Genomic DNA, 72,089 nt, shown 5'->3' on the forward strand with positions numbered 1-72,089 from the left:
TGTGTGTGTGTAGAAATGAGAGGGTAGGGAATACTGGTTGGAGAGCATGGCATGAGCAAAGCTTTGCCAAGAATAAGCTCAGCCTGTCTCTGGGAAATTGTGAAAAAGCCAGCCTGTCAACAGTGGAGAGTTCATTCAGTCATGATATGCCAGGCACTGTGTTAGGTGTTAGGGGTACAAAGATAGGTCAGACGCAACCCCAGCCTTCAAATGCTTCACAGTCTTGGTTGGGGAGAGGGGCTTGTTGGGGAGGAGACAGACAGGTCCAGATGGGGCCACATAAGCTTATAAATGGCTTAAGAAGGGTCTGGTAAAGAGCCGAGGGTGCAAAGAGGGAGACCCAGTGGGGAAAGGGAGAGAGAAGTTGAGCAAGGACGGTCAGGGCCCTATAGGCAGAGACGAAGGGGGCAAGGGTGTGGGGGTAGGCGAGGGAGGGTAAGAAGGTCCTTGGCTGCAACACCCTCTGGTCATTTCAGTGACCCCTGAAGCCTGGCCGGACTCCTCTGTTGCACAAGCACACTCAGGCCATGAACACATGCTTTCAGACAAGATCCTTTTGTAAGATTAACAGGGCAGCTGTTTTCTGTGTTTTCAGGTGACTTCCAGGAAACACTTCTGTATATGCTATTCTTTTTTTTTTTTTTTTTTGCGGTACACGGGCCTCTCACTGTTGTGGCCTCTCCCGTTGCGGAGCACAGGCTCTGGACGCACAGGCTCAGCGGCCATGGCTCACGGGCCCAGCCGCTCCGCGGCATGCGGGATCTTCCCAGACCGGGGCACGAACCCGTGTCCCCCTGCATCGGCAGGCGGACTCTCAACCACTGCACCACCAAGGAAGCCCTATATGCTATTCTTTTAACTCCCAGTGACCTAGTTGTAGAAAGAAATAGGAAAACTAGTCATGCTCCTAACATTTCTGCATAAAGAAAGTTTTCTTCAGCATCAGAGGTCGCTCCGTAAATCTTCTTGGAGCGTCTCCATGTGCCACGTGGTGTCTGAGGTGCTGAGGATACAGCGGTGAACAAAATTCCTGACTTCATGGAGCTGACGTGCAAGTGGGGGCCACAGTCAGCCCCAAAACAACACATAGATGTACAATATGTGAGGGCATGACATGTACAGGAAAAGAAAGCAGGGTAGGGGGCGGGGTGACATTGGGGAGGGCCATTGTGTGGAGGACATCAGGGGAGGCCACACTGACAAAGTGACAGTGGATCAAAGACCTGCAGCGGTGAGGCGGTGAGTACATGGCTCAATCATGGTGGGGGAAGAAGAAACCCAAGTGGGAGGGTGCTCAGTGTATTCTAGAAATAGCAAGGAGGCCCGTGTGGCTGGAGCCGACTAAGAGAGGGGAGAGGCCAGGAGCTAGACCCTGCGGGAAAGGCTTTCCTCTGCCTGAGACGAGAGCCTTGGAGAGTTTGAACAAAGACAGTTCAGGGTCTGGTGTCTTTTTTTTTTTTTTTTTCTGGTGTCCTTTTAAAGGATCACTCTGGCTTTTGAGCGGGAAATAGAATGCTGGAGACAGAGTGGCCAAAGGGAAAGCAGTAGAAGACTATTGCGACAGCTCAGGTAAAAGAGAATGGGAATTTGGGCTAGGGTGGCAGCAAGCGGAAGTTGTGAGATGCGATCTTATTCTGGAGGTTTTGAAATCCAAAAGGATTTGTTGATGGATTGGATGAATAGTCAAGGATGGTTTGAATTCTAAGGTTTTTGGCCAGGATAACTGGAAAGAATTACTAATTAAGATGGAGAAGATTTCTGGAGGTTAGAATTAGAAAGTTTGGTTTTGGACATATTAGTTTGAGTTGCCTATCAGGAGATACAAGCCCTGAGTTCAGAAGAGAGGCCAGAGCTGGAGACCGTTGTTATTAAAGTGAGGATGGTAATTAAAGCCACGGGACTGGGTGAGATCACCAGGGCATTGGGGGCAGGTAGAAAAGAGGTGTGGTCCTCAGGGAATGCCAGTGTATGGAGGATGACCAGGGAGGGGAGGAGGGGAACCAGGAGAGAGTAGCATCTTGGAAGCCAATTGCTGCTGAGAGAGGAGTAAGCTAAGGACTAGGGTCAACCCTTGGATTTGGCAATGGAAGGTCACTGGGGACCTAGACAGAAACCTGTTTAGATGGAGCAATGGGGATTGAAGGCTGGTGTTCCCATCAGGGTTCAAGGAAACATGTGGGAGGAGAGGAGAAGGTAAGAGTGCACATCTCTTTTAAGGAATTTTGTGTAAAATGCAACCAAGAATGGAATTGGAGAGATATCAAGAAGGAAGACATTATTTCATAGTTCTAGGCAGTGGAAACAAATGAGAGGAAAAATTAACCATGCAGAGGAGAGGAGTGGGGATTGCTGGAACGACGTGTCCTTAAGTTGTTGAGAGGGGATGGGACCCAGTTCATAGGTGCAGGGGTTGGTGTAGATGGGGGCGTGGGCAGTTCACCCATTGTCAGAAGAGGGAGGGCAGAGTACATGGCACGTAGATGCATTGGTGGAACATGTGAACGTTCTCCTCTGATCGCTTCTCTTTTCTTCCTGCTGTTTGCATGTAGTAATGGTGCTCTGTTTTCATCAATTCTAAAATGCAATTTTTTCATATTGTAGCTTCTATGAAGTATATCTTAAAATCAATGGAATGTTTCATTGTTGGTTTTTTTTCCTTCTCGGCGCTACATACGATATAGATGACTTGGATTCAGTGAACATCACTATACTTTGGTCCCCACTAGAGTTCTGCATTGGGGAGGGCCAAGCAGGGTCCCGCAAATGCTGATTGCCTTGTGAGTTGAGGGGGAGATGTCGACATTTTCAGGAAGAAACTTTGGGCTGGAGCTAGCTCTCTGTTACACATGCGTCCAGCCCAAGCCTCTGCAGAAGGATCAGGTGCCTGGAGAACAGAGGAAGGAGGCTGGCTCTCTGCCCACAAGCCACAGAGCTATCTGGGCTGCTGACTGTTTTCCCCAGGGGAGTGTGGGAGACCGAGGACACTTGGCCCACACCTGGACCTGGGCAGACACTCCCGACTCAGAGACCAAACGCTTCCTCCAAGTAAATAAGTTCGGGGCCCTACATCCTGTGCGGTGAAAACAAGGAGAAGTCCGGGGGTCTGAGAACAGGGAACTGTGTCATGGCATAGCTCCAGGGGTCACTTTGGTTTCATTGACTGCTAGCAGCTGTGCCTTTTATTGCTTGTATGGGTGGAGCCGGAGCTGCAGCCTTCCTTCTCTGTAGTGGGGAGTCTAGGAAGGGTTTGAGAGGGTCCCTTTATCCAGAGAGTTGACTGTTTACTGTATGCTGCGCTAAGCACTGGATGTACAATAAGCAAATCCAGACAGGGCCTTGCTCTCAGAGCATATATCTAGTCAGGGAGATGCATTAATAAAATAATATCTATTTTGGGGGCTTCCCTGGTGGCGCAGTGGTTGAGAGTCCGCCTGCCAATGCAGGGGACACGGGTTCATGCCCCTGGTCCGGGAAGATCCCACATGCCGCGGAGTGGCTGGGCCCGTGAGCCATGGCCGCTGAGCCTGTGCATCCGGAGCCTGTGCTCCGCAACGGGAGAGGCCACAACAGTGAGAGGCCCGCGTACCACAAAAACAAAAAAAATCTATTTTGGGACTTGCCTGGTGGTCCAATGGTTAGGACTCCACGCTTCCACTGCGGAGGGCACGAGTTCAATCCCTGGTCAGGAAACTAATATCCTGCAAGCCACTAGGCACGGCCAAAATAATAATAATATAATAATATCTGTTTTTAAAACGTTAAAGAAACTATGTGCCAGGACCTGTTCTAAGTATTCGATAAAGATTAACTCCCATAGTTTGTACAGTATGTAAGAACCTGGTGCTATTACTATTTGTCCTGCTTTACAGATAAGAAAAACTCAGGCACAGAGAGGTTAATTATCTTGCCCAAGGTCACACAGCTCATAAGAGGTGAAGTCAAGATTCAAACCCAAGCAATTTTGCCCAGAAGTACTAGCTCTTAACCGGTGAGGCCCTGCTGCATCTCTGTTATTTTATCTAGCTCAGTTATTCAGAAATAAAACTCCCTCTGGAAATGGAAATGAGGGATTTTAGCATCTGATAAACCAGCCTTGAGGCCTGTTTGGGGAGCCTGCTGGGCCCGGAGCAGTAAGCAGTTTCCATCGGGCGCTTGTGGGATAGAACTCTGGGCTTCTCTTCCCATCTTCCTCTCCCAGCTCTCTCCTCTGTTGCCTTCTCCACCTCCTCCCCGCACAGCATCTCAGATGCTTTCACATGGCTTTACTGTTGGGGGCCCCAGGTATGTTTTTTCTTCGACCCGTGCAGCTGCAGTGTCATGGGCTAACTCAATGTGGCAGAGAACACTGCCCAAGAGAGGCCCCAGTCTTTGTGGTGCTGTCGGGGAGGAGGGGCAGGGAGAAATGGGAAATCAGATTTTAAGAACAGAAGCAGTTCTAGGGGACTCCCCTGGCGGTCCAGTGGTTAAGACTTCGCCTTCCAATGCAGGGCGTGCGGGTTCGATCCCTGGTCAGGGAGCTAGGATCCCACACGCCTTGTGGCCAAAAAGCCAATGCATAAGACAGAAGCAGTATTGCAACAAATTCAACAAAGGCTTTCAAAATGGTCCACATCAAAAAAATCTTAAAAAAAAAAAAAGAATAGAAGCAGCTCTAGACCAAGACTTTGTCTACCCAGGGCAGTGGCATAGAGTCCTTGCAAAATCTTGTCTCTTCCATTGGCTAGTTCAAGGGGCTGCGAGATATTCAGGACTCAGCATTATCACTATAAAATTGAATGTTATCTTTCACACTTTACCAAAAGCCCTTTTACTGTCCCGATCTCCTCTGGCTCCAGCAGCAACCCCGGGAGGGAGGTATCCCCGGGAGGGAGGTGTTCCCGGGCGAACACAACCAGCTCCCTAAAGGTCTTCAAAGCCACAGTGAGCTTGGCGGACGCTGAAACCCCAACTCCAAATGGTGAGTCATTTGCATTTCTAAAGTGAGTTTCATTTCAAAATAACTGGGGCCTGTAGAGCTGGCGGGACGGAGGTGCTTTAAACTCCATATTCGTCCACTCCATCTTTTTCCCCTCTCAGAAGAGCAGGACAAGACAGTTGCACATTCATTGCCTGGTTGCAGTTCTTCGAGAACCAAAACCTGAATCCCTGGACACACCTACGTGCCATCCTTGGGCTCCAAAGCCAAAAATTGGCCTGATTTTTCCCCTAAGAAATAAACACCTAATTTCTAAGTGCAAAAAATTCAGGGAAGCTTCTGGAAACTCAAGCATGTAGTATTACTAGGGATGCCTCTGCTATCAGATTATGAGTTTGGCATCTGTTTCTGAAACTGCTTCTGAAACATGCTATTTCTAACAAGAAGACAATACTAGTTTCTATTTTGTAAGATGGAGTGATGGTTAAGTGAGGTAATAATTGAACATTTTCTATGGCAGTAATTTTTTTCTTTCCCAAATTATTATGCTTTCTATTGAGTTGGCCAAAATGTTCTTTCAGGGTTTCCGTAAGATGTTATGGAAACACCCAAACGAACTTTTGGGCCAACCCAGTATATTGGGCCAAAGATAGAAGTAGCTAAGAACGTGGGACATTTTATAAACAGAATGACTTTGGGCTTTAGCTGGGATAGCAACTGGATTCAGCCCCTTCTTAGGGTCCAGGAGATAACTGGATTCTTGAAGTCAGGCTGACGTCAGAGCAATTAGGCTCCCCGCCCCCGTCCAGCCCAGCAGGCTGAGCACAGCTCTAAAGGCTCTGTGGGTGTTCTGCTGGCACTTCCTTCAAATGCTAATGAGAAGTTCACAAACGCTAAACAGCAGGACCAAACTAGTTTCTGCTGCCTGGAGCAGCTGAGAATTATGGCCTCACTCTTTCCCAGATTTCCCAGGCCGTCCTTCCTCTAGGTTCCCACCAGCTGTGCTTAAACTGCCAGGAAGTAACTTTCTGGGCTCACAGGCTCTCTGGGCCTCTGTCCCCCCATTTGTCTTTCATAGCAAATCCAGACACCCCTGGCTTTCCAAACCCCTTCCTCTCCTCACCAGCTTCCCACAGGCCTTTGGGTCTCTGCAGTTTCACCAGGGATCCCAGGCAAACAGCAGCTTCCTACCAGCCTCTACCAAGCATACAGACCTCCAGTCTGGCCCTGCTTGAGGGCTACAACTTCTTCTTAGCTGGTGGGGCTTGGCCCCTGGTGCCACCACAAGTTTTCACCGCCCCGACTGAGGGCACACGCTGGTCTCAGCTCCTTCTCTAACATCCCTGACTGGTTTTGTAGATGCATCTGTCTCATGCGCCTGGTTACTTTGTGAAACTGTAAGATCCTGGGCTGTTAGGAAGTGGCTCTGAGGTCTCTTCCTCTCACCTGTATAGTCTGCCACATCTCCAGGACGAAGGTCTAATCCTGCTGGGCTGTAGAGGCAAGACCTTTAGTTGGCTAGGGATTATGGGATGATTTGTCTAAAAACAACATGATTTATTTAAGGTCAGGTATAATACGATCTTTCACTGTGGTTAGAGATAGCAACAGTAAGAATCCCCAGCCTAGGTTTAGTGCTGTCATGGTTTCCAAAGGACTTTTATGCACATTTTCTTATTTCATTGTCACAAACACCCTGTGGGTTGAACAGCTATTTCATATAAGAGAAACCTGAGACTGAGAGGCCTCACTGTTTGCTTACTTTCTGTCCTGTAGCCAGTAAGTACAAAGGACTTTGAGGCAAATCTCCTACGGCAGCCAATATACTCCTTATACTAAAGTAACTCTGCTAAAACAAGATCTACATAGAATTTGTACAAATATTTACTGGTTGTGCGCTTAGATTATGCTTTAGAATCACAGCTCCCCATCTCTTAGGTTCTTCTCACCTCCATGAAAAATCCTTTCCCCTGCTCTGCTCCTTGAGTAAATAAATATTAAAATCAGGGCAGGATGATCAGATTAGTAGAGATATTTTAAAAAGTAACACTCACTGCCAGTGAAGATGTGAAGAGATGGACACAGAGACACTGCTGATGGGACTATAAATTGGTACATTGTTTCTGAAGGGTAATTTGATAATAATCATTAAAAGCTTTTAAAATAAACAGAATTTTTAAAAATAAATTTATTTATTTATTTTTGGCTGTGTTGGGTCTTCGTTGCTGCATGCGGGCTTTCTCTAGTTGCGGCGAGCAGGGGCTACTCTTTGTTGCGGTGCACGGGGCTTCTCACTGCAGTGGATTCTCTTGTTGTGGAGCACGAGCTCGAGGTGCGTGGGCTTCAGTAGTTGCAGCATGAGGGCTCAGTGGTTGTGGCTCACAGGCTCTAGAGTGCAGGCTCAGTAGCTGTGGCTCACGGGCTTAGTTGCTCTGCGGCATGTGGGATCTTCCCGGACCAGGGCTCGAACCCGTGTCCCCTGCATTGGCAGGTGTATTCTTAACCACTGTGCCACCAGGGAAGTCCCAACAGAATTTTTTTGGTGTAGGAAATCCACCCATCTTTAAAAATATTTTGTCCTAAAAGAATAGTCTGAGACTGCAGGGAAAAAACGTATGTATCAGAATATGTTTATCTCTGTTATTTAAAACACAACAACAAAAACCTAAAATAATATGGGTAGTCTATAACAGGTTAAATAAGGATCTACTGAGAAGACGAAATATTCTACGGTAACCAAAAATGGTGCTATGGAAGAATATTTAAGACTTTGGGAAGATGTTCCTATGTTGTCAAGTGGGGAAAACTAAAAAAACAGTTAGGCAATGTAATCTTAATCTGGTTTTTAAAAAGATAGCTCTAACTAGAAAGACGTAGGTCCAACTGTTAAGAGCAGTTATCTCTGGATCCTTCCTTCCTACTTCTTCCCCTCCCTTCCTCCCTCCCTCTCCTCCCTTCTTTTTGTATTTTCCAGTCTTTTTTACAATAAACTTAATAAGTATGTGTTGCATGCGTAATCAGGAAAGAGAAGCATTTCTTCTTTAGATGAGGCTCTAAGAATGAGCCCCTGTGAGTGGCGAGTGGCGGGTGGAGCTTGTGGTAGAAACTGGAAACAAAGAAGAGGGAACAACTAACTAGTCTATGAGCAACCAAATTGGAAAACAACTATATTCTGGGATTGAATGTCTTTTTTTTTCTTTTTTTGGCCACTTATCTAAAGAGGATGGTGTGAGAAGAAAAGTCAGCAGTTAGACTTCTTTAAAATTGGGATGGTGGTTTTCACTCCTTGTGATTAGACCAGGGGAGGAGCTCTGGCTCCTTCCGACACTAAGAGCCTCTCTGGAGAGGAGCTGAGGTGGCAGGTGTGTCCTTGGCACTGCCCTCTGGTCCCCCCAGTCAGCCTGGAGCCGCCCCACGCTGGACTCCCTCGCTCCCCACTCTCTGCACTCATCTCAGAAGCATTAGTTTACTTCCACTCATCAATTAGAGCTGGAGGGGCCCTTAGAAGCCCTGGGGCATGAGGAAGGGAGGCCCCCAGGGGTGCCCCACTCACCCGGCATCTCTCAGCTCAGCGGCAGTGAAATGGGGGTGTCTGGAGGGATGGGAGACAAAGATTGGAACCGTAATGCAGGTCTCTCGGCTTCCCAGAGGCTTGCCAGACCCAAAGGAATAATTTCAAATGATAGTATTTTTAGGCGTTAGCCACCAACTACTGTTTAGGCTTATGATCTTTGGGGAGTTTTTTGTTTTTAATTTTTAGATTTTTTTGTTTCTGCCATTCAAACAATTGGGGGAAAAAACTTTAAGGAAAAATGTTACAAGGCTTTCAAACAGGGCTGTAGGTGGGGTTAGGCCATGCATCGCTGGGAAGAGTGTAAACAGAGAAAGGCCGCCCTACCTCACCTTTCTGAAAAGGCGTTACACGAGGTGGGGCAGAACTGGCATCCATACCTCACAAAGAGCTCGGTGATGGCATCTGTGCCAGTGATTACTTAATGAAACAAGCACATGACAGGGCTGAGGCATGAGAGCCATGATTATGCTACATGGTGATTAAAAAGATGGGGACAGGTTGACTGGTGGGCTGAGATGCTCATGTCGGCGGCATTTGTGGTAGGAGTGACTCTCTCTTCTCCTCCCATTTTCTTCTTCCTGTTTCTTCCTCCTATGACTCCTACCTGAGGTAGTCTTTTCTCTTGGCCCCAGCAAAGCCACCCTGTCAGTTTCAGTGATGTGAAGATAGGGCTGAGAAAGGATGGTTTAATCTTCAACACCCTCAGGACCAAAGTCCAAGGGCTTTTTCATGGAAAACAGAAGCCCTTCCTAGGTGAGTCCTGCCTACTTTCTAGTTTTATCGTTGGCCACTTTCCTTCACACGCTCTTGGTTTCCGCCATAGTGTTCCCCAAACATATCACACTTTCATAACATGCTTTCTCTTGGGGGCCTGTCTCTACCCCATTATGCCTGGGATAACAGAAACTGTCTAGCTGTCCACTGAACTCCTTTTTTCCCCTTCCTTCTGGGCACGTAGTCTCCCTTGCAGTGAGCTGTGACCATGTGCCTGAGTTCTGGTCAATGGAATATAGAAATGATTGCGCGCCACTTTCAGGCCAGAGCTGTGGAAACCGTATAGGCAGAATCCTTCCTGCTCTTTCCTTCTGTAGTGCCCTTGAAAGCCATGAGGTGAAGATGGCAGGGCTCCAAGCTGAGAGAAGCCTGGCTCATTTATCCCCACCTGGAGGAGAACCTTCCACCAAACTTAGACTTGGATTTGGCTTTGAGTAAGAAAGAAACATCTATTTCAGTGAAGCAACTAAGATTTGGAGATTTATCTGGAGATTTATTTATCACCTGGCGAACTATTCATCCTTCAAAGCCCTCTTCAGATGCCCCCTCCTTCAGGAAGCCTTTTCTGATTCCCCCGGGTAAGAGTCATCCTTTCTCCGTGTGTGCGTAGCCCTTCAGAGATGCTTCACGCACCAACTCCTCTCCCTCAATACTTGACTTACGCATCTCTCTTCACATTTGACCAATGACACAATGGAGGTAGAGGTACGGACCTTTGTAATCCTAGCTTCTAGCAGAGTGAGTGAAAGAGAGTAGGTGTGCAATATGTAAGAATTAATTCATTCACAAGTATTTGTTGAGCTCGTTCTATGTACTAGGCATTGTTCTAGCACTGAGAACACAGCAGTGGACAAAACAGATAAAAATATCTGTCCTCTACATTTTATAGGTTGGCTTTTGCAGTGCTTTAGACATTTGCCTTTCTGCATTTTAAGAAAAGTGATTTAGGGCTTCCGTGGTGGCGCAGTGGTTAAGAATCCACCTGCCAATGCAGGAGCCACAGGTTCAAGCCCTGGTCCAGGAAGATCCCACATGCCGCGGAGCAACTAAGCCCGTGCACCACAACTACTGGGCCTGCACTGTAGAGCCCGCAAACCACAACTACTGAGCCCGCATGCCACAACTACTGAAGCCTGTGCACCTAGAACCCATGCTCTGCAACAAGAGAAGCCACTGCAATGAGAAACCTGTGCACCGCAACAAAGAGTAGCCCCTGCTTGCTGCAACCAGAGGAAAGGCCACACACAGGAACAAAGACCCAGTGCAGCCAAAAATAAAATAAATAAAATTTATTAAAAAAAAAAATCACAACACACACACACACACACACACACACATAAAAAGAAAAGTGATTTAAACTGGGACTTAGATAATAAATAAAATTTATATTAAAAAACACACAAGAACACACACACACAAAAAGAAAAGTGATTTAAACTGGGACTTAAATAATAACATTTAAGACCTTATAGAGATAAGTATATCAGAGGCAGTTGCCAGTGCTAGATACTGTTACTCTCTAAATACTTTAAAAAATGCCACAAAGTAAAAAACTAAAAAAACTCTGTACTCATAGAGCTTACTTTGCAGTGGAGGAACTAGATAATAAATAAATACATGTAGAATATCAATCTGGCAATCCATGCCATGGAGGAAAATAAAACATAGAGGGAGGATGGAGAGTATAGGATGGGAGTATAATTTTAAATAAGGTCTTCTTAGAAGGCCCCACTGGGAAGATAGCATTTTAGCAAAAACCTGAAGGAAGTGAAGACTGAAACTACATAGGTGTTCGAGGGAAAAGCATTCCAGGCAAAGGTACGGCAAGAGTGTGTGTGTGGCTGGAGCAGAATAGTGAGGGGAACAGAAAAGATGAAGTTAAGGGAGTTGTGTATGGGAGGTAGGGGAGGGCAGCACGTGTAAGCCTTTGACAGGCTTTGGCTTCTATGCAGAGGGAAGTGGGGAGCTACTTCAGTATTTTAAGTGAGGAAGTTACCTGAACTGATACACAGCTGAACAGGTTCAGTCTGACCGCTATGTTGAGAGAAGACTGTGTAGAGGCTTATGGGTAAAAGGAGAGAGACAAGTCACAAGGCTATTGCAGTAATCTAGGCAAAAGATAATGGTAACTTGAACCAGGGTGGTATTTGGGATATATTTTCAAGGGAGGATTTGCTGATGGATCAGATGTGGAATATAAGAGAAAGAAGTCACAGATGACTCCAAGATTTTTGATCTGAGCAACTGGAGGGATGGAATTGCAATTTAAGGAGATGGGAAAACTACGAGAGGGGCAGGGTGGGTCAGAAATGTAGTTTTGAACTTATGCTTGATATGCCTAAAGTCATGTCTAAGTGGAGATGTTGAGTAGCTAAATGGATATGTTGTGTCTGGAAAGGAGAAATCTGGGATAGAAATACAAATTTGGAAGTTGTCAGCATAAGTACGGTATTTAAAACCACAGGATTAGGGCTTCCCTGGTGGCACAGTGGTTGAGAGTCCGCCTGCTGATGCAGGGGACACGGGTTCGTGCCCCGGTCCGGGAAGATCCCACGTGCCGCGGAGCGGCTGGGCCCGTGAGCCATGGCCGCTGAGCCTGTGCGTCTGGAGCCTGTGCTCCGCAACGGGAGAGGCCACGACAGTGAGAGGCCCGCGTACCGAAAAAAAAAACAAACAAACACAGGATTGGATTAGATGACCAAAGGAAATGAGCGTATATTGAAAAGCAGTCCAAGGACAAACCCACAGTCACCCTAGAGGGTAGAATCGAGGACAGTAAATGAGAACCAGAAAAGAACCAACCCCTTCTGAGTTGCCAGGGAGACAGGAGGAGAATCAGGACAAGAGTGGTCCAGGAAGCCAGGTGAACATAGCATTCAAGAAGGGAGAGAGGTCAATTATGCCAAATTCCACAGTCGGGTTGAGTAACATGAAGACTGAGAACTGATCAAAGGATTTACCATGTGAAGGTCATTCCTAACCTTGTCCAGAGTGAGTAAATGACTGTCACATTTCCTCCATCTATATTTGACTGGGACCCAAGAGTGCAGGGACTAAGTCTTTGTTTCTCCAGAAAGAGTTTGATGCGTTTGATAAATGACTGTAGGAATGATTGAATGAAATGGCTTTTCCCTCAGGGTCTGGCCTTCCCCAGTTCCTACTTTATTTTCCTTAGAGCTGTAGAGGGTGAGAAAGTGCACCAAGTTCCCTGTCCCTGAAAGCCAGACTGTCTGGAATTGCCTGTGGTTATTTCTCTGTACTGTTCCACAGAGCCGTAAAATCCCCCCAGCCCTACAGGGCAAAGGAGTCAAAATCTAAAAAGCAAATACTCTACTCCCAAAGTCACGAGAAAACATCTGCAAACTGACTCAAATGAATGTAGTCAGGCCACTGGGAGAAACCGCATTCTTGAGATCATTAACTCATGGCATTGTTCAATAAAATATTTTCTTGGAAATGTTGATGATTCAAGGCATAGTTCCATAAAATACTAATAAAAATTTAAGTTGAAAACAGCTGGATGTTGATGCATTGTTCTCTGGAAAGAGGAAGATTGCCCCTTGGGGCAGTCATTCTATAGTTGCTACCATTTCTTATTTACTATATGTGAGGAACTGTGCTAAGAAGTACTTTATGGGCATTTAGCAGGCTGAATCTTCATAACCAGCCTATAAGAAAGGTACTAGTATCATCCCCAGATTATAGATGTAATAGTTACATATAACAGCTGATGAAATGGAGGCTTGGAAAGATCGAAGGTATGTCTTGGGATTGAGTACCTTCCCTATTGAAGGACCCTCAGGAGTGACCTGATCCCCATCAGGAGAACTGTCTCCTGGACAGGATGAGGAAGACCCTGGTGCTGCTTCTAGAAGGCAACTTTTCCAGGGAGGAAAAGAGGGCCCAGGGGTGTGATTCTGGGACACAGCATCCTGAGAGCTGAGGTGCAGGTAGGGGGCATAAAGAAGACTCCTGAGAGAAAGGAAGGAAACAAAAACACAATCACAATTTGTTTTATCCTCAGGCACATCTCAACTAAAAAAAATCAACTCCATTTTTTTTCTTTTTCACACCAGGAGGCTTGTGGGATCTTAGTTCCCTGACCAGGGATTGAACCTGGGCCCTCGGCAGTGAGAGCGCGGAGTCCTAACCACTGGACCACCAGGAAATTCCCTTGACTCCATTTTATAGGTAAGGAACTTAAAGCTTTGAGAGGGTACGTAGTGATTTCTCCCAAGTCACACAGATGTTAGGAACGGGGAAGGCCAGAATTTGCCCACAGGGTTATACAATTTAAAAGGCTACGCTCTTACATTTCCAAAAGAACACCAGACATAGCAATGAGAGATTCTTAAGAGATGGGGCTACTGAAAGGCACCCATTAAAAAGAATGATCTCATTCACTGGACAGCTTTCCCTGGCCCCTCTTGTCTGTGTGTGTTGGGAAGCAGTCCACTCCTGTTATTCAGGGAGCAATTATTCCACTCTCATGGCACGTTCAGAGCCATTTGCTTCTCTTCCTTTTCAACCATTTATTTTCCTGCTCCTGTGAGCTCTGTCAGGGCAGAGGGAAGAGGCAGAATGCCAACCCTCCACTTATGTAAATTTGGGGAAATGTCTTATTGGGGATATGGTTGAAACAACTGGCTAACATGACATTTTATACAATTTTGTCTGCCTGAATTATCTGGAACCCCCATTAGTTCGTTAATTGGTCCCATGATAGGTTCAGCAAGAGGCCACACACATGACACAGGGCCTTTATCAGAGGTAAGCTCCATCCTAGAAACTCACAGGGCCAAGATGGTAGCCATTCAGTTTATGGCTGTTCAATAAATAATGATGGTCACTGGCAACTGACTCACCAAACTTTGGTCTTCAAGGAAGAATCATGGACTCCCAGGACTCAAGCCCCTCAAGAGGCTACCTGGACTCACCCAATCTGACCCCTGATCCTGGGAGGGAACTCCCTCTCCAACCTGCAGGACGGATGCTCTGGTCCTTTGCTGTAAGCCCTGCAGTGATGTGGCCCTTAACCTCACCAGGCAGCCCCCAGGACTGGGACCAGGGGGCCCTGTTTTTATTTATTTATTTATTTAAGGCAGGGGGCTGTTTGTTTGTTTACGGCCATGCCTGGCGGCTTTTGGGGATCTTAGTTTCCCCACCGGGGATTGTACCTGGGCCACGGAAGTGAAAGAGCCGAGTCCTAACCATTGGACCACCAGGGAACTCCCCCAGCGAGCCCTGTTAAAATTCTCTTTCTACGTTGAGCTGAAATCAGCCCCCCACTGTGGCTACTACATAGTTCTGCTCTCTGGAGCTACTCAAAACATGTCTAATCCTCTTCTACATGCTAACTCTTCAAGTATCTCAGGACAGCACTCACGTTTCTCTTCTCTGCTCCTCCACTACCCAAGAGTTTAAATGAATTACAGTACACTTTATTTTAAGCAAGTAAAAAGACATTACCAATATAATGAAGGACCTGTGCAGCGATCCCCAGTCTCCCACTTCTTCTCCCCACACCCTCTCTTATATATTTCTGCATGCATACATACATACAGGCGTACATACTGCTTATATATTTCTTTGGACTGTGGGATCCCAATGCAGAAAAGACGCTGGTGGGAGCATTTATAGTGCAGTGATTAATAGAAGAAAGCAGAAGTCACAGACTAAAGTTTTCTTGTGATGAACATTTACAGACTGTGTCTACCAACTGTGTGACTGTGGGCAATTTATCCAACCTTTCTCAGTTCTATTTCCTCATCTGTAAAATGGTAATAATAGTTATACTTATTGCGCGGGTTGTTTTGGGATTAGACTGTGCTCCTAAATCATTTATACGCGGCACTTCAAGTAGCTGTTACAAATGTTTTCTCCCTCACCACCTCACAGACTGGGAAAGGGGCCTAGAAGGGGGTGAGAGTATTACTAGGGGTCACAGCTAGTTAACATCAGAGCGCAAACCTAAACCCAGATCCCTGATTACTCCGGTTGGCCGGGACCCCTTCCTGCTCCCCATCGCGTTCGCGGGTGTCCGCAGACGTCCATCCTGCCAATGCAGATTAGAAACTCATCCCTCATCCCACAGTGCCCACGACACTGGGAAGTCTCTACCAAGTACCGACGATAACTGCAGCGAGCTCGGGTCATGGCTTTTTGCCATTTAGGAAAGGGGAGGGATGGGGATGGACAACACTGGCTGACTCCCTAGGAGTAATTAAAGGTTAAAGGTAGTTTTCGGCCTGGCGATCTGAGCGTTCCAGCCATTTGCATTCCGATACAGCTACCTTAGCGGCTGGCGCACCTGGGGCGGCGGAGGCGGGGCCACAGCGTGGGGCGCGGCGGCCGGGGGCGGGGCCGGGACGCCCGGTCTTCGAACCGCAGAGCCCAGCGTTGCGTTCCGGCCCCGGGGCGTGGCCTCGCGCAGGTACGTCGAGCTTCTAGAGTTTCACTGAAACTTTTCCAGCTGCGGGGAAGGCGTGCGCTGAGGCTCCAATTAGGGGCAGGTGGGAGGGTGGCTTTTTCTCCTAGCGGCGAGTGGGACTCTGAGTTTCGAATCGTTGGCGGCGAATTCCCCGCCCGCTGGGTGTCGGAGCTGCTGGAAGGATGCGAAGCCTGAGCGCGGCGTGGCTGCTGGGGGGCGTCATCCTGCTGGGGACCTCTGCCTCCTGCAATCGCACCGTCCTAGGTGAGAAACTTGGCCAAGGAGGGCTCGTGCGGCTAAGGAGCGGGGGTCCTGGGCACCATGGGCAGGTGGGGGAAGAGGGCCAGGTGTGGGAAGGGTGTTCTGCCGCCGCCGCCAACTCCTCCCGACCTCCCGCAGCCTCCTCTCGGCCGCTTTGAAGGGGATCCCTGCGCCCTGGGAGCAACCAGCTGGGACAAGCGGGAGAGGCTGAAGTCTACGGAGGGGAAAGGGAGGGAGCGGAGTGTTCGCTTCTACAGAGTACCCAGAGGGCTTAGCCTCTCTGGCCCCGGTGGGTTTCTTCGCAAACACGAAAATCCTTAAGGAACATTTCGCACACCCTTGAGACTCGTCCGGGCTGGTCCTGCAGGACCCGCGGAGTTAGCGAGTTGATGGCTCAGAGCGGCGTGGCGTGGATGGGAGCCCGCGGCCTGGGAACTTTCTGCTTCTGTTTTTGCAGCCTCCTTCAACTTTTGGAGGCCACTCTTTGGGGCCGGCCCACGGCGTTCAAGACGCCCCCGGGGCCTGCAGCTCCTCTGGCACAGGGCACAGCCGGGGTGTGGAAGTCAGGGCCGGACCCTGCTGGGTTCTTGGGGTGACGAGCGCTCACCCCGAGGTTTAGGCCAGTTGGGCGGATTAAATAAATGGAACTTCTTCGACCCTGCTTTACATTCGACCAAGTGAACTTACGGCCCTGGGTTTCCCCGGCCTTCGCTGGCTGCGGCTCAGGTCTGTAGGCCGGAGGCTGCCCGCCCCAGGAAGGGAACAGCACGGGAGCCGTCCCTGGCGGCGCTCAGGTGCCAGCTTGTGCGCCGCAGCCGGGTTCCACGGTGTGCTGCCCTGGGTGTGCTCCAACTTGTTCGGCTGCGGGTGGAGCCTCCCGGGCGGAGCAGGCCTCCGAGGGCGTAGGCGCTGTTAAGCCTGGTATGGCACTGCTGTGATGCTAAGGACGCCCCGCTGTTTGGGGCAGCCAGGGTAGCCTTAAAAGGGAAGTTTTAATTTCCCTGCGAAATGTGCAGACCTGTTGTAAAAGGCAGGTTCTCACTTTTATCCTCTTCATAAAGACATTGTAAAAGAGCAAGTCACTCTGAATTTGAATTAGACGGAAGAATGTGATTCTTTTCCCTTTGGAGTTACAGCAAAGGGTATTTTGGTGGATACTGGAAACTGCACCCCTGGTACACATTTTATTGACAGCATTACCGAATGTAAAATAGTTGTCTGGTGGGAAGCAGCTGCATAGCACAGGGAGATCGGCTAGGTGCTTTGCGGTGACCTAGAGGGGTGGGATAGGGAGGGTGGGAGGGAGGGGATATGGGGACATGTGTAAAAGCATTTGGCCGATTCTCTTTGTTGCGCAATAGAAACTAACACAGTATTGTGAAGCAATTATATTCCAATAAAGATGTATTAAAAATTTTTAAAAACAAGAATAAAGGCATTTATTTATTTACAGGAAGTACTGAAATTGTGATGCACGCATGTCCGTTTACCCTTATGTTTTAAACTTATAAACTTAAAATTTAGGAGCAAAGCTTAGTATGTGCAAACATTTTTTTTTTTTTGCGGTACGCGGGCCTCTTACTGCTGTGGCCTCTCTCGTTGCGGAGCACAGGCTCCGGACGCGTAGGCTCAGCGGCCATAGCCCACGGGCCCAGCCGCTCGCGGCACGCGGGATCCTCCCAGACCGGGGCACGAACCCGTGTCCCCTGCATCGGCAGGCGGACTCTCAACCACTGCGCCACCAGGGAAGCCCTGTGCAAACACTTTTTTTTTTTTTTTTTTCCCGGTACGCGGGCCTCTCACTGTTGTGGCCTCTCCCGTTGCGGAGCACAGGCTCCGGACGCGTAGGCTCAGCGGCCATGGCTCACGGGCCCAGCCGCTCCGCCGCATGTGGGATCTTCCCGGACCGGGGCACGAACCCGTGTCCCCTGCATTTAAAAAAAAAAAATATGTGGATGTTGATGATTCATCTGTTTTATGATTCAAACGGTTCCTATAGGAAGCTTGCCTGAGTGTCTGGCTTGTTCTTGTTTAAAAAGTGAGGGGCTGGGCGGGGATTCCTGAAGTATAAGGGGCCTTACTTTAACAACAATAACAAAAATCAAGTTACTTGTTAACCAGAAGTATTTAATATTGCACTTTTTTTCCCCTCCACATATTTTTACTCCTTTGCAGGGTAACTGTCCTAAAGGGTCAGTTAAGTAACAGTGAGACTTTAGGTAGATGGAGCTTTCCTCACAACTTGAAGCTAGATTGATTTTGATTAAGAAACAGGGCTTCACCAGTGTTTCTGCCCTTTAGCACCTGTCTTTGCTTACCCTCTTCGGTTCTACCCTAAGGTGTGCCCCTCGGTTTGCAGCAGGACACATCCTAGGTTTGATTTTTCTTCTCCAAGGTTTTTCCCCAAAAGACTGCCTTATGGAAGGGAACTCAGCCTAGAGTGTAACCTTCTCATTTTACAGATACGGGCCACTGAATTGAGGAGTGAGGGGCAAGGAAAACTGTCCATCAGGCCTCTGCTTTCTTTCTGATCACAACAGTAATCGATAGTTATTTCTGTAAATGTTTCATCTGTCTCCCCACCAGATCACGTACTCCAGGAGGCCAGGGACCCCTAGCGGCACCTCCATCACCACAGTCCAGCACAGTCTCATTCCCTAAAGGACCTCAGTAAATAGCAAATGAAGAATGAAGTGAAGGGACTTGCCCAGAGTGACCTGGTGGTTGATGGCAGTTCAGCATTTAAGTCGGCTTCTTTCAGGCACTTCTTTCCACTGTGTCACGAACCTGAGAAGTCCCCTGTAATGCAGTCATTCCATTTTTCTTTTGGAGACTGAAACTTGTGTTCTTTTTGTAATTGGTTTTTAATTATACAAGCTGTATGTGATCACTGTAAAGGAAAAATGAGTCCAAAAAAGGGGTTGCATTAATTAAATCACCCTCAGTATCCAAAGCACTGCTAACATTTTGGTTTCCAGCCTTTCTCATGCTTTCATACATCTGTGCATAAAATACATATTCACAGAGAAATTTTTTTGTACAAGTATGTGTTTATATAAACATCAGTAGCATATCAGTAAATATAAAACATTTTTAATGACTCTAAAATGTTGTCAATGGATGTATTATAATTTTTAATTGGTCCTCTGTTCATAGACACATGGGCACATGGTTTTGTAATAGTAATAGTAAACACTGGCTGATTTCCAGTGTTTTGTAATAAGAGAGAACACATAGAACATGAAGATGGGACTTTAAATTTGTGTTTGGTCATCTTCCTGGCCTTGTAGTTACTAATTAACCTTGATAGGCAATGTTTTAGTGAAGTCTGTGTTTGTCTTATGGTTTTATTAGCTGGACAAATGTTGAGAGGAAAACAGTTCATCCTGAAAGAACACGAGAAAGTTGACTAAAGTGTACCTGGAGAAGGGGTACCGAGCGACTGAAGCTTTTATTTTTTTTCATCTGTGCTCCCAAAGGTCGGAGCAAAAGAAGATTTGGGGTGAGGAGGATAGTAGGGGAAAGAACACAAGAGGAGAGTTTAAACAAATAAAGTAGCTGCTCTGTACTTGCTTTGGCTGGGAGGGTGTGCAACAGGAAGGTGCTTAATATAACAAAGAACAGGTAGCGTTTTTAAAGTTAAAAGTTTTCCATGCATTTTTACCCCGAAATTGTACAAATCCGAAGAGTTAAAAAGAAAGCGAAACATCCCCTCTTCTCTCCCCTCTTCACTCTCAACAGACTTTTCTATGCAGAAATATATGCATTTTGTAACAATAGAAGGATCATACTGTACGTTCTGTCCTACAGTTATTTTTTTTTTAACCTAGTAGATCTATTCACGGTCAGTATAAAAAAAATCTGTCCGTACTTGTGTAGAGGGAATATTATTCATTGTATAAATGCCATAAATTAATGAACTAGCCTTTTTTGTTTTTCGATGGTCATTGAAACTAACATTTTTGTTTTACCACGGTAAACAATATTCTAGTAAATATTCTTGCACATAGTGTTTTTGTGCACTTTACTAGTATACGTTCAGGACAAATTCCTAGCAATAAATTGATGAGTCATAGGGCAAGCACACTGAAAATTTTGATGTTTTTGCCAAATTGCCCTCCAAATAGATTGTACCAATTTACACTCCTTTGAAAAAGTAATCCAAACAACATAGAGGGGTGTGAAGTAAAAAACGTAAGTTTCCCCTCCCCATCCATTTTACTCTATAGAGATGGCCGTTGTTTATAGTTTAGTGGGTATTTTTCTAGACTTCAGATCTGCAAACAAATTATAATTTTGTTATATAGATGGAAGCATATTCTGCCAGTTGCTTTTTTTCAATGGACATATTGTGACTCTCTTTCCATTTCAATGCTTATTAAGTAGTGTAGTGTCTGCTATTAATGCTAGGGACTGTGCTGAGGATATGGTAAGTTAGGAATGGTGGTTGATGAACGTTGCTTATTTCCTGTTTGTTTGTAATTGGGGTGGGGGGATGATGCCTTAAGCATCAGTGGGTGCGTATGCTTGTGTACTTGGACAAGTATTGTTGATTACAGGTCCCAAATGGAGAATGCTTTTGTGTGTTTAAACTTTACATGTGTTTAAACTTCATATGTACATTTAATTTCATCTTCGCTCTCGAAAATAGAAATGATTTTGTCTGGTGTGCGGATGGGTTATAGAGTTGGAAGCTGGAATAGCATCAGTTCTAGACAAGTTCTGTGAGTTGGGGTGACTGGGATAGGATGCTGTACGAGGTAAAAGTCTGTGCACTGTGCTGAAAGGGCTTCAGGGAACTTTGAGCAGCATCTTGACATTTACCAGTGTCAGAACTGACCAGTGTTATACCAAGCAGCATGCTGCTTGTGTGCTCTGCCACTGGTACAATGAACATAGCTAACTAATATGACTGGTATTTCAGATTGAGATCATTCAAGGTCGTATGTTGGAATATTCTCAGGAAATTTTTCTTTCTCTCTCTCTCTCTTTGAATCCTTCCCTAACTTTTTGTAGTATTTCTTGCTCTTCCCCCCCTCCCCTTTATTTTAGTACTCTTATTTAAGATAGATTTTTATCTCTCTTTACATGAACCTTCCTGACCTGGCGTGTGTTTATTTTTATGGGAAACTTTAGACATGTGAAAGTAGAATATTACAGTGAATCCCAGGTACCTCTCACTCAGCCTTAACAATGATGCCCCAGCCTCCTTCCTGCCCTCCTTCCTGTGTTATTCTTTAACAGCTTTCAGATACAATTTGCAGACCATACAATTCACCTATTCCAAGTCTACAATTCAGTGCATTTTAGAATATTCACAGTTGTCTATCCATTACCACAATCAACTTTAGAATATTTTTATTACCCCATAAGAACATCCCACTCCCCCCCCCGCTCTTAGCCATCACCCCCCAATTTGCCCCGTTTCCCCAGCTCCTGGCAACCACTAATCTACTTTTTTGTCTATGGATTTGCCTATTCAGGACATTTATTATAAATGGAATCATACAATACATATTCCTTTGTGACTGACTTCTTTCAAAAGCATAATCTTCTCAAGGTTCATCTGTATTGTAGCATGTATCAGTTCTTCATTTCCTTTTATTGCTGAATAATGTTCCATTGTATGCGTATACCACATTTTGTCTACCCATTCATCAGTTGATGGACATTTTGTTATTTCTGCTTTGGGGCTTTTATGAATAATGCTGTTATGAACATTCCTGTATAAGTTTCTGTTTGAACACGTGTTTCAATTTGTCCTGGGTGTATACTCAGGAGTAGGAATTGATGGGTCATATGGCAACTCTATGGTGAGCCGTTTCAGGAACTGTCAACTTATTTGCACAGTGCCTGCATCACTTTACATTCCCACCAGCAGCACCTGAGGGTTCCCCTCCTTGCGTTATTTTGAAATAAATCCACATATAATTTCATCTTAAAATATTTCAGTATGTATTCATAAAAGATGGCAATTTTCTTTTCAAACATCACCACATAATAACCACTGACAAAAATTGTGTAATATAATCAAATACTCAGTGTTCATATTTCTAATTGTTTCATAAGTGTCATAAATACTATATTAATAGTTTGTTTGAATCAAGATCCAAACAGGGTCCACACATTACATAAGGTTAATACTGTCTTATAAGTCTTTTAATTTATGGGCCCTACCTCCACACCTCTTTCTTGGTTTTTGCCTTGTAATTTATATTTTGAAGAAATGAGGTCCTTATCCTGCAGCAGTTTCCACAGCCTGGATTTTGCTAATGACATTCTTATGTTATTGAACATGTCCTATTGTCCCCTTTATTTCTATTAATTTGGCTGTTGGATCCAGGGGCTTCTTCAGATGAGGGTTCGTTCGTTCGTTTGTTTGTTGCAAGATTACTTCATAGGTACTTCTTCCCTTTGGAGGCAAATAACGTCCGGTTATCATGTTTGTGATGTGGGTAACTCCGGACAATCAATGCTTAGATTTTCTTCCCTTTTATAAAGCAAGTTATGTAATTTTATTTGTTTGTCTTGGTACCAAGGGAAAAAATTGAGTCTTTTTGTGGTAATTAGAAAATCTTGGTGGCTCCATTCTGTAGAAACGCAGTCTGATTCATTGAGTTGGTCTCTGGTGGGCTGTTTCTGGGCTGGGTGTCCCAGCTCTCTGAGTGGAAGAGTCCACAGGACAGGGGTCCACTGTCCAGTCACCAGCTTTGCCACACCTGCCTCTCCGGAGAGCCGCTAACCGCTTTTCAAACCAATGGAGAATTTATAGGATTCTCTTACACCTCTGAAAGTCTTCCAGAACATGTTAATATTAATACAAATAAATGTATAAATTATTAGAGGAGGGGCTAGTTCAAAGCGGGGGTGTTAAAACTTTACATTTAAAATTTTCTGTTTGAGAACACACGTGTGGAATCCGCACAGGTTAGGTTGGTCTCAATAGACTCCAGCGCGTGACCTCACATCAGTCTCTGAGGCTATGTGATATAGGGGTTAGAACCAGGGAGTCTAGAAACGGACTGCCTTGGGTTGAATCCTGACTGCCTTGGGTTGAATCCTGACTCTCCAACCTAACAACTGTTCAGCCTTGGAAAATTTACTCAGTTTTTTCAAGCTTCAGTTTATGCATCTAGAAAATGCAGCTCTAATAATAGTACCTCCTCATAAGGTGTTGTGAACGTGAAGTAAGCTAATACACGTGAAGTGTTGAAAGCAACGCTGGACACACGATATTAAGTGTGTGTGTCCTGGAATCCCCTGCCGGCGTCTGTGTGGTTTGGGTACTAACTGGGTCAGGCTAGAGCTCTAAGGACATGAGCTGCGCTCTTGATTCTCCTTCCTTTTTTTTCATCGGTAGGGCTAGCTGAGCTTTTCAATCCACCCCATGTGCGAGGTCCAGGGCTCTGCCAGGGACCATGGGGATAAGGAAGTTAGGAATTAAGGATAAAGGAATTAGGACAGTCCTGGAATTAAACCTGTAATCTCACACAGAGACTCTTGCCATTTTGACTCCTGGAGCAAGTTCCAGACATTACCAGTCTATAAATATGTCGTTACTATTCTCTTGTGGTGTGTAAAATCGGTCACTCTGCTAAACTGGTTGTGAAAAACATGTAAGTGGGTCATGAAATCAATGTAGAAGGTGGAGACTGGATTTTATAAGAATGGAACAGAATACAATAGAAAGTATTAGAGTGTACCCTGCACAATAAGGCTAATTATTATTTTGTGAAACTTTTTTTCCATTATGGTTATATGTATCAGAACTGGGTTACCATATAGAATGTATTTGTTACTGTGGGTTATGGTCAAGCTTTGAAGAACACTAATATGTAGGGATATTATTTTATTTTAATTTAATTTTATTTATTTATTTTTGCGGTACGCGGGCCTCCCACTGCTGTGGCCTCTCCCGTTGCGGAGCACAGGCTCTGGACGCGCAGGCTCAGCGGCCATGGCTCACGGGCCCAGCCGCTCCGCGGCATGTGGGATCTTCCCAGACCGGGGCACGAACCCGTGTCCCCTGCATCGGCAGGCGGACTCTCAACCACTGCGCCACCAGGGAAGCCCTATTTTATTTTTTAAATTTAAAAATAATTCATGCTCGTTTGAAAAAATTATAAAAGAAATTGGAAGAAGAGATGAGTCTGTCCTAAGTGTACTAACTTCCTGTGTCTGCGGTAACAAATTACCACCAGCTGTTGTTTTCAGTTCATAAGAACTTATTTTCTCACAGTTCTGCACGTCAAGAGTCGGAAATCAAAGCGTGGGCGCCTCTCAAGGCTCTAGGGGAGACTCCGTTCCACGCCTCCTCCAGCTACTGGTGGCTGTTAGTATTCCTTGGCATTCCTTAGCTTGTTCCTTGACTTTACTCCAATCTCCGCCTCCATTTTCACATTGCTTTCTCCTTTCTGTCTTCCTTCTCTCTCAAATCTCCCTCTGCCTTTCTCATAAAGACAATTGTCATTGGACTTAGGGCCCACCTGGATAATCTATGATGATCTTCCCATCTCAAGATCCTAATTGCATCTACAAAGACCTTTTTTTCTAAATAAGGTAAGGATCACAGATTCTAGGGGTTAGGACATGGACATCTCTTTTGGGGGGCCACCCACTCTGCTAAATGAGAAGTGAAGTATTGATCTCTACACCCTTTCATCCACCCACTTCTTAGTTGGGAAGCCTTAAGAGAAGTGAATAATCCTGCTGAACATGGGTACAAAGGTAGGAGAGGAAAAAATGATGACTGAACATACAAATTATCAGATAAACTTGTGAGTCGGTTGCACATCCTCCCTGGCTTACTGTAGTGCCCTGGTGAAGGACTGCTCGTCCCCAGAATTAAAGGCAGATCCTTCCATGTCCTCACATTGTCCCTCATGTTCATCCGCAGGTCCATGAGCACCTTGTTGGCATAGGCTGGCTCTGCCATTGGTTTGTGATTTGTAAAGTTTAATTCATAATATGGGGATGAGAGTGGAAATTGTTAAAGCTTGCCATGTTACTTGCTTAAAAATCAGAATACACATTTGTCTGAACAGAAATCATGCACCTATCCGTCCAGTGACCTTGAGGCCGGAAGGTTTGCCTGTCTTCTTCTGGCTTCCATGGGAAGGTCTCCAGGAAGCCCACACAGAAGTGGGGGATCCCTGCCCACGGCTGAGGCTGTCCTTGTGGCTGGAGAGGGACTATCTCTGTGCTCCTGAGAATCTCGCCGTGTTGGACTTTGGGCTAGGGAGTGACAGGCCAGGCTGGATCCTGTCTTATGGCCCCAAGTGAGATAGATGGCCATGATGAGAACAGGTAGGAACTAATGAGTGTGGACAGTTTGTAAAAATAAATTGAAATACCGTCACCTTTTTCGAGATTCATAGAAATCAATGTTATCTTCTACACATACTTCACAACCCTCCCATAAAAAATACCTGCTGTTAAAAAAAAAAAAAAAAAGCAAGCAAACCAATCCAGAACATAGAAATCTCAGTAATTCCATCACCCAAAGAAAGCACCCGTAAGTATTTTGTGTACTCCTCCTCCTGTCTTCTTCCTTTCTCTTCTTTCACACAGCACAGGAAGCTTTCTTCAGCTACACTGCTCTGGAGAAAGGCAGGGCTGCCGTAACATGCTGTCCATGCCGGTTGTCTCTCAATCCCTTTCAGTTCATTCTGCTTCTTTTTCTCCTCAGCTGCTCTCCTCCTTTCCTCTTCTGCCCAAATTTTCAGGTGACTGTAGCGCTTAGCAGCACCATCTTGTCCGCGACCTTCCCACCGGCCCTCCTGTCTTTCTTTGAAGTGATTTTATTTGGACAAACCAGCATTTCTGTGGAAACGTTGATTTCTGTAATGACCCTTGTCTGCCTTGCCTTTCTTGCGCAGGAACCAGTAGACCCTCTAAAGGAAGAAGTCTCATTGGTTACGTTGATAACTCACCTCAGATCACGGGGAGAGGAGCAACAGTGGAACCAGGCTTCTCTGTGGATGAGTTTTCTGCCTCTGTCCTCACTGGAAAACTGACCACTGTCTTTCTTCCAATTGTCTACATGATCGTATTTGCGGTTGGTTTGCCAAGTAATGGCATGGCCCTGTGGGTCTTTCTTTTCCGAACGAAGAAGAAGCACCCTGCTGTGATTTACATGGCCAACCTGGCCTTGGCGGACCTCCTCTCTGTTATCTGGTTCCCTTTGAAGATTGCCTATCACATCCATGGCAACAACTGGATTTACGGGGAATCTCTCTGCAAGGTACTCATTGGCTTTTTCTACGGCAACATGTACTGCTCCATCCTCTTCATGACCTGTCTCAGTGTGCAGAGATACTGGGTCATCGTGAACCCCATGCTGTACCCCATGAAGAAGGCGAGCATTGCCATCAGTGTCTCCCTGGGAATATGGCTGCTGATTCTGCTGGTTACTATCCCCTTATACGCTATGAAGCAGACCATCTACATTCCAGCCCTTAACATCACGACCTGTCATGATGTTTTGCCAAAGGCGGTGTTGGTGGGGGACATGTTCAATTATTTCCTCTCTCTGGCCATCGGAATCTTTCTGTTCCCAGCCTTCCTTACGGCCTTTGCCTATGTGCTGATGATCCGGACCCTCCAATCTTCTGACTTGGATAAAAACTCAGAAAAGAAGAGACAGAGAGCCATCAAGCTCATCATCACTGTCCTGGCCATGTACCTGATCTGCTTCACTCCTAGTAACCTTCTGCTCGTGGTGCATTACTTCCTGATTAAAAACTGGGGCCAGAGCCACGTCTATGCCCTGTACCTCGTAGCCCTCTGCCTCTCCACCCTCAACAGCTGCATTGACCCCTTTGTCTATTACTTCATTTCACAAGACGTCAGGGATCACGCAAAGAATGCTCTGCTTTGTCGGAGCGTCCGTACTGTAAAGCAGATGCAAGTATCCCACACATCAGTCAAATTCTCTAGGAAATCCAGCTCTTACTCTTCAAGTTCAACCAGTGTTAAAACCTCCTATTGAGTTTTCCAGCTCCTCGGATGGAAGTTAGGTACGGGGATTTGGAACCTGATTAACATTATGGGGATGCTTCTGTTGTTTCCCAACCAAGGGGGTTTCACCACATACCATGTATATGCAACAGCTCTCAGGATTGCTGGGAGCTTCCCTGTTTGCATAAGGAAAGTTCCCCAAATTAACACAGATGTCAGTTTCAGAATTCCTCTACTCAGGTGCTCCTGGAAACGGAACTGATGGAAGCAGACTTTTCAGAAGGTGGAGAAAAGACAGAAACCCAGTGATTTGCAAAGACTAGTATTGGCGTGAAGACCAAGTTCTTAGCTAAAACTACATTTTACATCTGGGGTCAGTCACAACCATGTTAGGGCTTCAGGGCCCTCAGAGGTGATTGGTCCAATTGACTGGCTTTAAGGATAAGGAAACTGAAGAGGTGAGGGAGCTGCCCAGAATTAGATTTCCAACCAATGGCAATAAGTTAGGACTGGACAGTTTTGAATGGTCAGTGGGGTTCTTGTACCACCTCATCAAAATCCTTGTGGATCGGGCTTCCCTGGTGGCACAGTGGTTGAGAGTCCACCTGCCGATGCAGGGGACACGGGTTCGTGCCCCGGTCCGGGAAGATCCCACGTGCCGTGGAGCAGCTGGGCCCGTGAGCCATGGCCGCTGAGCCTGCGCGTCCGGAGCCTGTGCTCCGCAACGGGAGAGGCCACAACAGTGAGAGGCCTGCGTACCGAAAAAAAAAAAAAAATCCTTGTGGATCTTGTTGAAAAATGCAGATTCATTATACTCAGGAATCAGAGCTCAGAGTGTGGGGACAGGGCCCAGGAACCTTCATTTTAACAAGATTTTCGTGCACTCCAAACTTTAGGAACTATTGGTCTGGGTACTGCTTCGACTTGACAAGGGGCCATGGCAGTTTTTGAAAAGAGAAGCAAACAGGATGTTGTGTGTCTCTTTTACGTTCAGCTTATAATGAATTCTGTTTGTTGACTTATTGGGGCTTTCAATTATTTATCAATCCTTTGGGCTTTTGTGTATATCATTATCACTTCAAGGAAAATACATCAAGGATTTTAAATGTAGAAAAATAAATTTTGTGTAACTCTTTACTGACTTCAATGAAATCTTCAGGTTGTCTGAATAATAGATTGTTTCACAACTAGGAATAGTGTTTACCACTTAGTATTTTAAAAAATTATTGTTGGGGCTTCCCTGGTGGCGCAGTGGTTGAGAATCCGCCTGCTAATGCAGGGGACATGGATTCGAGCCCTGGTCCGGGAAGATCCCACATGCCACGGAGCAACTAAGCCCGTGCGCCACAACTACTGAGCCTGCGCATCTGGAGCCTGTGCTCCGCAACAAGAGAGGCCACGATAGTGAGAGAGAGGCCCGCGCAACGCGATGAAGAGTGGCCCCCGCTCGCCGCAAATGGAGAAAGCCCTCGCACAGAGACGAAGACCCAACACAGCCAAAAATAAATATAAAATAAATAAATAAATAAATAAAAATTTTTGTTGGACTATTTATTGCCAGTTTTGTTGACTTGTTATCAAATATGAAATTATAAAGCCGTCACTGGGTTTGAACCACATCCGTTTGGAAAAGAACTTCTGGAATAGAAGTGATTTGCAATGTATTTAAAGAGGTACTTGACTCCAAGCTGACTTTATACAACTGGTGTATTTGTGACCTTTTAAAATAATTGTTTTATTGTATGATTGATTTATAAATAACACATGACTTATTTTTTACAACTTATCTCTGAGTTATGTGGCTTTTGCTTTCACTTTTGTTTTCAAGGGAGGGAGTGAGAGAAGGGAAGCCAAGGCATCACTCTTCTAAGAAATGTAAGTGATTCTCACAGCTTATTTTTTACGTAAATAGGGCCATATTATACACATTGCTCTGGGATAATTGTTTTTCTTTTAACCACATTTTAGAATTCTTTCCATGTCTGCATCTGTGAATTGACCTCCATTTTTAAAGGATACAGACTACTTAATATCTTGGATGTATTGTGACGTTTTAGTCATTTAGTTATTTCCTACTTATGGCTCCTGAAATTGTTTCTCTCTCTCCCTCTTTTAAAACAGTGCTGGGCTTCCCTGGTGACGCAGTGGTTAAGAATCTGCCTGCCAGTGCAGGGGACACGGGTTCGAGCCCTGGTCTGGGAAGATCCCACGTGCCACGGAACAACTGAGCCCACGTGCCACAACTACTGAGCCTGTGCTCTAGAGCCCATGAGCCACAACTGCTGAGCCCGCGTGCCATAACTACTGAAGCCCTCACACCTAGAGCCTGTGCTCCCCAACAAGAGAAGCCACCACAATGAGAAGCCTGTGCGCCACAGTGAAGAGTAGCCCCCGCTCACCACAACTAGAGAAAGCCCGCGCACGGCAACAAAGACCCAACGCAGCCAAAAATAAAATTAATTAACTAATTAAAAAAATAGTGCCTCATTGAACATCTGTGTGTAGACATCTTTGTGAGTATTTCTGTAGGATGAGGTCCTGAAAATAGAATGGCCAGGTCAAAAGTTATCGATGCCCATTTAAAATTTTGGTAACACTTGCCAAATGGCCTTCAGTAATTTATACTTCTACCAAAAAGTATGTTTGCACCTATTTCCTGAAATGCTCATCCATCAATCTTCTTTTTTTTTTTTTTTTTGCCGTACGTGGGCCTCTCACCGTTGTGGCCTCTCCCATTGTGGAGCACCGGCTCTGGACGCGCAGGCTCAGCGGCCATGACTCACGGGCCCAGCCGCTCCTCGGCAAGTGGGATCCTCTCGGACCGGGGCAGGAACCCATGTCCCCTGCATCGGCAGGCGGACTCTCAACCAGTGCGCCACCAGGGAAGCCCCATCAATCTTTCGAAATGTTACCAATCTAATAGGAAAAAATCTCATTGTTATTTTACTTTGTATTGAAGCAGCACAGCTTAGTGGCTGCCAGGCAGGGCTGAATTCTGACTCCATTATTTCTTTGTTTTATTTAACTTAGGGAAGATGCTTCTCTGTGCTTCAGTTTCCTCATTTGTAAAATGAGGATAATAGTATCTTATAGAGTTATTAGGATTAAATGTTTGGCACATATATGCTCATAAATTTTATGTAGCATTATTACTGTTACTCCCTAACTACTGATGTGATCTCATTTCTGATTTGCCCCCTTTCACTTCAGTGCCAGATACACCCTGCCTTCCTTGCTGGCGCTGCTTTCAGTCTCAAAGCAGGCTGTCTCATAGTGGGGTTCCCATTTTATAGGTGGGAAAGCAAAAGATGGTGGACACAGGATAAAAGGGAGAAGAAACAAATGGCTCTCAGGAGCCATGCAGGTGGTCTGTGGGCTCATCCAATGGAAAACATTTTTTTGGTGTTTGCTATTTTTTAAGTGACTTTAACAAATTAATTAATTATTTTTGGCTGTGTTGGGTCTTCGTTGCTGTGCGCAGGCTTTCTCTAGTTACGGTGAGTGGAGGCTACTCTTCGTTGCAGTACGCAGGCTTTTCATTGCGGTGGCTTCTCTTGTTGCGGAGCACGGGCTCTAGGCACGCGAGCTTCAGTAGTTGTGACACGTAGGCTCAGTAGTTGTAGCTCACGGGCTCTAGAGCGCAGGCTCAGTAGTTGTGACGCACGGGCTTAGTTGCTCTGCAGCATGTGGGATCTTCCCAGACTAGGGATCGAACCTGTGTCCCCTGCACTGGCAGGCGGATCCTTAACCACTGCGCCACCAGGGAAGTGCCTACTATTTCTTTTTTTTTTTTTGCGGTACGCGAGCCTCTCACTGTTGCGGCCTCTCCCGTTGCGGAGCGCAGGCTCAGCGGCCATGGCTCACGGGCCCAGCCGCTCCGCGGCATGTGGGATCTTCCCGGACCGGGGCACGAACCCGTGTGCCCTGCATTGGCAGGCGGACTCTCAACCACTGCGCCACCAGGGAAGCCCCCTGCTATTTGCTGATGGTTAAAAAAAATCAAACTGAATAAAAATATATAAAATAAAAAAATTTTACTTCTTTGCTACTCATGCCCATTCTTATTTCTCAGAGGGAACTAATTTTTATAATTTATAGAAAATATATGTATTTTATATGTATGTTATATGTATGTTATACTCTTAAAATAAGAATGAATATGTATGTGTATGTAAATACATATGTGCATGTATATGTCAACTTCTAAATCAGTTCACATGGATCTTCCTCATTATTTTCAGTGACTAGGTAGTATTCCGTGCACGGGTGATCATAATTTAATCACTACCTATCGAAGAAATATTTTTCTTGGTTCATTTTCACCAAGTCTGTGACTCTACATTAAAAAGTGTAAAAAAAAAAAGATTTGGGAAATAGAATCATGAGTGTTTGTTTGCTAAAGCAAATTCTTTTCCAATCATGTTTGTTTCTTTTGCCTTTGAGGAGTGGCTCACAAAGGTCTTGTTCTACCTGAATCAGGCCCCTGACGGGAGGGAGGAGGAATTCTGAACCTGAGCTTGGAAATGCCCTGCATGTTCTTGTCTTTGCTCTGTGCCCCCAGTCTTAGTGCACTCTGATTTTTCTAAACTATCTGAACACTTGAATGCTGCACTCCTTTGGCTCCATTGACTAAAGGAGAGCTCTCTTAATTTGAAAGTGAATGTGGATTGTCCCACTGTGCGGGACACATGTTAAACTGGCTTGATTGGAGTTGTTTGGGCATTTCTCTGTATGTCATTTCAGTCGTTTGTAGCAGGAGTTTCAGAGGTAATTAATTTCCCAGTGATCAAGATTTCATAAATCCTAGGGCTATAATCTCATCAGTATGCACAGTTTACTGATTACAACTTTGTTCCTGTAGCTTTAACCCTCTGGAGGCCCTTGGAGGACTGGAATGTATTATCAAATCAGAGGTACAGTTCATCATAACTGTTCCCAGGTCTCATCGATTAAAACCATGGGTCTGCTGCAGAGCTTGGATGTTGTCTTAAAAAGCGAAGTTTCTGACTTCACAGTAGTCAAAGGATGTGTCTAGTCCATCCCCACTCCTCATTCTGAAGGGGAAAAAACCAGACCCTGAGGGATCTGGTCCTCCATTTTATCCAAAGCCTCGGAATGTCACTGAGATGGTTGTTTAAATGTAAATAATTGGAGTCACTCAGGTCACACTTTGGAAATGCCTTTTTTTGAGGGAGAGCGTGACAAATTCTGTGGTTTGGTTATGAGCTGCCTTTGCCTCTACCTGTTGGTCAATCTGTGGAATATTTCCCAGTGTCTGTCTTTATTGGTGAGAAACTAGGCACAACCAGTTCTGCACCGCCTCCTGCAGAAAACACAGCTTTAGCCTGTGGGCTCCACGAACTCTAGTTAAGCCATCAGCACCCAGCAAGTGTGAGTGGTTCATTCGCTCATCCCACAATGATTGCAACATTGTTGCCTTATTAACTGCAAAGAATTAAATCAGGATTCCCACATTAGCAACATCCTAACTGTGGGATTAATGTTCTCAGTGAAATTAATCAATATTAAAAAAAAAATCCTCCAGTATTTGGGTTAATGGAAGGCCTTTAAAGAAGAGCCTATTCTAAAGCCAGATCTTGAGAGTGGGAGAAAGTCAAGAAAAACAAAAGGACAAGAAGGCTTAGGAAGGGCCATTACTGTGGCTTCTCTCTTAATATTGTGATGCTTAAACCTTTCATAAAATAAACCTAAAAATTATAAAAGTGATAAGTGGTTCTTGTAAATAAATCTGAGAATATAAGGGCATATACCGAAAAGTGGACCCATCCACGTCAGAACCTAGTTACTCCCTTTGTGCATCCTTTGAAGTATTGTTTATGCATGAATAAGTATAAGTACATATATGCTTCTTTTTAAAAGTAAAAGAGTTATACTATGTATGTTATTTATGCATAATCAATTTCCTCAAAACTTAGTGGCTTAAAGTAACAGTAAACATTTGCTAACTGGTGTAGTTTCTGTGGGTCATGAACTGAGGAGCAGTTTAGCCACGTGGTTCTTGCTTGGGATCTCACGAGGTGGCAGTCATCTGAAGCCTTGACTGGGGCTGAGGATCCACTTCCAGTGTGGCTTCCTCACAGGGCTGGCACGTTGGTGCTGGCTGGTGGCAGGAAGCCTTGGTTCCTCTCCATGAGGGCTTCTCCACAGGCCTGCTCAAGTGATCTCATAACACGAAGGTTGGCCTCCCCCAAAAGGAGTGATCCAGAGAACAAGGAGGACCTGCAATGACCTTTAGAACCCAGCCTCAGAAGTCACACCATCATCTCCACCTTACTCTACTGGTCACACAGACTAAATGCAATTCACTTTGGGAGGGGACTACATAAGAGCATAAAAGCAGGAGTCAAGGATCACTGAGGGCCATATTGGAGACTGGCTACCACATTGTATATGAACACATCTTGGACATTATTTCCATATCAGCATTTAGAGATTGACCTCATTATTTTAAATGGTTGTATCCATTGTATGGATATACTATATAAGGAATCCTCCAGCTTTTAGGTTGTTTCCAGATTTTTGCTATACATATATTGCTATTCAGGCAATCTTTGGGTGAATATCTTTTTATATCTTTACATACTTGTTCATTCAGTATTCTTCCACCATGTACTATATGCCAAGTCATGCTCAAGGCAATGAGGGACATTTTGGAGAACAAAATAGACAAGATCCCTGTTCTCACTGAGTTGACTTTCTGATTGGGCAGAGACCAGAAATAAGAAAAATATCTACTAGTAGTAAATTTTAAGAGAGGGCAAATGCTAAGAATACTAGGGTTTCAGGGAAGGTTTCAAAGAAGGTGAAATTTAAGTTGCAATATAAAGGACAAGAAAGCCAGCCCTGGGAGGATTCCAAGCAAGAGCTTCATGGGAATGGGTGAGGGGAATAAGTATGAGCAAATAGGTTGGAGAGACAGGCAGGTGCTGGGTAACTGAAGAGATTTGTAAGGGAGTAAGGAGCTTGACTTTCCTTCTAGGTGGGATGCCATAGGATTGTCTTACTGATAGTCACAGGATATGGATTATAGAAGGGCAAGAGGGAAGCAAGAACAATTAGGGAATTCCAGCAACGCAAGCAAGAGATGATGTCGGCTTGAATTCGGGTGATGATAGAAGGGAACTAATTTGGGCTGCGTTTTGAAGGTAGAGTCAAAAGATGTGAGGAAAAGAGAAATCTAGGAATCGAAGATCATAGATTTTTTTCTCAGTGGATAATGATGAAATAATTAGGCGTGAGCAAGTTTGGAGTTTGAAAGTCAAGAGTTCTGTTTTGGCCAAGACATCTTGAGTTTGAGATGCCTGTCAGACATCCAAGTAGAACCGTTGAGTAGGACATTTGGATATCTGAGTCTGGAATTTTCAGTGATCAGGGTGAGAGATCCAGATTTGAGTCTTTGCCATATCACTAGCACTTTAAAAGTAAAGGACTTAGCTATTCTAGGCAAGAGAATAGATGAAGAGAAGGGGGCCTGGGACAAAGGCCTTTGACACTTAAAACTTTTCAAGCAGAGAAGGAGCCAGTAAAAGAGACTGAGAAGGACTGGCCACTGGAGCAGAAAGAAAGTCCAGAGAATCTGTTTTGGGGGAAGCCAAGGGCATGAAGGAGAGAGGGGTCAATCACAGGAAATATTACTAGAGGTCAAGTGAGATAAGAACAGAGAAGTGACTATTGGATCTTATCACATGGAGAACGTTGGTGACCTTGACAAGACCATCAATCTCTATGTTGTGGTGGGGAGAGGAAGCCAGAAGGTTCAAGAAAGAATGAGAAGTAAGGAAGTGAATGCAGTGATGATAGACAATCCTGACAATCCCGTACAGCAAGTTTAATTGCAAAAGGGAGCAGAGGACTGTGGGGCAAGAGAGGCACTGAGAGTGATTCTGTTATCTTTTTTTTTTTTTTTTAAAAAAACACTTTTTGGCCACGCCACGTGGTGTGCAGGATCTTAGTTCCCTGACCAGGGGTCGAATCTGCACCCCCCTGAAGTGGAAGTGGGTAGTTTTAGCCACTGGACCACCAGGGAACTCCCTCTGTTATCTTTAGAATGTAGTGATGGGAGTGATCCAGTAGAGAGCAGAGAGATACTGATGGTGGGAGAGACTTTGGATATACTGTATTTCTAGAAGTAGAATTCCTGGGTCAAAGGGTATGTATCATTTTGATCAGGATTAATTGCCCTATTGAGATGGCATACCAGTCAGTTTACACACTTGTCAACAGTGTGTGAGTGTCTTTGCCTCACACTGTTGTAAACACAGAGTTTTCACAGTCTTAAATATTTGCCTATCTAAACTTCACAGATTTTGAGTGCAATCTTCATGCAGAGCTATGAGCACCTTGGGAGAAATGAAACTGTGTCTTTCCTCCTTTATTTACTTTGGGCATATTCTTTTCCTGCCAATCTTCACCACTAAAGCAGTGCCACTTGAAAGGTGCTAGCTTTGGGGAAATTCGGTCCCATTTCTCTTTGTATTGTCTCTGAGAGGAAACCTAAAGTATTCTTTTGGGTGGGTTGCAGAAAACTCCTGTTCCATTTGGGACCTCCTTTGTTCTAGAAAATCCTCTATCATTCTTTCACAAAGAATAGGAGGGCATGGCTCTAGCCCATCCACCTGATACCTAATAGCTTGGAGTCTGAGCCCTGGGCCCTGGCCAGCTCACCTGCAGATGAGGGATTAATCCTCAGCATCACCAGGTCTTGGCTGTCATCTGAGTACCTTACTCCAGCTTCAGCGTGTAGCCTGGGGTGCGTGACTTCAGGGCATAAAAGAGTTTAATTAGAGCTTCTATGTAGCTCTGGCTAGACTTAATTACCTACTCCCCCGACAGAGTAGTTTAGCCAAGATCCTGTGTTCAGAGCTCTTTCAGAAGCTACCTGGGCACTTGGAGGGGACTGTATCTAGTTCTTATCGGTGACAGACAGATTTTCCCTCCAACTAAAGATTTTTGTAGATGGGAGGTTTTGTTTAAAATATAGCTGATTTATCAGAATTTATGGTTTAAAAAGAATTGCAGGGCAAGGAAGGAAATGATAATATTTATTCCAATGATAGTTTCTGTTAATTAAAACTAGAATCCTTTTTTTTTCTTTACTTCTTAAAAATTTAATAATTATGGAGAATTTTGTACCCACACAGAAGATGACTGAGTTGTATAAGGAAGCTCTAGGTCCACGTACCCATCACTCAGTCCCAACAACCATCAACCCTTCAATTCTGCCCCTTTCAGCACCACCCCGTTTATTCTGAAGCAAGTCTCAGAAATCATATTATTTCACTTGTAAATGTTTCAGTGATTCTAAAAGAAAAGGAGTTTAAAAATCATACCTTAAAAATAAGCAATTCTTTAATATCAAATATCCTGTCAGTGTTCAAATTTTTACTTGTCTCAAATGTCATACTGGGTTTTTTTGTTTTTGTTTTTTAAAGGGCATATGTGTTTTTGTTTTTTTTTAAAGAAGACGTTGGGAGTAGGAGTTTATTAATTAATTAATTTATTTTTGCTGTGTTGCGTCTTCATTTCTGTGGGAGGGCTTTCTCTAGTTGTGGCAAGCGGGGGGCCACTCTTCATCGCGGTGCGCGGGCCTCTCACTATCGCGGTCTCTCTTGTTGTGGCGCACAGGCTCCAGACGCGCAGGCTCAGTAGTTGTGGCTCACGGGCTTAGTTGCTCTGCAGCATGTGGGATCCTCCCAGACCAGGGCTCAAACCTGTGTCCCCTGCATTGGCAGGCTGATTCTCAACCACTTCGCCACCAGGGAAGCCCGTTTTTTTTTTTTTTTTAGTTAAAAAAACCCCCTAGAATCCAAATAAAGGTCACACATTGCAATTGATTAATGTCTTTTAAGCCTCTTAATTTATCTTTTTTTTTTTTTCCTTCTTGCAATTTATTTGTTGAAGAAAAAACAGGTTATTTGTTGGGAGATTTTCCCACAGTCTGGATTTTGCTAACTGCACTCCATTGGCAATTTAAAAAGCCTGCCGTGGGAGAGAAAAGGCTCTTTTGACCCAAGAACTCTGATTATATATCCGTTCATTTTGCACTTTATGGGAAGCAACTAGGAATACTAAAATCCTTATCACTTTGCTCTTCTATGTAAGGATCTTTTTTTTTTTTTTTTGATGTACGCGGGCCTGTAACTGTTGTGGCCTCTCCTGTTGCGGAGCACAGGCTCCGGACGTGCAGGCTCAGTGGCCATGGTTCACGGGCCCAGCCACTCCGCGGCATGTGGGATCCTCCTGGACCGGAGCACGAACCTGTGTCCCCTGCATCGGCAGGCGGACTCCCAACCACTGTGCCACCAGGGAAGCCCCTATGTAGGGATCTTAATGTGCTCCTAAGGACAGGGAAGAGCAGGCCCCAGGCCACTGTCCACACCTGGCTGGCTGTGCCTGGGAATTCCACTCTGACAGGACCCATCCTTAACTGACAGTGTGGACGTTCCACATGTGCCTTCTGCTCCCACACATTCATTCTGGCCTTCCCAGAATGTCCATCATTCTTTAAATCTACAGTTTGGAGCTTTTAATTTTCTTTTTTCAGGTGGGCAGGAATAGTTATTTTAGAAAGAGAGATGTTTCAGTCTCCAGAGCCTATCCTGGAGTTTTTTCTTTCAAGATACTCTTTTGTGTGTTGGACTCTTTCCGACCTGTGTCTGCCCCTCTCTTTTCTTTCAAGTGGTGATTCTCTAGGCCAAGAGCAATCTTAGGCCCAGGGCTGATGGTCCAGGATGCCCTGCGCTGGCTGGTCTAAGGAGAAGCATGAATGGCTTCTGCGTCTTTTGGGGAGTGGTATTCAACTGGCATCTGGGAAGGCATGAGCAAAATTAAATAAAATCTCCTGAGCAGATCTAGGGAGGCCAAGCCACAACTTGAAGGTTCTTCTGGATCTTTCAGCTTGGACAGGAATATGACACCTGAGTGTCTCGAGGTGAGGTGGGAGTGAAGCAGGAGGCCAGGATGGTCACAGGAGCCAGAAGGAAACTAACTGTGCAGGGCAAGGGGCCCATCAGAAGCCCAGGGCTCTGAGCCACTATCAGCCCCTCCCTCGTGTTTCTCTCTCTCTCTCTCTCTCTTTCTTTCTCCTTGTGGCCAAGGTAACCAGGACACCTTTTACACAGGAAGCCCTATGGTAACCACCCTCTGACCTTTTTTTTGTCCTACCCAACCCCTGCCTTATGGCCCAGAGCTCTCCTTCCTCGAACTTCAACCTTTAGAGTTAGAAACCAGAATCTTCCACTTTTTTCTTTCTTTCTTTTTTTTAACCTTAAAGCTGCCTTCTGGGGAGATGAGGTAAGGAGAATGCTCTTATCTTGATTTCAGGGGGTGGAGATGACAAGCTTCCTCCAGAGAGCTAATTCTGGAGCCCTGACTGGGAATCACCCAGGTCTCAGGAAGTCTTTGTGGCTGTGGAGTCCAGATTCAGGGTGTGGCAGGTATGTTGTTTGTTATCAGGAGAGAAAGCAGGCAGAGCTGTAATTTATGACTTAGAGCCCATAAATCTCTGAGTAAAAAGAATGCAAGGCTCTGAGTTTCCCACGAAACTGCTTGAGATAGACCCCCCCCTACCAGCGCCCCCCAGTGGTGAAGAGCAAGTACTCTGGAGCCAGATGAACTGGGTTCAAATCCTCACTTCACCAAGAGTGACTTTGGGAAAATTACTGATTTCTCAGTGCTTCAGCTTGATGAGCTGTAAGACAGGGCTAGTGATTCTTCATATGATTTCTGAGGATGAAATGAATGAATACATTTAAACTGTCTAGAATGGTACTTGGCCAGAGTATGTGCTAATATTAGTTACTATTATTTTCCTTTAATCCAGTTCCTGTGCAGGGACAGTGGAAAGCATGGGGTGCTATGGGAACACTAGGAGGGCTTGAACATTCAAGGGAGCTGAGGGGTGTCAGGGAGGCTTCCTTGGAGGACTAATGCCTGAGCTGGGTAAGTGAGCATCCCAGGAGCAGCGTGTTATGTGTGGGGCAGATGGGCAGGTGAGATGGGTAGGAGTACCTCACAGAGCTTAGGCTTAACCTGGAAATTGTGGGGACCCTCCATGAGGTTAAGGTAGGGAGACGGTCAGGTGTGCCTCCCAGCAGCTGGTGGAGGCTGAGTTTGAAGAAAGGCAAAGTGGGTGCAGGAGGTGAGTCTGGTCTCTTAAAGTAATTCAGGCCAGAAATGGCAAGGGCCTGAATCTCCGTGCTAGGGTTGGAGAGGAGGGGATGGGGGACTCAGGAGGTAAAGCCTAACAATGAATGAATGAGAGGAGGAGGGACCAGAAACAGCATGACACTCAGGTTTCTGGCTCATGCTATCAGGTGAATGGGGGTGTTGCTGCTGATTGAGACAGTAAACAAAGGAGGGGCCGTCTGGATCCTCCAGAGGAGGAATGAGGGGGTAAGGGAGTGAAAATGTTCAATTCAATCTGGTGTGACTAAGGCATTTGAGATGCCTATGTGCTGTCTAAGGGGAGATGTCCTGTAGTCAGTTTATTTATACTCTGCTCTGTCCCCAGGTAGAATTTAAAGTGATATATAAGGATACATAAAGTAGAGGCAAATATGATAAATTAAGTAGAAGTGAAAGAAGAAAAACAAGAGTAGAATGTAAGACTGAGGAAGGAGGGAGGTTGATACAGAACACACAGCAGAAAGCAGAAGTCACAAGCTGGCTGGATTCAGCTGACCTCTACTGTTTGTGCTGGCCCGCAGTCTAATGTTTCCCTGTTTATTTTTGGTTGGGCTTTTTGCTTTTTTGGAGTGTAGTCTTAAAATCCAGGAGTTCCCCAAAATTAGGATTTCTGGCTTTGTCTAAACATATTGGAAGTTCTGGGAGCTCTGAGCCATAGTCTAATGTGGCAACAATTATTTGGATCTAAGGAGCAGTCACCGTTCTCTATTTTTTTAATTAGTTTTTGGGGTTTTTTTTTCTTTTTGTTTTTTTATACAGCAGGTTCTTATTAGTCATCGATTGTATACACAACAGTGTAGACATGTCAATCCCAGTCGCCCAATTCAGCACACCACCATCCCCACCCCCCCGCGGTTTTCCCCCCTTGGTGTCCATACGTTTGTTCTCTACATCTCTGTCTCAACTTCTGCCCTGCAAACCCGCTCATCTGTACCATTTTTCTAGGTTCCACATACATGCGTTAATATGTGATATTTGTTTTTCTCTCTCTGACTTACTTCACTCTGTATGACAGTCTCTAGATCCATCCACATCTCAACAAATGACTCGATGTCTTTCCTTTATATGGCTGCGTAATATTCCATTGTATATATGTACCACAACTTCTTTATCCATTCATCTGTCAATGGGCATTTAGGTTGCTTCCATGACCTGGCTATGGTAAATAGAGCTGCAATGAACATTTGGGTGCATGACTCTTTTTGAATTATGGTTTTCTCAAGGTATATGCCCAGGAGTGGGATTGCTGGGTTGTATGGTAGTCCTATTTTTAGTTTTTTAGGGAACCCCCATACTGTTCTCCATAGTGGCTGTATCAATTTACATTCCCACCAACAGTGCAAGAGGTTCCCTTTTCTCCACACCCTCTCCAGCATTTATTGTTTGTAGATTTTTTGATGATGGCCATTCTAACTGGTGGGAGGTGATACCTCATTGTAGTTTTGATTTGCATTTCTCTAATAATTAGTGATGTTGAGCATTCTTTCATGTTTTTGTTGGCAATCTGTATGTCTTCTTTGGTGAAATGTCTATTTAGTTCTTCTGCCCATTTTTGGATTGGGTTGTTTGTTTCTTTAATATTGAGCTGCATGAGCTGTTTATATATTTTGGAGATTAATCCATTGTCCGTTGATTTGTTTGCAAATATTTTCTCCCATTCTGAGGGTTGTCTTTTCGTGTTGTGTATGGTTTCCTTTGCTGTGCAAAAGCTTTGAAGTTTCATTAGGTCCCATTTGTTTATTTTTGTTTTTATTTCCATTTCTCTAGGAGGTGGGTCAAAAAAGATCTTGCTGAGGTTTAGTGTTCTTCCTATGTTCTCCTCTAAGAGTTTTTTAGTGCCCGGTCTTACATTTAGGTCTCGAATCCATTTTGAGTTTCTTTTTGTGTATGGTGTTAGGGAGTATTCTAATTTCATTCTTTTACATGTAGCTGTCCAGTTTTCCCAGCACCACTTATTGAATAGACTGTCTTTTCTCCATTGTATATCTTTGCCTCCTTTGTCATAGATTAGTTGACCATAGGTGCATGGGTTTATCTCTGGGCTTTCTATCTTGTTCCATTGACCTATGTTTCTGTTTTTGTGCCAGTACCATATTGTCTTGATTACTGTAGCTTTGTAGTATAGCATGAAGTCAGGGAGTCTGATTCCTCCAGCTCCGTTTTTTTCCAAGACTGCTTTGGCTATTCGGGGTCTTTTATGTCTCCATACAAATTTTAAGATTTTTTGTTCTACTTCCATAAAAAATGCCATTGGTAATTTGATAGGGATTGCACTGAATCTGTAGATTGCTTTGGGTAGTATAGTCATTTTCACAATATTTATTCTTCCAATCCAAGAACATGGTGTATCTCTCCATCTGTTGGTATCATCTTTAATATCTTTCATCAGTGTCTTATAGTTTTCTGCATATAGGTCTTTTGACTCCCTAGGTAGGTTTATTTCTAGGTATTTTATTCTTTTTGTTGCAATGGTAAATGGGAGTGTTTCCATAATTTCTCTTTCAGATTTTTCAGCATTAGTGTATAGGAATGCAAGAGATTTCTGTGCATTAATTTTGTATCCTGCAACTTTACCAGATTCATTGATTAGCTCTAGTAGTTTTCTGGTAGCATCTTTAGGATTCTCTATGTATAGGATCTTGTCATCTGCAAACAGTGACAGTTTTACTTCTTCTTTTCCAAATTGTATTCCTTTTATTTCTTTTTCTTATCTGATTGCCATGGCTAGGACTTCCAAAACTATGTTGAATAATAGTGGTGAGAGTGGACATCCTTGTCTTGTTCCTGATCTTAGAGGAAATGCTTTCAGTTTTTCACCATTGAGAATGATGTTTGCTGTGGATTTGTCGTATATGGCCTTTATTATATTGAGGTAGATTCCCTCTATGCCCACTTCCTGGAGAGTTTTTATCATAAATGGGTGTTAAATTTTGTCAAAAGCTTTTTCTGCATCTATCGAGATGATCATATGCTTTTTACTCTTCAATTTGTTAATATGATTTATCACATTGATTGATTTTCATATATTGAAAAATCCTTGCATCCCTGGGAAAAATCCCACTTGATCATGGTGTATGATCCTTTTAATATGTTGCTGGATTCTGTTTGCCAGTATTATGTTGAGGATTTTTGCATCTATATTCATCAGTGACATTGGTCTGTAATTTTCTTTTTTTGTAGTATCTTTGTCTGATTATGGTATCACATTGATGGTGGCCTCATAGAATGGGTTTGGGAGTGTTCCTCCCTCTGCAATTTTTTGGAAGAATTTGAGAAGGATCGGTGTTAGCTCTTCTCTGAATGTTTGATAGAATTCACCTGTGAAGCCATCTGGTCCTGGACTTTTGTTTGTTGGAAGATTTTTAATCACAGTTTCAATTGCATTACTTGTGGTTGGTCTGTTCATATTTTCTATTTCTTCCTGGTTCAGTCTTGGAAGATTATACCTTTCTAGGAATTTGTCCATTTCTTCTACGTTGTCCCTTTTATTGGCATAGAGTTGCTTGTAGTAGTCTCTTGGGTTGCTTTGTATTTCTGCAGTGTCTGTTGTAACTTCTCCTTTTTCATTTCTAATTTTATTGATTTGAGTCCTCTCTCTCTTTTTCTTGATGAGTCTGGCTAATGGTTTATCAATTTTGTTTATCTTCTCAAAGAACCAGCTTTTAGTTTTATTGATCTTTGCTATTGTTTTCTTTGTTTCTATTTCATTTATTTCTGCTCTGATCTTTATGATTTCTGTCCTTCTGCTAACTTTGGGTTTGGTTTGTTCTTCTCTGGTTCCTTTAGGTGTAAGGTTAGATTGTTTATTTGAGATTTTTCTTGTTTCTTGAGGTAGGCTTGTATAGCTATAAACTTCCCTCTTAGAACAGCTTTTGCTGCATCCCATAGGTTTTAGATAGTCGTGCTTTCATTGTCATTTGTCTCTAGGTATTTTTTGATTTTCTCTTTGCTTTCTTCAGTGATCTCTTGGTTATTTAGTAACATATTGTTTAGCCTCCATATGTTTGTGTTTGTTACGTGTTTTTCCCTGTAATTAATTTCTAATCTCATAGTGTTGTGGTCAGAAAAGATGCTTGATATGATTTCAAGTTTCTTAAATTTACTGAGGCTTGATTTGTGATCCAAGATATGATCTATCCTGGAGAATATTCCGTGTGCACTAGAGAAGAGAGTGTAATCTGCTGTTTTTGGATGGAATGTCCTATAAATATCAATTAAATCTATCTGGTCTATTGTGTCATTTCAAGCTTCTGTTTCCTTATTTATTTTCATTTTGGATGATCTTTCCATTGGTGTAAGTGAGGTGTTAAAGTCCACCACTATTATTGTGTTACTGTCGATTTCCTCCTTTATAGCTGTTAGCAGTTGCCTTATGTATTGAGGTGCTCCTATGTTGGGTGCATATATACTTAAAATTGTTATATCTTCTTCTTGGATTGATCCCTTGATCATTATGTAGTGTCCTTCCTTGTCTCTTGTAACATTCTTTATTTTAAAATCTATTTTATCTGATATGAGTATAGCTACTCCAGCTTTCTTTTGATTTCCATTTGCATGGAATATCTTTTTCCATCCCCTCACTTTCAGTCTGTATGTGTCCCTAGGTCTGAAGTGGGTCTCTTGTAGACAGCATGTAGATGGGCCTTGTTTTTGTATCCATTCAGCAAGCCTATGTCTTTTGCTTGGAGCATGTAATCCATTCATGTTGAAGGTAATTATCAATATGTATGTTCCTATGACCATTTTCTTAATTGTTTTGGGTTTGTTTTTGTAGGTCCTTTTCTTCTCTAGTGTTTCGCACTTAGAGAACTTCCTTTAGCATTTGTTGTAGAGCTGCTTTGGTGGTGCTGAATTCTCTTAGCTTTTGCTTGTCTGTAAAGCTTTTGATTTCTCCATAGAATCTGAATGAGATCCTTGCCGGGTAGAGTAATCTTGGTTGTACGTTCTTCCCTTTCATCACTTTAAGTATATCATGCCACTCCCTTCTGGCTTGTAGAGTTTCTGCTGAGAAATCAGCTGTTAACCTTATGGGAGTTCCCTTGTATGTTATTTGTCATTTTTCCCTTGCTGCTTTCAATAATTTTTCTTTGTCTTTAATTTTTGCCAGTTTGATTACTATGTGTCTTGGCATGTTTCTCCTTGGGTTTATCCTGTATGGGACTCGCTGCGCTTCCTGGACTAGGGTGGCTATTTCCTTTCCCATGTTAGGGAACTTTTTGACTATAATGTCTTCAAATATTTTCTCAGGTCCTTTCTCTCTCTCTTCTCCTTCTGGGACCCCTATAATGTGAATGTTGTTGCATTTAATGTTTTCCCAGAGGTCTCTTAGGCTTTCTTCATTTCTTTTCATTCTTTTTTCTTTATTCTGTTCCACAGCAGTGAATTCCACCATTCTGTCTTCCAAGTCACTTATCCGTTCTTGTGCCTCCATTATTCTGCTATTGATTCCGTCTAGTGTATTTTTCATTTCAGTTATTGTATTGTTCATCTCTGTTTGTTTGTTCTTTAATTCTTCTAGGTCTTTATTTAACCTTTGTTGCATCTTCTCGATCTTTGCCTCTATTCTTTTTCCGAGGTCCTGGCTCATCTTCACTATCATTATTCTGAATTCTTTTTCTGAAAGGTTGCCTATCTCCACTTCATTGAGTTGTTTTTCTGGGGTTTTATCTTGTTCCTTCATCTGGTACATAGCCCTCTGCCTTTTCATCTTGTCTATCTTTCTGTGAATGTGGTTTTTTTTCCATAGGCTGCAGGATTGTAGTTCTTCTTGCTTTTGCTGCAGTCACCATTCTTAAGAGGGCATGGATTCTCCAGTTTACCACAGTCCCCACCACTCCCTATTGTCTCCCCAGCGCTGAGGTGGAGTGTCAGCCCCATTTATCATCATGGACTATCTCTCTCAAATGTGAAAAAAAAAACCCAAAATAGGTTGAGTTTTCTTTTAAAATTCTCACTCTATTTTGCCTGTCTACACTAGCTGCCTGGCTGGTGATGCAGGCTGATGGTCATGGTTTACAACTGTTGCCCATTCTGATCGGGGCCTTTGTTGTACCTGCTGTCAAATAGTTTGAGCGTGGCTTCTGCTGTAGGAATTTGGGTTTATGACAGGTAGTAAAATCGTGTATTTGGCCTAGGTGGCCCCCAGACTTGACGCTAGGCCTTTGAGCAGCCAAAGAAAAAGAGGACATCTTATCAGCCAGGTAATTCATCTTGTCCATAAGATGATTGCTTAAGCAAATCAGGACTCTGCTCCGCACAAAAACCACACAGAAACTTCTCCTGAGAGTCTTCATAGAGAGGGAATGATAACGTTCACACAACATCCATCCCCAGGGTGGATACTAACCTGGGGGAACTTCAAGATGGCGGAAGAGTAAGACGCAGAGATCACCTTTCTCCCCACGAATACATCAGAAATACATCTACATGTGGAACAGCTCCTACAGAACACCTACTGAACTCTGGCAGAAGACCTCAGACTTCCCAAAAGGCAAGAAACTCCCCACGTACCTAGGTAGGGCAAGAGAGAAAAGGAAAAACAGAGACAAAAGAATAGGGACGGGACCTGCCCCTCGGGGAGGGAGCTGTGAAGGAGGAAAGGTTTCCACACACTAGGAAGCCCCTTCGCGGGCGGAGACCGGAGTGGTGGAGGGGGGAGGCTTTGGAGCCACGGAGGAGAGCGCAGCAACAGGGGTGCGGAGGGCAAAGCAGAGAGATTTCCACACAGAGGATCGGTGCTGACCAGCACTCACCAGCCCGAGAGGCTTGTCTGCTCACCCGCCGGGGCGGGAGGGGCTGTGAGCTGAGGCTTGGGCTTCGGAGGTCGGATCCCAGGGAGAGGACTGGGGTTGGCTGCGTGAACACAGCCTGAAGGGGACTAGTGCACCACAGCTAGCAGGGAGGGAGTCTGGGAAAAAGTCTGGACCTGCCAAAGGGGCAAGAGACCATTGTTTCAGGGTGCACGAGGAGAGGGGCTTCAGAGCACCGCCTAAATGAGCTCCAGAGACAGGCGCGAGGTGGATGGACCTAGAGACTGTCATACAGAGTGAAGTAAGTCAGAAAGATAAAAATACCATATGCTAACCCATATATATGGAATCAAACCTAGGGGCAGGACAGGAATAAAAACAGACGTAGAGAATGGACTTGAGGACACGCGGAGGAAGAAGGGGAAGCTGGGACAAAGTAAGAGAGTGGCATGAATACATATATTCATATATACACTACCAAATGTAAAATAGATAGGTAGTGGGAAGCAGCTGCATAGCACAGGGAGATCGGCTCGGTGCTTTGTGACCACCTATAGGAGTGGGATAGGGAGGGTGGGAGGGAGATGCAAGAGCGAGGAGATATGGGGATATATGTATGCATATAGCTGATTCACTTTGTTATACAGCAGAAACTAACACACCATTGTAAAGCATTTATACTCCAATAAAGATGTTAAAAAAAAAAAAAATCTAGGGGCTTCCCTGGTGGCGCAGTGGTTGAGAGTCCGCCTGCCGATACAAGGGATACGGGTTCGTGCCCAGGTCCAGGAAGTTCCCACATGCCGCAGAGTGGCTAGGCCCGTGAGCCGTGGCCGCTGAGCCTGCGCGTCCGGAGCCTGTGCTCCGCAACGGGAGAGGCCACAGCAGTGAGAGGCCCGCGTACCGAAAAAAAAAAAAAAAAAAAAAAAAATCTAAGGCTGATTCTAGTAGCTTTGTTCAACATAGTCTAGTGGCATCTCCCCAGGCACAACTGCTTAAGCAATTCTAGTGGAGGCCAGTCTGCTACAGTTCGGGAACCTAATTCTCTACCAAACTGACCTAATACTGGGGTAATTTTAGAAAATATAGAAAATCTGGAGAAATGGATGGACTCCAAGTAATCTGCCGTAGATGATCCGAGGATTTGGTACCTGAACTTGCAGCAGTCACCTCTTAACTATCAGGGAGGGATTAGAGCCAGCATACAGAAGATGGTAAGGAGGAAAGACAAAAGGTCTTGGGTCTTTAATAACATTGTTTAAACACTGAAACAACCAACCCCTGTTGTGTGAGATAACAAATGTCCTTATTAAGTTTAAATTACTTTTATTGGGTTACTTGAATACTTGCTGACAAATGCATCAAAACTAGTAAAACCAATTCAAGTCCAAAGAAAGAACAATGACAGCCATAAACAATCTAATTTCTCCTCCTGAGAGTATAAGTATAGAAGAGGCAAATGGATGGGCTATGAGAAACATTGGCATGTCACAAGAAGTTGTAGCTCTAGATTCTAGAGGAGTGGAAATAAAACCATACCAGTATGATTCTCAGGGGTTTCAGATCTCATGTCAGAGTTGGGGAAACAGACTTGGGAATTTGAATCACATAGTTTGTAGGTAAAACCATCACAGTAGATGAAAATGCTCTAGTTTGACCACATAGAGCAATGGAGAACACCCACATTCAAAGGGTAGGAATTAAAGTTTCCTGCTAAGGAAAGAACACAGAGAAAGAACAGTTAGAAAGGTTGGAAGAAAATCAGCATAGCAAGAGGTGATGGAAACCAAGAGAGTAGAAACTTTAAAAAGGCAGGAATTGGAAACAATGTCAAGTACAGCCCACTAATATAAGGACTTGCGTATGAAAGCTGGGACTAATATAAGGACTTGTGTATGAAACTCACGTGAAATCCAGGCTTCCATACATACTCCCTCCGAGATGTCATTCTGCAGACACAAATTTCCCTGATCTATCCCATTCTTGTTTTTCCTAAAGTCTTCCACAGAAACTTTCTTGTCTCAGATTTTTAGGAATGATAAAAAACAATTTACAATAAAGTTTAACTCCATGAGCTCCTAGGAACTTCTTCCTTATTTAGTTCGTGCCTGCCACTTCCTTAGCCAATTTTAAAAATGGCTTCCTGGAAGTTGTGGTCTAACCAGAAATTGAAGCAATAAAATCTTTGTTTGCTAAAAGATAGAGCTGCCAGACCAGTTTCAATTTCTCAGTTATCTTTTGATAGGTCCAAGGGATGGAGCCTCTCTGGAGGCAATGAAAATGGAGTTCTAGAAGTATGTGAAATGCAAGGGATTTCTGACAGAGTCATTCATTCCTTCTCAGTCTTCTGCCATCTACGTCCAGGCTTGCCTCAGGGAGAACCATGTCAAGAGTAAGGTGAGGGCATGTGGCTGATACAACTGAGATCCAATGTGTCCATCATCCAAAGTCTAAAGCACAAATTCTTCAGAAGTAGCCTCTGAACATTTATTTCACATTTATAAATTATGTTTATGAACTGTGTCATATGTTCATATGTTTATGAACTGTGTCAAGACTGTGAGTTTTTCAACTCACATTCCTTTAGAGAGATTTTACATAAGAAATAATCCTTACTGTTAAGGTTGTAACCTCTAAAGAGAAATGTTTCAGCTTGGTGGATACATAGAATTAAAAAAAAAAATCTAAAAGAGGGCTTCCCTGGTGGCGCAGTGGTTGAGAGTCTGCCTGCCGATGCAGGGGACGTGGGTTCGTGCCCCCGGTCCGGGAAGATCCCACATGCCGCGGAGCAGTTGGGCCCGTGAGCCACGGCCACTGCGCCTGCGCGTCCGGAGCCTGTGCTCCGCAACGGGAGAGGCCACAACAGTGAGAGGCCCGCGTACTAAAAAAAAAAAAAAAAAAAAAAAAAAATCTAAAAGATTATTCAATTATAACCAAATAGTTTGGCTGGAGAAAGATGTCTACATAATTAGAAGCCAGATCAAGTTAGGACTATATGCCATTATTATATAAACTTGGGAACTTAGAGTTGACTAAGATTAGGGTATCTGAGTCACTTTCACTACCAACAACCCATTTCTGAACTGCTGGGAAAAGGTGATGCTAAAAATGAGCAAATGCCTTTCCTGGAATCCAGGTCTTTTGCAGACATAGTATTAAAGCCTGAAAGAAAAGCAAACAATGCAGGATCTTCACACCCAGGACCCCATCCAGCTCTGCTTGAAAGTGAGGTGCCTTAGTCACGTTGAGACAAATGCCAAACTTCAGGGAATCTAGTGGTCTAGAAAGATGCACCCATAATTAACCTTTGGAACTTTGGGAAAGTGTGTAATGTAACTCGAAACTGGCAAATCCAATCTATCAAGGTCAGTTCCTTGTGGAGAGGGAGTCTGCTGCTTTCTGGACCTAGGGCAGGGCTCCCTAGAGATTTGACCAACTTAGCAGAGTTGGTCTTGAATGAGGTACATCAGTCAGGGTTCTTTTTTTTTTTTTTTTAACATCTTTATTGGGGTATAATTGCTTTACAATGGTGTGTTACTTTCTGCTTTATAACAAAGTGAATCAGTTATACATATACATATGTTCCCATATCTCTTCCCTCTTGCGTCTCCCTCCCTCCCACCCTCCCTATCCCACCCCTCCAGGCAGTCACAAAGCACCGAGCTGATCTCCCTGAGCTGATATCCCTGTGCTATGCCGCTGCTTCCCACTAGCTATCTACCTTACGTTTGTTAGTGTATATATGCCCATGCCTCTCTCTCGCTTTTCTTAACAGCAGGCAGTGGAAGCTGACTGTAGCTGCTGAAGAAGAATTCATTGAAATGAACATGAGTGGCTCAAAAAACTCTTGTGAAAGCTGTGAAGAAACAATGCTTGCGGTGCATCTTCCAGAAATGATTTCCAAACCACACTGCAGAGTTGGCGGATGAGAAAACCCTCCTGCCGTGGCCGCCATCAGGCACCGGAGAGCTTTTTTGCACTGCTTGACTTCACAGCTATTACTGTTGCAGCCAGTGTAGACGCTGGGTCTATACCAGGAACTCTAACCTAATTTGTGGCAGAAAATAGAGGGAAAATGGGCTACACTGCAGATCACATTTCAGAGCCAGAAAACTTTTAGGGTTGCTGTTTATTGAAGGAGGCTAGAATGGAGGGAGGAGAAATCCTTCTCCCTGAAGACACTGAGGTGGGCACTGGCCTCTCAGCGGCTCACTGTGGGAAGCTGGGAAGGGCTGGAAGAAGGCTGTTGCAGTTCCAGGTTGCACATCACAGACTTATGACAAATAAGTACTGGTGCTCTTCTGTGAACTTTGGAAATTATCAGAGAAGCTTTAATAAAACAGATACTCCTCCAGTGATGCTGAGGAGTGATAAAGCAATGCAACTTTGTGATGAGGGGATACTTCCAGAATCAGAAACAGTGATTTTTGGTTAAACTGTGATTTTTTTTTTAAAAGGCCTATATTAATTCTGTTAAGATAGTCAAGGAGGTCACTTGCAGTGAAACCCTTGTTACTTCCCCTAAATTGTCATTCCTGCTGTGGAGAAAGGTGCTGTAGAAAACAGGGAACAGTGCCCTCTCCTGTATGAACTCGGTGTGTGTGTCCTTTCTGAGACCACATATGAGGACTTAATCATTCACACTTTTATTTCTGAGAAATTCTAATAGAAGGAACAGATTAATTTACACTGTGCCATTTTTCTGAAGTCATACAAAAAATATTAAACTTTTTAAAAAATTTATTTATTTTATTTTTTATTTTTGGCTGTGTTGGGTCTTCATTGCTGCACACGGGCTTTCTTTTCTCTAGTTGTGGCAAGCGGGGGCTACCCTTTGTTGTGGTGCACGGGCTTCTGATTGCAGTGGCATTCTTGTTGCGGAGCATGAGCTCTAGGCATGTGGGCTTCAGTAGTTTTGGTGTGCAGGCTCTAGAGTGCAGGCTCAGTAGTTGTGGCTCATGGGCTTAGTTGCTCCGTGGCATGTGGGATCTTCCCGGATCAGGGCTTGAACCCATGTCCCCTGCATTGGAAGGTAGATTCTTAACCACTGCGCCACCAGGGAAGCCCAAATATTAAACTTTTAACTAACAAACTATATTAGATATCTGTTGTTGCTTAACAATTTATCCCAAATTTAGCTTAAAATAACACTTATCTTGCACAGTTTCTGTAGGGCAGGAATTTGGGAGCTGTGTAGCTGTGGTTGTAGTTTGGTATTACCCAAAAGATCATGCTGCAGTCATCTGAAGGCTTGCGTGCAGCTGGATGGCCCACTTCTTTTCTTTTTTTCTTTGTCAATTTGCTTTACTGTTTTTTTCATATAAAATTTATTTTTTTAAATGTAGTTCAGTTTTTCAGTTTGTTTTTAGACATCTTTATTAGAGTATAATTGCTTTACAATGGTGTGTTAGTTACTGCTGTATAAGAAAATGAATCAGCTATACATATACATATATCCCCATATCGCCTCCCTCTTGCGTCTCCCTCCCACCCTTTCCTATCCCACCACTCTAGGTGGTCACAAAGCACTGAGCTGATCTCCCTGTGCTCTGCGGCTGCTTCCCACTAGCTATCTATTTTACATTTGGTATTGTATATGTGTCCATGCCACTCTTTCACTTCCTCCCAGCTTACCCTTCCCCCTCCCTGTGTTCTCAAGTCCATTCTCTATGTCTGCATCTTTATTCCTGTCCTGCCCCTAGGTTCTTCAGAACTTTTTCTTTTAGGTTCCATATATATGTGTTAGCATATGGTATTTGTTTTCTCTTTCTGACTTACTTCACTCTGTATGACAGACTCTAGGTCCATCCAACTCACTACAAATAACTCAATTTCATTTCTTTTTATGGCTGCATAATATATGTGTCACATCTTCTTTATCCATTCATCTGCTGATGGACACTTAGGTTGCTTCCATGTCCTGGCTACTATAAATAGAGCTGAAATGAACACTGTGGTGCATGACTCTTTTTGAATTATGGTTTTCTCAGGGTATATGCCCAGTAGTGGGATTGCTGGGTCATATGGGAGTTCTATTTTAAGTTTTTTAAGGAACCTCCATACTGTTCTCCATAGTGGCTCTATCAATTTACATTCCCACCAACAGTGCAAGAGGGTTCCTTTTTCTCCACACCCTCTCCAGCATTTATTGTTTGTAGATTTTTTGATGATGGCCATTCTGACTGGTGTGAGGTGATACCTCACTGCAGTTTTGATTTGCATTTCTCTAATGATTAGTGATGTTGAGCATCCTTTCATGTGTTTGTTGGCAATCTGTATGTCTTCTTTGGAGAAATGTCTATTTAAGTCTTCTGCCCATTTTTGGATTGGGTTGTTTTTTTTTTTTTGATATTGAGCTGCATGAGCTGCTTGTATATTTTGGAGATTAATCCTTTGTCAGTTGCTTCATTGGCAAATATTTTCTCCCATTCTGAGGGTTGTCTTTTCGTGTTGTGTATGGTTTCCTTTGCTGTGCAAAAGCTTTGAAGTATCATTAGGTCCCATTTGTTTATTTTTGTTTTTATTTCCATTTCTCTAGGAGGTGGGTCAAAAAGGTTCTTGCTGTGATTTATGTCATAGATTGTTCTGCCTGTGTTTTCTACTAAGAGTTTTATAGTGTCTGGCCTTACATTTAGGTCCTTAATACATTTTGAGTTTATTTTTGTGTATGGTATTAGGGAGTGTTCTAGTTTCATTCTTTTACATGTACCTGTCCAGTTTTCCCAGCACCACTTATTGAAGAGGCTGTCTTCTCCATTGTATATTCTTTCCTCCTTTATCAAAAATAAGGTGACCTTATGTGCATGAGTTTATCTCTGGGCTTTCTATCCTGTTCCATTGTTCTATATTTCTGTTTTTGTGCCAGTACTGTCTTGATTACTGTAGCTTTGTAGTATAGTCTAAAGTCAGGGAGCCTGATTCCTCCAGCTCAGTTTTTCTTTCTCACGATTGCTTTGGCTATTCGGGGTCTTTTGTGTTTCCATACAAATTGTGAAATTTTTTGTTCTAGTTGTGTGAAAAATGCCATTGGTAGTTTGATAGGCATTGCATTGAATCTGTAGATTGCTTTGGGTAGTATAGTCATTTTCACAATGTGGATTCTTCCAATCCAAGAACATGGTATACCTCTCCATCTGTTTGTATCATCTTTAATTTCTTTCATCAGTGTCTTATAGTTTTCTGCATACAGGTCTTTTGTCTCCTTAGGGGGGTTTATTCCTAGGTATTTTATTCTTTTTGTTGCAATGGTAAATGGGAGTGTTTCCTTAGTTTCTCTTTCAGATTTTTATCATTAGTGTATAGGGATGCAAGAGATTTCTGTGCATTAATTTTGTATCCTGCTATTCTACCAAATTCATTGATTAGCTCTAGTAGTTTTCTGGTAGCATCTTTAGGATTCTCTATGTATAGTATCATGTCATCTGCAAACAGTGACAGCTTTACTTCTTCTTTTCTGACTTGGATTCCGTTTTTTTCTTTTTCTTCTCTGACTGCTGTGGCTAAAACTTCCAAAACTATGTTGAATAATAGTGGTGAGAGTGGGCAACCTTGTCTTGTTCCTGATCTTAATGGAAATGGTTTCAGCTTTATACCATTGAGAACAATGTTGGCTGTGGGTTTGTCATATATGGCCTTTATTATGTTGAGGTAGGTTCCCTCTATACCTACTTTCTGCAGGGTTTTTTTTTTTAATCATAAATATGTGTTGAATTTTGTTGAAAGCTTTTTCTGCATCTATTGAGATGATCATATGGTTTTTCTCCTTCAATTTGTTAATATGCTGTATCACATTGATTGATTTGCGTATATTGAAGAATCCTTGCATTCCTGGGATAAATCCCACTTGATCATGGTGTATGATCCTTTTAATGTGCTGTTGGATTCTGTTTGCTAGTATTTTGTTGAGGATTTTTGCATCTATGTTCATCAGTGATATTGTCCTGTAGTTTTCTTTCTTTGTGGCATCTTTGTCTGGTTTTGGTAATAGGGTGGTGGTGTGGATGGCCCACTTCTAAGGGGGCTCATCACATGTCTGACAGGTTAGTCCTGGCTCTTAGTCAGTTCTTTGCCACATGGGTCTCTCCATAGGGCTTCTTGGGTATCCTCACAACATGGCAGCTGACTTCCCCCAGAGCCCATGATCCAAGAGCAAGTAAAGTGGAAGCCATGGTGTCTTTTATGCCCTAGCCTTGTCAGTCACACACAATATCCTACTGGTAACACAGGTCTGCTCCATTCAGTGTGGGGAGAGTCTACACAAAGGTGTGTACCAGGAGACAAGGATCCTTGAAGGCTGGCTACCACTGAAACTTTGCAGAGAATGGATATGGTTTTATCTGACAAGGGAAGTGTAGTTGTTGGGCTTGTTAATAGCTAGTCCTGACAATAAACATGAGCTAAGGTTCAGGCCTGTGGCATGGATGCATGCCACTTGCCCGGACACATTCTACCTGCTTGCTTTCAGTATAGTCACCATGACTGCCTAAGGTTCAGACTGCTTTGTTTGGCCCAAGAATAAATTTGGGCAACTAACAGGCATTCATGTTCTTCTTCTTCGCCATCAGTATAAATAACTCAGTTTCACTTTCTATTTTCAGTGAAAGAATTTCCTTAGCTATCTTCTCCTGTAATTTATCTCTGTGTTTAACAGCCTTCATGTTAGGGTTTTTTTTTTTTTTTAATATTCTTTTAATATCGTTTAAGTTACTCTTCTTCAGTTGATTGCATCAGTGACAAAAAGCAAGTGGCAGCTTCTTCTCTAACAAAATTCCTCCATATACTCAATGCCATTAAGTTACTTCTTTTCCTCTGGTGAGATAAATCCAGTTTGGTTAAACTTTTTCTCATGCTGACAGGGATGGGGATTGTGTGTGTGTGTGTGTGCCCTTTTTATTAAGGAAAATTTCAAGCATGTAGAAAATAGGAAAGTAGAATACTCTAAAGAACTTCCATGTACCCAGCACTCACCTTCAACAGTTCCCTGACTCATGGCCAATCTGGTTTAATGTCTTTTCTACCCACTTCACCATGTCACCTACCTCCCACCCACTGGATTCTTTTGAGCAAATAGCAGAAATCTCGTTTCAGTGAGGAAAATAGATGTTTGACTTGTGAAAAGGAAATGAACATTCAAACTCTTGCCTTTAGAATTCCTCTTCTTTTTGATGCTCAGCTTTAGTCTGTGGGTAAAAGGCAAGATAAATGCCTTTAATTCAGCGGAGAACTCAGGGGTGTAAGGACATCATTTAAGGGAGAGAGAACGGAAATTCTCCTTTCTGTAATTGTTGGGGCAAGACATCTGACTTTTCCTGGTGGGAATGTGTGACCAAGTATCTAAACCTGTTTTTCTGGATAGCAAGGGTGAGGAGAGGAAGTGTGGCTGTCTTTGAAGTGACCCCAGGGACTTCTGCTCTCACCTTATTGTCACCTTGTGAAGGATGGGAATCCCACACCAGCCCACTCACACTCACTGTTGAACCTTAAACTAATTTTGGAATAAAAATTGTTTTAAAAGGAAAAGGAGCTTCAGAGCCATTTTGCCCAAGGTTGTCATATCCCTCCAGTGCAGAAGGAGGCCCAGTTAGGTCATGTTTAGGTTTGGTTTAGTATTTAATAATCTGTAATGTATTTTTCAGTAATATTTTGAGTATTTGTCTTGAATTATATAATCTCTTACAGACTCTATCCGGCACTGGGTAAATACTTGCTACCTAATTGTGTGTGTGAAAAGGGCTTTATAAGCTGGAAAGTGCCTTAGGAAAGTCTGTGACTATTATAGCCAAGTCAGTATTTGGGTGGTTCAAACGCTTTGTCAACTCTATGATTTTTAAAACACTTCATTTTTTTGTTATGAAAGTAAAGTATGGCTATTACTAAAGATTTAAAATGACCAAAACCAAGAATAACACAAGCAGAAAGAAAAAAAAAACCTGTTAACATTTTTGAATATTTCCTTTATCTTTTCTTATGCATGTATAAAAACATAATATGATAATTTTGAATCTAGAATTTTATATGCTAATTTTACAATTCAACACTTTAAAGACTTGCCTAGGGACTTCCCTGGTGGTCAAGTGGGTAAGACTCCATGCTCCCAATGCAGGGTGCCCAGGTTTGATCCCTGGTGGGGAAACTAGATCCCGCATGCATGCTGCAACTACGAGTTCTCATGCCACAGCTAAAAAAAGATATCCTGAATGCTGCAACTAACACCTGGAGTAGCCAAAATAAATAAATAAAAAATATTAAAATAAAATGAAATAAAATAAACACTTGCCTAATATGAAGATAGATTATAATTTAAAACAATGTATAATTACAATTGATGTTTTAATTGAAAAAGCAATTTAACAGCAACATTAAAAGTTTTTAAAAATTTGTTTTATTGAAGTGTAGTTGATTTATAATGCTGTGTTAGTTTCTGCTGTACAGCAAAGTGATTCAGTTATACACATATATATATTTTCATATTCTTTTCTATTATGGTTTATTACAGAATATTGAATATATTTCCCTGTGCTATATAGGAGGACCTTATTGTTTATCCATCCTATATATAATAGTTTGCATCTGCTAATCCCAAACTCCCAGTCCATCCCTCCCCCAGCCCCCCCTCCTTTGGCAACCACAAGTCTGTTCTCTATGTCTGTGAGTCTGTTTCTGTTTTGTAGATAAGTTCATTTGTGTCATATTTTAGATTCTACATATAAGTGATATAATATCATATTTGTCTTTCTCTTTCTGGCTTACTTCACTTAATATGATAATCTCTAGGTCCATCCATGTTGCTGCAAATGGCATTATTTCATTCTTTTTATGGCTGAGTAGTATTCCATTGTGTATATATATCACATCTTTTTTTTTTTTTTTTGCTGTACGTGGGCCTCTCACTGCCGTGGCCTCTCCCGCTGCGGAGCACAGGCTCTGGACGTGCAGGCTCAGCGGCCATGGCTCACGGGCCCAGCCGCTCCGCGGCATGTGGGATCTTCCCGGACCGGGGCACGAACCCGTGTCCCCTGCATCGGCAGGCGGACTCTCAACCACTGTACCACCAGGGAAGCCCTGTACCACATCTTTAAAAATATTTTTTATTTTATATTGGAGCATAGTTGATTAACAATGTTGTGTTAGTTTCAGGTGTACAGCAAAGTGATTCAGTTATACATATACATGTATCTATTCTTTTTCAAATTCTTTTCCCATTTAGGTTATTACAGAATATTGAGCAGCATTCCCTGTGCTATACAGTAGGTCCTTGTTGGTTATCTATTTTAAATATAGCAGTGTGTACATGTCAATCCCAAATTCCCAATCTATCCCTCCTCCCCACCCTTCCCCCTGGTAATCATAAGTTCATTCTCTAAGTCTGTGAGTCTGTTTCTGTTTTGTAAATAAGTTCATTTGTATCATTCTTTTTTTAGATTCCACATATAAGCAATACCATATGATATTTGTCTTTCTTTGTCTGACTTACTTCCCTTAGTATGATAATCTCCAAGTCCATCCATGTTGCTGCAAATGGCATTATTTCAGTCTTTTTAATGGCTGAGTAATATTCCATTTTATATATGTACCTTATCTTCTTTATCCATTCATCTGTTGATGGACATTTAGGTGGTTTCCATGTCTTGGCTATTGTAAATAGTGCTGCTATGAACATAGGGGTGCCTGTATCTCTTTTTTTTTTTTTTGCGGTACATGGGCCTCTCACTGTTGTGGCCTCTCCCGTTGCGGAGCACAGACTTCGGACGTGCAGGCTTAGCGGCCATGGCTCACGGGCCCAGCCGCTCCGCGGCATGTGGGATCTTCCCAGACCGGGGCACGAACCTGCGTCCCCTGCATCGGCAGGCGGACTCTCAGCCACTGCGCCACCAGGGAAGCCCACATGTATCTCTTTGAATTGTAGTTTTGTCCGTATATATGCCCAAGAGTAGGATTGCTGTGTCATATGGCAACTTTATTTTTAGGTTTTGAGGAACCTCCATATTGTTCTCTATAGTGGCTGTGCCAATTTACATTCACACCAACAGTGTAGAAGGGTTCCCTTTTCTCCATATCCTCTCCAGTATTTATTGTTTGTGGACTTTTTAATGAATGGCCATTCTGACTGGTGTGAAGTGGTACGTCATTGCAGTTTTGATTTGCATTTCTCTAATAATTGGCGATGTTGAGCATCTTTTCATGTGCCTATTGGCCATCTGGAGAAATGTCTGTTTAGGTGTTCTGCCCATTTTTTGATTGGGTTGTTTGTGTTTTTTTGTTATTGAGTTGTATGAGCTGCTTGTATACAGTAAGACCCCTACACACAAATGAGTTCTGTTTTGAGAGCACATTCGTAAGTCCAATTTGTTCATTAAGTCCAACAAAGTTAGTCTACGTACCCAACTAACACAATCAGCTATATAATACTGTACGGTAATAAGTTTATAATACTTTTCACACAAATAACAAACACAAAAAATAAAGGAAACATTTATATATATATATATATATATATATATATATATATATATATATAATTTTTTTTTTTTTTTTTTTTTTGCAGTACGTGGGTCTCTCACTGTTGCGGCCTTTCCCGTTGCAGAGCACAGGCTCCGGACACGCAGGCTCAGCGGCCATGGCTCACGGGCCCAGCCGCTCCACGGCATGTGGGATCTTCCCGGACCGGGGCACGAACCTGTGTCCCCTGCATCGGCAGGTGGACTCTCAACCACTGCGCCACCAGGGAAGCCCAAGAAAACATTTTTAATCTTACAGTACAGTACCTTGAAAAGTCCAGTAGTACAGTATAACAGCTGGCATACAGGGGCTGGCATCAAGTGAACAGGCAAGATGAGTTACTGACTGGAGGAGGGAGAGGAGGTGGGAGATGGTAGAGCCAAAGTATGGTAAGCAATAGGAGAAGGAGGGCAAGCTTCAATTTCATTCACACCTGATGTTGATGGCACAGGTTCTGGTTCCTTGCTGGATTCAATTCTATCTACCCTCTTGAAAAAAACGATCCAGTGATGTCTGGGCAGTAGCTCTTTTTTTCTCATCATAGATGACATGATAGCACTGGATTGCATTCTGAATGGCTGCTGCAGTCTTCATATACATTCTACATTCGGGTTCTGTGCCTCAGAAACTAACAGTGCCTCCTCAAGTAAAGAAAATCCCTTGCCATTTCCTGCATCATGAATCTCTTCAGTTACTTCTTCTTCCTCTTGTCACTCTACTCTCTCAATTATTTTCACTTTTGTTTCCATCATTATCACTTGGTGCTTCTTAGCAGTACCAGCTACATCACTGCTGCTTTTACGCTTGCTCCAGACATCTGGGGCTTGAAATAAAGATACTGTAATACTGTACTCTATACAATACTATACAGTAAAGTACACAAAAGCACAACCACTTGTAGAGGATGCACACACACGCCTATGTACGCCAGACACGTGAACTAACTTACGTGATTGGACATGTGAACGCATGTTCACATCTTTGAAAGTTTGCAACTTGAAGGTTTGTATGTAGGGGACTTACTGTATTTTGCAGATAAAGCCCTTGTCAGTCACATCATTTGCAAACACTTTCTCCAGTCTGTGGGTTGTCTTCTCGTTTTGTTTATGGCTTCCTTTGCTGTGCAATAGCTTATAGGTTTGATTAGGTCCCATTTGTTTGTTTTTGCTCTTATTTCTATTGCCTTGGGAGACTGACCTAGGAAAACATTGGTATGATTTATGTCAGAGAATATTTTGCCTAAGATCTCTTCTAGGAGTTTTATGGTGTCATGTCTTATATTTTAAGCCATTTTGAGTTTATTTTGTGTATGAAGTGAGGGTGTGTTCTAACTTCATTGATTTACATGCAGCTGTCCAGCTTTCCCAACACCACTTGCTGAGACTGTTTTTCTCCATTGTATATTCTTGCCTCTTTTGTCAAAGAATAATTGACCATACGTGTGTGGGTTTATTTCTGGGCTCTCTGTTCTGTTCCGTTGATCCATATGTCTGTTTTTGTGCCAATACCATGCTGTTTTTTTTTTTTTTTTGGTTTTTCTTTTGCGGTACGTGGGCCTGTCACCGCTGTGGCCTCTCCCATTGCGGAGCACAGGCTCTGGACGCGCAGGCTCAGCGGCCATGGCTCACGGGTCCAGCCACTCCGCGGTATGTGGGATCCTCCTGGACTGGGGCACGAACCCGTGTCCCCTGCATTGGCAGGCGGACTCTCAACCACTGCGCCACCAGGGAAGCCATACCATGCTCTTTTGATTACTGTAGCTTTGTAGTATTGTCTGAAGTCTGGAAGGGTTACGCTTCCTGCTTTGTTCTTTTCCTCAGGATTGCTTTGGCAATTCTGGGTCTTTTATGGTTCCATATAAATCATTTTAGGATTATTTGTTCTAGTTCTATGAAAAGTGTCATGGTAATTTGATAGGGATTGCATTGAATCTGTAGGTTGCTTTGGGTAGTATGGCCATTTTAACAATAATCTTCCAACCCAGGAGCATGGGATATCTTTCCATTTCTTTGAATCATCTTCAGTTTCCTATATTAATGTTTTATAATTCTCAGCATGTGTTTTTCACCTCCTTGTTCATGTTTATTCCTAAGTATTTTATTTAATTATTTTTTGATGTGATTTTTAAAGGGATTGATTTTTACTTTCCCTTTCTGATTTTTCATTGTTAGTGTAAAGAAATGCAACTGATTTCTGTATATACTCTTATATCCTGCTGCCCTGCTTAATTCATTTATCAGTTCTAGTAGTTTTTGTGTGTAGTCTTTAGGGTTTTCTATATATAGTATCATGTCACCTGTATATAATGACAATTTTACCTCTTCCCTTCCAATTTAGATACGTTTTATTTCTTTTTCTTGTCTGATTGTTGTGGCTAGCACTTCCAATACTATGCTGAATAGAAGTGGTGAGAGTGGGCATCCTTGGCTTGTTCCATATTTTAGGGGGGAGGCTTTCAGCTTTTCACCATTGAGTATTATGTTGGCTGTGGGTTTGTCATAAATAGTTTTTATTATGTTGAGGTATGGTCCCTTTATACCCACTTTGGTAACAGTTTTTATCATGAATGATGTTGAATTTCAAATGCTTTTCCTGCATCTACTGAGAAAGAATTTTAAAATCATCCATAATTCTATTAAATAACTATTAAAACGATTTTCATTTTCCTTCTTTCTATATGTACACAAATTTTCCATTGTAGCATACATATGATTTTTATTTTACTATTTTCACTTGTTTTGCTAAAAATTTTTTTTTGCATCCCTGTAGTCTTTTTTTTTCTTTTGCATTTCTGTAGTCTTTATAATTCTACTTTTAAATGGCTGCATGGTTTAATCTTTTTGTCAGACAAACATGGATTTGAATCTCAGTTTGCTATAATCTATTCATGTGATTCTGGGAAAGTTTTTTCTTTCTTTTTTTGAAGTGCTTTATTGAGTTATAATTGACATACAATAAACTGCATGTATTTGAAATGCAAACCTTAAGTTCTGACATGTATATACCTGTAAAACCATCACCACAATCAAGATAATGAACATATTCATCATGCCCAAAAGATTCTTCCTGCCCTTTTGTAATCTCTCCCTCTTACCCCATATAATTATTTTAGACTCACCCATGTCATTGTTATGAAAGTGACAGAACATTTGAACCAGGTTACTTAAAAAGACAAAACTGGAAACTTTGGAAGGAGACAGCTTAGCCTCCTATATGCCTCTGGCCTGGCCTCTGAGGCAGACCCTCCTAGGAATCTGTGGCAGGCTCAAGTACCTTTAGGGTGTCAGTTGTATCCCAGGTAATATTGATGGCTTATTTTTCACATATTTCCTTTTTTTCGGGCTCTATGGCCAAAGCCCCACTTTCCAGCAGCTCTGCTCTTTTTGCCTCCCACTTGTGGATTTTCAATAGCTTTTTTTCCTCTGCAATAGTCCTTACTTTTAAACTCTCCCATATCTGATATTTCCATTTCTCTCATTCTTTGCATGCTATCTTGGATGTGAAGTTATAGCTTTTAGTCCTAAGGGTTATGACACACACCAGAAACTGAAAAGTAAAACTGTAATTAATGACTCATAGAGCAAGTAAGGTGCTGCTGGAGGACCCCTCTGGGCTATGAACAGGTATGTCTCCCCTGCCCACCTGGGATTTCCTGTCACCTGTAAATTTGTGTCACTGGCCTGACAGGGTCCTGTTGAGACTTCTGACATTATCTTTGTTTCTGAAAGTCTCCTGGAGGGCAGAGGCTGGGGCTGGCTTACAACACAGACAAGTTCCTGAAGAAGGGCCATGCTCGATTTACAGTATCAAGCACACTCTGGGAATTAGAGGGCTTCCAGATGCAGTCCTGCAGCCTGACACCAAGGGGCAGCATATACCAAAGGAAACATCTAGCTCTGCTAAAGCCAAGCAGAAACCACCTTGCTTTTAAATTCCCAGAGCAAAGCACACAGAGGCCATATTCTCATCTCTCGAATCAGATTACAGCATTACAGCTTTTAAATATCTATTAAGAGTTTTGCCTGCCAGCTGAATTTTCCAAGAAGTCAATTTGTCGTTGAACATGATTTAAATATAATACTGCTGAGACCCACATACTCTGTAAGACTTACCCATTTTAGTGCATTTATAACTTCAGCAGCTTAATCTGAAAATAGTTCCAAATTCTGCTCTTTCTATTCTTTAAAATGACTGTTGTCTGTCTCCTTTTCTTTCATGAAGCAAATTTTGTGTGTGGAATAACGGCAATCAAATAATTCTTTGGACAGTTAAACCAGAAAACGCTCAACTCTCTGGAGAGCTTAGTTTCCCTCTCTGAGGCATTTGTTCATTAATCCATCCATCAACATTTCCATCATATGCTTGACCCTGTGCTAAATGCTGTGGAGTGCAAGGATGAACAAGATATCAATTCTGCCATCAGGGGACCCATTCAAAGTCTAGAGAGTGGGGAGTATGTGGGCAGACAAAAAAAAAAAGTGATTATAGGAATGTGTGATAAGTGCAATGATATAAAAGAAAAAGAGATGCTCTGGGGGGACAAGTGAGAACAGAGGTGGGCACCTATCAGGGTGAAGGTTGGGGAGTGGGGAAGCTTGCAGGAAAACTTCCAAGAGGAGATATTTGAACTGAGCCTTAAGTAATAGACAGAATTTGCATTCCAGGCAGTGGGCCCAGAAGAGCCAAGGCAGGGAAGAATGAGAGAGTACAACATTTTGGTCAGTTTGTAGGCAGGTCAGACCTTTGAATGCCCAGGAGTGTGGGTATTGATTTGTGTTTTAGATAAACTACTCTGACAGCAAAATGGAGCTCAGAATGGACGAGAATAGTGAGTAGAGAGAGCAGTAAGGAAGCTTCCACAGTCATAGAGCCCCAAAATTACCAAGTCCTGAAGGTGGTGAAGAATGGAGAGAAATGGATAAGTTCAACTGATATTTAAAAATAGTGCCAGATGCCGGGTGATGGGAGCAGCTGGATGACAGAGCTGGTCAATACAGCAGGAGGAGCAGGTGTGGGTGTGGAGAGGGCATGGGTTTTGCTTTGGTCCTAACCAAGTTTGAGAAGCTTGTGGGACACTCTGGTAGGAATGGGGTCCAGCAGGTGGTTGGATAGTGGTTTTGGAGCTTAATAGAGAACTCTGGGCCAAAAGATATGGTCTGGGGAGTGATTGAAATCATAGGAGTAGCTGAAATCACCAGAGTTTAGGAGTTGAAGAAAGTGCATCCAGAAATGGGAGACTCAGGAAAGCGTGGTCACAAAGCTATAGGGCTGTTCTTGGAGGGAAGACCCAACATAAAAAAGACGTCCGCATTCCCTGCATTCGCTATACTTAAAACAGCCCCAATACAATAGCAATGAGATTTGCTATGGCAAGGTTCTTCTCCTGTATTTACACAGGACCGGGCATAACATCAGTGCCTGACAAATATTTCGTGACTATACGTAGGGACGTGCATCCAGTGGAATAATAGGCAACTTCAGTGAAGAATGGGGTAGATCTATACGCTGATATAGTAAGATTCATATGAAGTTAAAAAAACTAGGTGCACACATGTTGATGCTGATATGGATATATATATTTAAGGATATATATATATATGTAATGTTATATATAATTATATAAATGATAAACATCTTTTTTTTCCTGTAAGGATAATAATAGCTGATACATACAAAGCACTCAGTGTGTTCCTGGCACATATTTTAACTCATTTAATCTTTTCTTTTGGGTAAGCTACTACTGTGATCCCTTTGATACAGTTTGGGAAACGAAGACACAGAATGTGAGTGACTAGCCCAGGATCACACGGGGGCAGAGGTGAGAGCTGGAGCCAGGCAGTCCGTACTTTCTACCACCGTGACCTGCTTCTCACACAGGAAAATGTTAACCTAGAAGGATGAGGGTGGGGAATGGTGGAGAGAGAATTTTACTTTTAGTTCATACTCTTGAGTATTTAAAATATTATTTTACCATGCACATTATACTCCTTTAATCATAAAAAAACCAATTTAAAAATATTTTTGAGAATTGGGCTTTAGGTATAAGCTGAGAACATCCCTGGGGACCTCTCCGGAGGGTCCAGTAGGCTGCCTCGTGGTAAGATAGAGGAGGTGGGCTGGTCGAGGACACATCCCAACAGGCTTGTGGAAAGGAAATACAAAGGAGATACTGGTTTGCTTTCCATATAATTAAAGTGTAGCCCTGAGAGCACAGCCAGCATTTAAAGCACAGCGGCCAGTTTCTGGCTTTGGTTTTTCCAGTGACTTATTTTTTGTTTAAGTTTCTCTCACTTAGAAATCCTCCCGCTGTGGATTCCTACATGCATGGCTTCTAAGGCTTCATTCCATGGATTTCAATTTTTTTAGATTTTGACTAGGCAATACAGTCCTATAACTGAATAAGTTAAAATCAGTTTAAAAGGGGTAAATGAGAAATCTTACTCCCAACCGCTCTGTTTCCACCTTGGCTCTTATAGCTACTACTTTTTTTTCTTTTTTTACTTTCTTTGGTAACCTTTCAGTGATTCCTTAGACAAATTCAAGTATATATACACATATATATTCTTAGCTTTATTTCTTTCCTACACCCCCAGGGTCGCTGCTTTGTTCCTTTTTAAATTGGCACGTGGAGAGCTTCCTCTTTTTTTTTTTTTTTAACAGCTAGACGACTCACCACTGTCCATTGGGTTCGTTTAACGAGTCTGCTGTGAGCATATTCCCTTGACCTTGCTGTTGGCTTTGCTGAGGAGTCTCCAAGTTTGAACAAGGGTTTCTTCTCTGCTCCTCTATTTTTAGAGTTCTTCCCAGTCATCAGCTTCCTAGCAACTGACTGCATTTGTACCCACACTCTCCCCCGTAATGAGGGGTAACTGAAGGCTTCTCTTTCCCTCTTTGTCTTCTCTTCCAGGGCACACAGTGGGGGCCTGCCCTTCCCTGATGGCCCATGGGGCAGCAGCTCACACCTCTTCCTTCTCGTGATTAAAAACAGACTCAGAGTTACTTCCACTTGAATCTCTTGTCACTGCCAATTTTCATCTTCTTGGGAACAAATGTGCTGGGGTGAAATCCCCAGGTATATAGGCTTATAGTTTAATTGTAAACACCTGTTGACAGAGCCCTGCACTGGCTGAACAGGTATGAAGTTACGTATTTCCTTCCTCTTTTTGTTTATTTTTAATCTGTGTTTATCATGACTCTGTATTTGTTGTCTGATTACTAACTTCCAAACACTTTGAACCGGCTCCATCGTTGGGGAGTGGGGATTAGGCAGGAGAAAAACTCACCCACAAAGATCTCTGTGGCTTGCTCTAGATGGGCAGAATGTTTGGTAATTGATTATCACGGTTTAACAACCATCACCTGGGGTGTGGGCTGACCGGGGGATGGCAATATTGCGTTTTAATGAAGGCGTTGACGTTTCCCCACTCACTTATCCTTCGCAAATGTTCTTTCCCTGGCTTTGGTGGCCTGCCCTGGGGTGGTCCCTTCTGCTGCCAACACGCCCACCCAGCTGGAGATTGCCATGGACGCCATGATTAGAATCTTCCACGCTACTCCTGCAAGGAGGGGGACAGGTTCAAGATCAACAACGGGGAGCTGAAAATGCTCCTGCAGCGACACCTCACAGAATTCCTCTCGGTGAGTCTGGCTTTTCTCCCCATCCAGTCGAGGGTGGATGCGGTGCACATTCACGGATAGCCTCCATGTACACCACCAACTCCTGTGTCCTGCCACACGTTGTATAATTCCTATCGAGATTCTAAATACAGGGAAGCAAACACTAGAGACCTTTGTTTTCTGTGTCTGTAGGCATGTGCGCTTTTCTGTAGTGCCTAGGGTTAGGGTTTCCAGTGTTGGAAATTATATTTGAGGCTTTTATCAATTATTCAATGTCGTAGTACAGCAAAGGTATAGCTAGTTATACTAGGAGTTATAGTTATAACTAGTGACACAAGTTATACCCGGAGCTCTGTCCTGCTGTCTATAAGTGAATAAATATTATGTTTGGGGCCAGAAATGAAGCCTGGGATACTTTATGATATGATGGCAAATTTTCTAGTGAATAACAAATACCAGGTGAGTTTGTCAGCCAAGAACAAGCTGATTGGGATTGACCGAAAGGGTGTGTCTGGCCCGTGACCAGTTGGGTAGCGAATAGATTTACATCTCAAAACAGCCAAAAGTTCAATAAAACCACACGTGAAACCTTACAGTGGAGTGTTTGGAGCCTGGTCTCAAGAAAATGCTCACTCTTGTGTTTTTGGAGTTGCCTCGAATTGATTTTAGCACATGTAATAGCCTGGCATGATGTTATTCTGTCCAAACCCTGTGTTAAAACGATAGTAATTATAATTATGACATTCTTTTATCCCCACCCTCTATGGGAAAAGCATAAAGTAAAACTTTTTAACATACAATACCTTTTCAGTAATTTTAAGAGTCCCTGAGGACATTTTTCTTTTTCAAATTCAGTTTGGCTACTGTATTACATAACATTTAGGATAAAACCTCGGTAGGCCACACTTGGCACATTGATTTATTCAAGTGACATTTATAATTGTTTTTGATTGAGTTGATTTTGATCAATTCAATTTAAATTTCCAACCATTTAATGGTTGGCAGCTAATGAGAGGACAATGGGGAGTTCTTGGAGGAAGTGAATTATACTTTTGGAAACATTTCTCATCAGCCTCTTATCATAGGAAAGGTAGGTGCTTCACCGCCCCACCCTTTCTGAACCCTGATCTCCTCAATGGGCTCCTTGCTTTCCTTCCCACCTATAAAATGGAGTCATCCTTATAAGATCTACCCTTTATTGGGTGCCTCTGTTTTGTTTTGCGACACACAAAACAGGCTGCCAGCTAAAATATTATATGACCCATGCAATATTTGGGACATACTTATACTAAAAAAGTATTCATTGCTCATCTGAAATCCACATTTAATTGGACATCCTGAATTTTTACTTGCTAAATCTAACAACCTGGTGCTGAGCACTTATAAAAGCGTGTTGAAGTAGCCCCCAAATTTGTGGGAGATCTTTTTTTCCTCATTTGATAAATTAGGACATTTAAAAATGTTAAGTGATTTGCTCCAAGTCCCATTGTTGGCAAATGGCAGAGCCACTCACTATCCCCCTTTGGCTTCAAGGCTTCCTTCTTTTCATGTCCCCCTGATTTCCTCCCCAGGTCCTGGCCCTCAGCCTGTCCAGCTCACTTTGATATGCTGCTGTTTGCTCCTCTTGCTGTTTAGGTCTGAGGATTATATGGTGGGGGGTGGGGCAGAAGCCCAGACTCATTTAGAATGTGTGCCTGGTTCAAACCTCCCTGCAAATAGGCTCTTGGAAATTGCTTTAGATGCTAAAAATGGAAATGCAAACTTTAATGTAGATAAAAGGAAAATATGATTTCAGTTGTCATTATGAACCTCAGAGCCTGGGAGTTAGAAATTTTCTTTTTCCTTTTAGTGTCAAAAGGATCCTGAGTTGGTTGATAAGATAATGCAGGACCTGGATGCCAATAAGGACAACGAAGTGGATTTTAATGAATTCGTGGTCAGGGTGGCAGCCCTGACCGTTGCTTGTAGTGATTACTTTGTAGAACAATTGAAGAAGAAAGGAAAGACAAGTAGTAAGCTAATCTAAAGGCAGAAATATATCTACAGTTATTTACCGACTGTTCATTTGTACCCTCCAGATCCATAGTCATAGTAATGCCATTTATAGCTATAATATACATATAATTAGTTGCTAGTATTAGTAAATGATGCATACCTTAGTATATTGACTTTAAATAAATATTCCAAATTTTATATGCCCTTCTTGAAATTTTCCTATATATATTTTTTAAATTGAAGAATAGTTGGTTTACAATGTTGGGTTAGCTTGAGGTGTACATCAAAGTGATTCAGTATCTATTCTTTTTCAGATTTTTTTCCATTATAATTTATTACATGATATTGAATACATTGGGTTGGCCAAAAAGTTCGTTCAGGTTTTTCCGTATCATCCTACAGAAAAACCTGAACGAACGTTCTGCCCAACCCAATAGCTCTCTGTGCTATACAGTAGGCCCTTGTTGTTTATATTTTTTTTTTTTTTTTTTTTTTTTTTTTTTTTTGCCGTACGCGGGCCTCTCACTGCTGTGGCCTCTCCCGTTGCGGAGCACAGGCTCCAGACGCTCAGGCTCAGGGGCCATGGCTCACGGGACCAGCCGCTCCGCGGCATGTGGGATCTTCCCGGACCGGGGCACGAACCCGTGTCCCCTGCATCGGCAGGCGGACTCTCAACCACTGCACCATCAGGGAAGCCCTGTTTATCTATTTTATATATAGTAGTGTGTATCTATTCATTTCAAGTAAAGATGTTATATACTTTTTTTGTCAAAGAGAGAGCATCACAAAAATTTAGCTCTTTCAAATGAGACTAGAACTCAGCAAATTTCTCAGACATTCATCATCCTTAAATTGTACTTTGAAATTATCCTATTAAAGAAATAAAGTGGCTCTTGCACCCTCTTGTGATTCTGCTTCGAGAACACGAAGCTGTGAGGGTCTGTAAGCAGAAAGGCTGAGAAGTGGAAGGAAGTGCTGGCTTTTGCAGTGAGTTAGCTCAGGGAAGGGGTAAGTCCAGGACTAGGTGCTCAAGCCAACAGAGTGCGGCCAGCAACCCTTGGGGGCTGGTGTAGAAATACCTCCTTGTCCCTGGGGTCAGGTGATTCTGAGGCAAGTGTCTTAACGCCATTTCCCAGGGCTTCGCCTGGGCTGAGCTTCTGTGGCCCCCGGGGGAGGAGGCCTTGGTCTCGCACCTGCTCTGGGCTGCCTTCCCTTCCTGGTCTCGCTGTGAAGCCCCACCCATGTGTCCTGCATCTCTCAAGCTACTTGTGTCAGGGTCTGCTTGGAGGAAACCCAAACTGTGACAGATCCTTTGCAGGGGTCCCCAACCTTTTTGGCACCAGGGACCGGTTTCGTTGGAAGACAGGTTTTCCACGGACAGACGGGATGCGGGTGGGGGCGGGTGGGGGATGGTTCAGGCGGAAATGCGAGCGATGGGGAGAGGCAGCTGAAGCTTCCCTGGCTTGCCCACAGCCCACCTCCTGCTGTGCGGACCAGTTCCTAGCAGACCACGAACTGGTGCCCGTCTGTGGCCCGCGGGTTGGGGAACCCTGATTTGGAGAATTTAAGAAAGGGAATGGTGTGATTATATTTATAATTTTAAGTGCTCATCCCAGCCACCGTGTGAACAAAGGGCTAGAGAGAGGGCAAGTGTGGAAGAGGGCGACCTGCTAGGAGGCTGAATGCTGTGGTCTGAGGGAGAGACGATGGTATCTCCGGCCGGGGTCTGAGCAATGGAGATGAAGAGAAGCAGTTGAATTTGCTGTCTTTTGGAGGTGGGAGTGATAGGACTTGCTGAGGGATTGGTAACCAAGTGTAGGAAAAGAGAGCAGTCCAGGACGATAGAACGGGTACTGCTATTGCCTATCTGAGTCCATTCTACCTTTCTTCCATATATCAGAGCCCTGATTTGTGCAGGGTGGCGATGTGCTTAGCTAAAAAGCCATATTTCCCAGCTTCTCTTGTATCTGAGGTAGAGCTTGTAACAGTTCCAGGCAATGAGAGATAAGCAGAAATCTACTAGGGATTTCTGGGAGTGTTTTGCTCTTTCCATATAGGCTCTGTGCCTTCCACCTTATTAATTCCTTCCTTTTCTTTCCATTGGCATGTGAATGTGAGGCTGGAGGTGGGGCTGCCATCTTGCGACCGTGAAGACAGTGAAGAAAAAAGATAGAAGGAGCCGGAACATTGTTAGCTTAGGGGGACCAGTGCACAGCTCTGGTCTGCCTGCCTCTGGTCCTCTTATTATATGAAAATAAACAAACAAACAAAACCCTGGTCTCTGGTTAAGGTGGATTCTGTTAACATGCAGCTGAATGCAATCCCTAACGTTTAGATTTTTGGTCAAGCAAATGATGCAATTTACTAAATGGGAAAGACTGGGGTAGGAGGGGCTTTATGTGGGGACATTGAGGGGAATAGCTCTGTTTGAAATCTCTATTGAACATCTAAGTGGAGATATCATATGTACAGTTGGATATATGATCTAGTCCAGAGCTCAGGGTAAACAGGGAACGGGAGATATAGATTTGGGAGTCATTAACATCTAGATGGTATTAAGCCACAGGACTAGAGGAGCTCACTTAGGATGAGAATGTGGATAGAGAAGAAGAAAGGCCCAACAGTTAGCTTTCAGCAGAAAGAGGAGCCAACAAATAATGCACCAAAGGCATAGTCAGGGAGTAGAAGGAAAACCAGGTAAGCGCAGTACTTCAGAAGCCTAGGGGAGAAAGTCTCTGGAGAAGGAAAGAGGGTGAAATCCACTGAGAGGAGGAGTAAGTTGAGAACAGAGACCTGACCTTTAGATTTGCCAAGGTAGAGATCAACAGTAACATCGAGGACCCTGACCAAAGTGATTCTACTTACAGAGGTGCCAGTCTCCCTATCTGGCTGATAGTAGGTGCTCAATAAATATTTAATAAACAAATAAAAGAATCTGCCAATTGTTGACTTTCTAGTGCTAAGACCTGTCATTTTGTTCTTTAAGTAGGATTTTTTTTGTTGTTTCCCTTAAGCCCATTCTGAGCAGACAGGACAGAGAAAATTTAGAGGTCAGAACATTCTAGAGAAGTGTATACCCTTGGTATTTATTTACTCCTATCTGTCAAAATGTTGGAAGAAAAAAATGAGAAGAAAAAATTGAACACTTTTTTCAGAGATGTTTAGGCTCTTTTCTTATAAGCAGGCATATTAATTATGCAAGAGAAGGTCTGACTATTTCTCAGGGACCTTTAAACTTTTCATTTAATTTGGTCCAAAGTTTACATATTGAAAAATGGGCCACTAAATCATCAGAAGTAAATCCAAAAATTTCCTCATGTTCTATTAAAGGAAGGACATTCTCAACAGAGAGAAATAAATGGAAAAGCAACGTTCATTTCATGGTGTTTCTAAAAATTGATGAAAAGTTAGGAAAAGCAATTTATGTGTCAAATTAGATTTCAAATGAGTAAGAATTACATGATGTACCAAAAGCTCTTTTCTAGTAAAGGAGAGCCTTTCTTTTGTGTGTACGTGTTAGGTACTTACAATAAGTTTGTAGGAGGCAAAATTGATTATTTCTTCCGCCCAGAGGCACTGGCCTTGCATTTGATGGAGCTTAAATCAGCTTTAAACAGTATTCAAGGGTCATCTCTAAATTAGCACATTCTGATGTATAACATTTTCTCAGTGTGGTTATTGGAAGACAAGGCTTATGGAGGACAATAGCCTAGGTCAGCTTGGGGCCCTGGGCTTGAGATATGGCTGACAATACAAACAGCTAGAAAGCATTAAAGAAAAACAAAAACCTTAAGTTTTAATTTTAAAAACAGATTTTTTTTTCCTTAAGAATCATGGGGTTAAGGAAGGCTTTCCAGAGGCAAAGAAATGGGGCAAGGATATTAAAGAGAGAACTTGGGCAAAGGCACACAGGTATGAAAGAACAGGACATGTTGGGGAGAATGCTGTTGTTTGGGGCACCCTAGGGTATGGGGTGTGGGAGAGCAGGAAATGGGGCAAGGATATTAAAGAGAGAACTTGGGCAAAGGCACACAGGTATGAAAGAACAGGACATGTTGGGGAGAATGCTGTTGTTTGGGGCACCCTAGGGTATGGGGTGTGGGAGAGCAG

General features: G+C 43.3%; 2 protein-coding genes across 2 annotated transcripts; both read left to right on the forward strand.

Annotated features, from left to right (window-relative positions):
* Nucleotides 1-15,875: 15,875 nt before the first annotated feature.
* F2RL1 (F2R like trypsin receptor 1) lies at nucleotides 15,876-26,944 on the forward strand. Its single transcript, XM_065874992.1, has 2 exons — nucleotides 15,876-15,957; nucleotides 25,833-26,944. Exons 1-2 carry the CDS (start codon nucleotides 15,876-15,878, stop codon nucleotides 26,942-26,944), a joined length of 1,194 nt encoding a protein of 397 aa, XP_065731064.1.
* Nucleotides 26,945-63,318: 36,374 nt separating this feature from the next.
* S100Z (S100 calcium binding protein Z) lies at nucleotides 63,319-68,010 on the forward strand. Its single transcript, XM_065873658.1, is given in 4 exon segments — nucleotides 63,319-63,376; nucleotides 65,852-65,914; nucleotides 65,917-66,005; nucleotides 67,834-68,010. Coding segments are annotated over 4 exon segments (387 nt in total).
* Nucleotides 68,011-72,089: the final 4,079 nt, after the last annotated feature.

Source organism: Phocoena phocoena, chromosome 3, assembly GCF_963924675.1.
Source record: "Phocoena phocoena chromosome 3, mPhoPho1.1, whole genome shotgun sequence".
Lineage (NCBI taxonomy): Eukaryota > Metazoa > Chordata > Mammalia > Artiodactyla > Phocoenidae > Phocoena > Phocoena phocoena.

Coding starts and splice junctions, on each gene's coding strand:
- F2RL1 (XM_065874992.1), top strand. CDS start 15,876: ATGCGAAGCCTGAGCGCGGCGTGGCTGCTGGGGGGCGTCATCCTGCTG. Junction 15,958..25,832: donor CTGCAATCGCACCGTCCTAG/GTGAGAAACTTG, acceptor TTTCTTGCGCAG/GAACCAGTAGACCCTCTAAA.